Genomic DNA, 60,948 nt, shown 5'->3' with positions numbered 1-60,948 from the left:
TAACGGTAGCCAGCTCCCATTGACAGCTTGTTCTGTGCCAGGTGGTCGCCCAAACTCGTCACATGTGTGAACTCACTGGATCTTCATATTGAGGATAGAACTGTTCTCAACATCATTTTACAGGTAAGAAACCAAAGCCCAGAAGAGGGTAAGTTTTGAGCCTGAGGTCACACAGCCGGGAAAGATGATGCTAAGGTTTCTATCTCTGAGGACATCTCACAGCTGACGCTATAAAAACCCCAGAGAACGTTCCAGGTAACCGGTCTAGCGATCCTGCAAAAACAATGGGAATGGGTCCCAGCGGGAAGACGTCTGATTTGGGGGACCCTCAGAGTAAACAGTGCCTGAGGGTCCCCGTTGTCCTGGTTCCTCCCTCCCCTGGGCTCCTGGCATTCCCTGCACCTCCCCTCCTTTCAGCCCTGATGTCCGCCCCATTGTCCCCCACCAACCAGACTGAGGATCCACCTTTGGGTCGCCAACTTTGCCCAGCGTGGGCCAAGCAGGCAGGAGACCTCTGCGTGAGGTGTAGGTGACAGATTCTCTCCTTGACTCGGAGCTTTTCTGTCCGCCCATTTCTCTCCTCTCTGGGTGTCTCCCAGGTTTGAGAGAGTCTCTCCCCCTTTCTGCGCATCTCTCTTGCTCTCACGTCTCAACATCTCTTCCCATCTTTCATAATCTTCGAGAATCTCCCAGTGTGTCTTTGTGACCAGATTTCTTTGATGGACATCTGTATCGGGGGCCCGTAGCTGGTGTATTAAATTAAGAATATGCAGATATAAGGCTGCAAGCCCAGCTGGGCTAGGGCGGCAGGGTATCATACCGAGAGACTGAAGAAACGACGCGGAGACTGCGAATGCGACATATAGCTTTATTGGAACTGACTTACAGGGAGAGTGTCCGGTGGTGGCTGGCTGGACGGAAGTGTGCACCCGCTACCACCCCATAAGAGAAGCTTGCTTAAGTAGGCAGAGGAACAAAGGCTGCATGCTGGCCAAAGGGCTGTCCTTGGTACCACCAGGGTTCCCAGGAACAGTAGCTCACATGGAGGGGCTCTGTGTCCCTGTAAGACGCGATGTTCTTCACGGGGGATAAGGGAGGATTCAGGCTGGCCAGGCCTGGATCATTGCAAATCCCACTAGCTGCTCTGCCTGCCCAGCAGGGAGCCAGAAGGACACATGGTTGCAATGGGCCTGGGGGTTTCTGCTGAGCAAACAAGGCCCAGGCCCTACGGCAGATTATGACCTGCTGAGTGAGGAGGCACAGGCGGCCCACATGGGGTCGGCAGGCAGCTCCCTCAGCATGTGAGCTCCCACCTTGGGGAAGTGAAAACCTGGGGTCGTTTTGATTGAAGGCACAGTTTCAGTACACGCACACGACGGAAGTAGAGTCATGAGATTTGTTACTTTCAGATACCGGAAACATGGGAGCCGGAGCACAGGGAGCCGGGGTGGGGAAGGGCGGTCCAGTGCCCCAGGTCATAAGCGGCAGGAGACAGAGAGCAGGGTAGCAAGCACCCATTTCTTATAAGGTGGTTGGGGTGGAGGTCACTAACTTTTCACAGGCTCAACTCTCAGTGGTTACTTGAAAAGGTGCCCTGGGAAAAAAGCAAAGCGGGAACTGGTGGTGGAATTCCAAGCTCAGGTCCTTATCTCACTGTCCAGACTCTGGATGTGAGCAGGGCCACGCTGTAAAATGCTTAGACAGCAACTCAAAATTGTTGTTTTCTCATCACAACATCTCATTTCGCCTCAACATCTCCCCACGTGTCTCTGAAAGTCTCTCCAGGTCTTTCTCTTTGGTATCTCTGAGTGTCTCTTTCCAGTCTCTGAGCATCTCCCTCGTCCCTGAGTGGCTCTCGGAGTCTCTCCCCTGATAGAGAGTGCCAGAAATACACTAGGAGTCTGGCAAAGTTGGGTTTTACGGACTTGCGGTGGCTAAGGAGGGGGGACCGCAGAGGGAGCATGGACTGTCTCCCCAAACACAGGGGGAGAGAAGAGTCATTATAGGATTTTTAGGAAAGGTGGTATTTACATAAAATTTAAATGAAACAGCGTTTGATTGGTTAAAGGTAAAGTAGGCCTCACGGAAAGGGACTCCTGTAGGGCCTGGTCCAAGAATGCCATGCAGGGCCGTTCCCTGGAAGCTCCAGACTTGAGATAAATGTGGGATGTTGTAGCTGGCAGCCCCTCCTGAGAAGCCCTGCACCTGGGGTGGACATCAAGGCTGCTTCTCGGTGACGAAGTGACTGATTGACAAGAGTGGGTGTCCTATTCTCATTTCTGGTGTGATTCCAGAGAGCCAGCTTTCTGACAGTCTATGACTTTAGACAAGTTTCTCAACTCTAGGTCCTCTGTGCAAATTAACTGAAGCCGTTTTCAGAGGTTCAGTTCCAACAGACGCCAAACAATCGCGCCAACCTGATTTTGCAAGATACAATGCAAAATTAGGTGTTTTTTTTTTTTTTTTTTTTTTTTTGAGGAAGATTAGCCCTGAGCTAACATCTGCTGCCAATTCTCATCTTTTTGTCAAGGAAGACTGGCCCTGAGCTAACATCCCTGCCCATCTTCCTCTACTTTATACGTGGGATGCCTACCACAGCATGGCGTGCCAAGCGGTGCCATGTCCGCACCCGGGATCCTAATTGGGGAACCCCGGGCCACCGAAGCGGAACATGCGCACTTAACCACTGCGCCACCGGGCTGGCCCCCAAAATTGGTTTTAAAAAATGATTTCTTGGGGCTGGCTCCGTGGCCGAGTGGTTAAGTTCGCGCGCTCCGCTGCAGGCGGCCCAGTGTTTCGTTGGTTCGAATCGTGGGCGCGGACATGGCACTGCTCATCAAACCACACTGAGGCAGTGTCCCACATGCCACAACTAGAAGGACCCACAACGAAGAATATACACTATGTACTGGGGGGCTTTGGGGAGAAAAAGGAAAAAAATTAAAAAATCTTAAAAAAAAAAGATTTCTTCCTGGGAAGAAAAAGATTTCTGATAAAACACTTAGCCATCTTTGGGTAAACTTTAATGAGATCAAATGTTGTTCTGGGAGCCCGGTACCCCCCAACAGTCCCTCAAGACTAGTGACATTGAACCAAACGTTGTTTTCTCTTTAACAAGGAGAATCCGACCACTTGCTTTTCCTATAAAAGGGCACCGGGGTGTATTGGGGCCCCTTGTGGGGTTTCTACTTGTCTGCCTGTCTGTGCTTCTCCCAGCGTCTCTCCCTCACCCTTTGAGGGTCTCCCTGTTCCTCGCTGACTTGTCGGTGTCTGAAGTCTTCCCACCGCCCCAGCCCCGCTCAGCCGGCCCCGCCGTCGGCTCTGGGCGCTTGCGGCCCCTTTAAGGCGGGCCCCGCCCCTCCCCGGTCGGCCCGCTGCACCGGCCGCGGCGGGCGCTGGGCTTCCGCTCAGTCGGGACCCGGACGCGGGCGCGATGGCCGGGCGGCTGCTGACGGTCGCCGGGCGGCAGCTCAGCCAGCACAGCGGCTCTGGAGCCCCGCTCCTCCTCCGGCAGGTGCGCCGTGGCCGGACCGGGGAGCGGGATTGCTGGGCCCCGGGCGGCGACGGCGGCGGAACTCCTGGGTCCTTAATGCGGGAGGCATCCCGGGGCCTCGACGCCTGGGTCTTTGCAGAAAGGAGCTTGGAGATGGACTCTTGGGTCCCTGGAAGGGAGAGATCTGGGAGCTGCTAGGCTTGGGGCCTGGCTCCTGGGTCCTTTACAGAAGAGGGTGCTGGGGACTCTGATTTGGGGGTGTTTGAAAGTTGAGACTCATTGATTCAGACGGAGTAAGGGGCTGGGGCCTCAGACTCCTGACTCCGGGGGAAAAGAAAGGGTTGGGGTTTCTGCTTCTGGATCTCAGAAAGAGAATAGAATGGAGGCCTGGACTCCTGGGTCCCCAGTGACACTCACTCGTCCCCCACCCCCTTCCCAGATGTTTGAGCCCAAGAGCTGCACCTACACGTACCTCCTGGGGGACAGAGAGTCCCGAGAGGCCATTCTGATCGACCCGGTTCTGGAGACAGCTGCTCGGGACGCCAAGCTGGTCAAGGAACTGGGGCTGCGGCTGCTGTATGCTGGTCTGTCTGGGGGCGAACTCCTGGGCCTGAGGGAGGTGGGGCAGGGGGGTGGGGGCTGGGCATCCTGCGTCCTCTCTGTGCCCTCCTGGACTTGGCCCTCCTCTCTCTCCCAGTGAATACCCACTGCCACGCGGACCACATTACGGGCTCGGGGGTGCTCCGGTCCCTACTCCCCGGCTGCCAGTCTGTCATCTCCCGCCTTAGTGGGGCCCAGGCTGACTTGCACATTGAGGATGGAGACTCCATCCACTTCGGGCGCTTTGTGAGTTGGATGCTGGGTCCCTGAGAGGGTGGTGGCCTGGAGTTCTTGGACTTTAAGGGAAGAGGGGGCTGGGGGCCTGGGCTCCTGAGTCCTGGGGTAAGAGGGGCCTCAGAGCTGTGTTCCTGATTCCTGAGTTTCTATCTCTGGGAGGAGGGTGCTATAAACCCAGGTGGGGCACTGGGGCTCAGGGTAGGTGTGTCTGGCCGAGCCCCTTAAGTCAACAGCATTTATGGAGTTTCCTACTGCTTTGGGGCAGCTCCATTGGCCTGGCATCTCGGGCAAAGTTGACTGGGGGCTGGAATTCCCCGGCCAGGGCTGACCGGGAGACCCAGCCCTGTCTTCTGAGAGCCAGTGTGCAGGATGGAGCATCTGTTGCCTGGGGCCAGGACTAGGGTGAGGCCAGCCAGCACCTATGGTACACCATTTAAGGAGGCACTCACTCTCAGGGTCGGGTAAGGGCGAGGCCAGCATCTTTGAGGGGGCACCACCTTAAATGTTGTGCCCTAGGCTCCTGTTACCTCACCCTAGTCCCAACCCCGCTATTGCCTCACACAGTCTGGTCTGAAGGTTCCTACTTCCTCTCCTTTGTTTGCCAAAGGCAAATCAGTAGGTTTCTGGCCAGAATTTCAACCCAGGGCAATATGGAGTGGTGGGGAGGCAGTGGTGGGGAGGGTGCCAGGAGGAGGTGCCCTCAGAGGGACAGGAAACAGCTGGCAGGGTTTTATTCTGATCAGAGTTGCTAAAGATGCAGAGAGTTTGGCTCACTTTGGGGACAGAATGTCAGGTGACCGGTGAGGACTCGGCCTCCAGCTTAGAGTTTTGCTAAATGGGAACAGTTTCTGTGAGTCAGAGCGTTTAGCGGAAACGACGGCTGTGTGTGGGATCAGAGGGTTTAGCTACAATAGTTCCAGCCTCTTTATTTTAAGCCTTTTTCTGGAAACAGGTAAAAAAAGGCATTGTACATTCATGTACACTGTACATAATCGTCACTGCTGACAAGCATTTCTTGGGTTGAGAAGCTTTAGAAGAACTAGAAATACTTGGAGTTTTGTGTCAGGATGAGCCCTTAGTTAAAGTGAATGAGTGATGTTTTCAGTGAATGCATGTTGAAGGGTTTAGCTGTGGCATATTTAGCTTCCCTGTTTGTTTTTTTAAACAGCTTTATTGGTACCATTCACAAACCATCCAATTCACTTGTTTAAAGTGTACAATTCAGTGACTTAGCATATCTACAGAGTTGTGCATCCATCACCACAATTAATTTCAGAATATTTTCATCAGTCCAAAAAGAAATCCCTTACCCCTTAGTCGTCACCCCAGCCCTCCCACTCCCCTGTCACCCTACAGCCTTAGGCAACCACTAATCTACTTTCTGTATCTGTAGATTTTCCTATTCTGGACATGTCATAGAAATGGAATCATACAGTGTGTGGTCTTTTGTGACTGGCTTCTGTCACCGACCATAAGGTTTTCAAGGTTCATCTCTGTGGTAGCATGGATTAATGTTTCATTTCTTTTTATTGCTGAAGAATATTCCATTATATGGATGTACTACATTTTATTTATTCATTCATCAGTTGATAGACATTTGAGTTGTTTCCACTTTTTGGCTATTAGCAATAATGCTGCTGTGAATGTCATGTCTAAGTTTCTCTGTGGGTGTATGTTTTCATTTCTCTTGGGTGTATATCTAGGATGGAATGGCTGGATCATATGATAACTCTCTGTTTAACATTTTGAGGAACTGGCAAACCGTTCTCCAGAGTGGCTGCACCATTTTACGTTCCCCCCAGCAGTGTACGAGGGTTCCACTTCTTCCACCTTCTTGCCAATGCTTGTTACTGTCTGTCTCTATGATTACTCAGTGTTTTGTTTAGTTTTCTTTTGAGTTCTCTATACACCTTTGGAGATGGGCACGTTTTTTTTCTTTCTCTCATTTTCATCTTCCCACTTTTAAAAACTGAATTGTAACATGCATATTATATGGTACAAAGTGCACATATTGTACAGAAGCAGCTCGGTAGATTTTTACATGTGTCCACTTGAGTCTCCACCGCCCAGATCCGGATCCAGAACATGCCCATCACCCCAGAAGCCTTCCTTGTTCCTCTTCCCGGCCATTGATGCCCCTGCTACGGGACCATTCTTCTGACTCATTTGATCATAGGTTGGTTCTGCCTGTTCTGGAACTTGTAAACAAGAAGCATACAATGTGTACTCTTTGTGTCTGGCTTCTTTCGCTCTATATAACATTGTATATATTTACAGTTCTTTCCTTCCATTGCTACTTCGCAGGGGTTGGCAAACTTTTTTTGCAAAGGACCAGATAGTAAATATTTTCTGTTTTGCAGGCCATATGGGCTCTGCGTAGCTACTCAATTCTCCAGTCGGTGTGAAAGCAGCTGTATACAATGCACAAATGAATAAGCATGGCTGGGCTCCGATAAAACTTCATTTATGGCCACTGAAGTTTTAATTTCAATAATTTTCACGTATCTTGAAATAGCATTCTTATTTTGATTTTTTGAAAAACTGTGAAAAAGTGTAAAAACCATTCTTAGCTCTCAGGCCTTACAAAAGCAGGCGGCAGGCCAAATCGGGGGCACTGGCCATAGTTTACCAAGCTGGGATGGAGAGCATGTCATTGTGTGAATTTGTGACAATGTATCCATTATCTTTTTGAAAACCGATTCCAGTTTTTGGCAATTATGAATGATGCTGCTATGAAGATTCGTGTACGAATCTCTTGGTGGACATTACCCTCGTTTCCAAGACGTGGACTTGCTGAATCATTGAGTTGACATAGGTTTAACTTCGGTAGAAACTGCCGAAAGAGTTTTTGAACTAGTTGTACGTTGTACGTTCACAGTGGGCCAAATTTGGACGGTTTCCTTGCAGAAGGAATTTTCTGTTTTAATAAGCACTGTTTGAGACTTGAACATTTTAGCTCCTGGGATGGGCGGCAGAAAGCCTTCTCTTAAATATGTTGGTCGAGAGAGGTGCTGTTCAAGATATTGATCGCTCCCCTCCCCCACACACTTTAGCGATTCAGATTTAACTGTTCAGGGCAGACACAGGGAATCCGTAGCTTTTAAAAGCTCACAGGTGATCCTCAGGTGGCCATGTGAGGTATTCAGTGCTTCCTCCTATGTGGAATTGAATATTTGAACTGTGGAATGTCTTTTCTCCCCCAACATGTTGTGAAAATTTTCAAGCATACAGAAAAGTTGAAAGAAAACTCTGCAGCATACACCTCTATCCATCCATCACTCCATCTTATTTTTTGATGCTTCAGGTTATAGATATCGGTACACTGTCCCCTAAACAGAGCAAATAATTTTAATTTTGTTTTTTTTTTTTTCCACAAAAGAAAGGAAGAAAGTGTAGCTTGTGGAGGTTCAGAATATTTAGCTACAATGGAAAGCGACATTATAGGTTTTCGACTTTAAAAGGTATAGAAACTGTGGATGGTTATATCAGGATTAAGGACTTTTGAATAAGGAAACGAAACCATAAACTTGGGGACCAAAGGGAAGAGGAGCTGAGAGCTTACCTGCCAGCAGGGGGCAGTGTGGGCCGTGGGAACCGCAAGGCGAGTGAGCTGCGCGCATGCGCTGATCGCCTGTGTGTTGCATTTAGCTGATGGATTAGTTTCCGGACGCTAATTTCGCTGCCGCAGGAAACGGAGTAACAGCTGTGCAGCTGTCTCTGGTATTTGATGCGTCGTGGAAGGGGAGAGTGAGTATGTTGGAAAGATCACTCAACAAGTTTCAGGAACGGTTCAGGCTGCCTGAAGTCAGGATGTTAGGTTCCCTGCCCCCTTTTATTTTTAATATTTTCAAATCTATAATAAATCGAATTAATAGTGCCATTAACATCCTCATGCCCTTCACCTGATGTGCACGAGCTGCTGACATTTTTACATTTGCCTATTTCTTTCTCACTTTTTTTCCTCCCTCAGCCCTCAAAAGCTAAATTGAGGATATTTCACTTCTAAAGACTTCTGAGAATAAAGATGTTCTCCTGTATCAGCGGTTCTCAAACTCAAACTTTTTGGTCTTAAAAAAATTATGGAGGGCCCCAAGAAGCTTTTGTTTATGTGGGTGCTATCTATCAATATTTACTGTATTAGTTATATGTCAGTTGTATCTCAGTAAAAAAAAAACAAAAAACAAAAAAAACTGGGCCGGCCCATGGCTGAGTGGTGAAGTTCCGGGGCTCAGCTTTCATGGCCTGGGTTCGCTGGTTCGGATCCTGGGCACGGATCTGGCATCGCTTGTCAGGCCATGCTGAGGCGGGGTCCCACCTAGAAGAACTAGAATACACAGCTATGTACTGGGGGACTTCTGGGAGAAGAAGGGAAAAAAAAAAAAAAGCTTGGCAACAGATGTTAGCTCAGGTGCCAATCTTAAAAAAAAAAACCAAACTATAACTATTCAGATATGCAAAAAAATACTTAAAACTGAGACTTTTTAAAAACACAAGAACACACTAGTACACATTCCATCACCTGTCAGAGCAATGATGTCATCACAAGTCATGGGGCTTCTGGAAAACTCCACTGCACTGTCATGGGAGAATGAGCAAGAGAAAGGGCAAAAGGCCTCTTCATACTATTATGAAAGTAGTTTCGATCTTGCAGACTCCCAGGGTTCCCTCAACTACACTTTGAGCCCCATTCCTTTACAAAATCTTTGTCACACCTAACAAAGTACACAATAATTCTTAAATCCAGCCCATGTTCAAATTTCTCCAGTTGCCCAGGAATCATTTTCACAGCTGCTTTTGGGAACTGGGATGCAGTTGAGGTTCACACATGGCCTTTGCTGTTCTGTCTGTTTAGTCTCTCGAAATAGAGCAGCTTTGTACCCTTTCAGCCCCATGACATTGACTTTTGAAGCCACCAGCCTGTTGTCTTGTAGAACGTCCACATTCTGGATGTGTCTGTTTCCTCATGTTGTCATTTAACTTGATCTAAAACTTCTCTTTGCTCTCAACTGAAGTAGATTGTAGATATTTTTGTGTTGGTTAATGAGAATAATAATTTAACAATAGTTAACAAACATAGAGTGATTGCTTCTCACCAGGCAGTGTGCTAAGCTCTGTCATTGCATTTTCTCAGCATTTATCTCACAGGATTTTCAGAAACAAATATCGCTGCCAGGCAGCAGGGAGTGGTGGAGTCTGTGGTAAATGTTAGGGTGGGTGCCCCATTTATGGCGGACACCCACTGTGCAATTCAAGTTGATTATTCATGTTTAGGAATGTAGTCTGTCTACTGCCAGGCCTCCTCCTCCTCCTCCTTTTTTTAAAATAGAAGCTGCAAATATATGTAATTTGAGAAATCTTCCACTTTTTAAGGGTAGTCAACAAATTCAGATTTATAATAACTACGGAGGAGTCCAAACAAAATCCATCTATGGCTGATCTGACCCTTCGGCCTCCGCTATGTCCTCACTGACAGGTAGATCTCATTCAACCTTCATAACCGCATAGTGAGATCAGAATTATTTTTCTCCTTTCACAGAGAAGGAAGTGCAGAAGAGGGAAAGTGACCTGCCCAAAAATTATACTGAGAAAGTGGCTGAACCAGGATTTGAACCCAGGAGGCCTTGTAGTTCCACTAGATCAGTGTTTTTTGAATTTTAAAACATTCCTATTATTTTTCTTACATAGCAATTATTGTGCCCTGGGCTTTATTTTATTTTATTTTTTTTGCTGAGGAAGATTCACCTTGAGCTAACATCTGTGCCAGTCTTCCTCTATTTTGTATGTGGGTCACCGCCACAGCATGGCTGATGAGTGGTGTAGGTCCACACTCAGGATCTGAACCAGTGAACCTGGGCGACCCAAGTGGAGCATGTGAACTCAACTACTAGGCCACTGGGCTGGCCCCAGGGGCATTTTTTAAAGTGCTGTTACATACATGAAATAGTTTAATCTTTATAATAGTCCTATGAGGTGGGCACAATTATTATCCTCATCGTACAAATCAGCAGAGAAACCCAGAGAGGTGAAGTAACTTGTCTAAAGTCACATAGCGAGTAATAGCAGAGCCAAATTTAAATCCCTGTCATCTGGCTCCAGAGACTGTTCTGAACCATGCGCCCTCGCCAAGAGGTCAGTATTTTACATCTGGATTCAGGACTGAAACCTCAGCTTCATGAAATACCATTCACCCTTACTGTGTCTCAGGAGCTCTGAGATATCTCACTGCATTCCTTTCCTTTCCGTTCTGTTCCATTCCACGCCACTCCACTCTTGCGCATAGCCCACTTTTTTTGCTCATCCTTATGGCTGTGAGATTCATCTATATTGTCATGTATGGTTTATAGTTTGTTCATTCTCCTTCTCATTCTGTGCCTCAGTTTCCTCATGTGTCGAATGGGGACAGGAATGGCACGTACCTCATAAGGAGGTGTGTGGGCTGAGTGAGGTCAGTCATGTCAAGCACTTGGAAGAGCACCTGGCACAGGAGAAGGGATCAGTCAGGTTAGGGCTCTTCGAGAACGAGTAGACCTGATTGATGGGAGAAGCAGGAATGGCGTCCCTGGCAGAGGGAACTGCGTGGGCAAAGAGGTGTGGAAAAGCCCAGTGCTTTCTGGAAACAACCCCGGGGTTCATAGTAGCTGGGCGTGTTGGGGAAAGGAGGATGTTATAGGACATCGGGCTGGAAAGGTGGGTGGGCACCAGAGCTGGAGTGTTTCAAAAATCAGGCCGAGGAGCGAGAACTCTGCCCTGGGGACAATGGGAGCAAAGGAAGAGTTTTGAGCAGAGCAGGGCAGGTTTGGATCTGGGCAGTAGGACACCCCCTCGGGGTCATGGGGGGATGGATTGGAGGCTGGCAGGCCAGGAAGGAGGCCAGTGGTTGGTCCAAGCACGAGAGGATGAGGCCTGAGATGGGCAGGGTTGTGGGGGTGGAGAGAGGGGGGATGGATTCTAGATATTCCAGAGAAGGGAAAGGTCAGATAAACAGGGAGGCTGATGGTCAGCAAAGCCACTTGCGACACAGGCTCCGTCACCAAGGGCCTAGGAAATCTCGATCCATGTGGCAAGCAGGATTTTGTTCAACTGATATGAAAATTTTGTGCAGTTTATAGACATACACACATGTATGTCGTATATGTATACTTAGCTGTATCCTACATGTAGGTACCACATGTGTACTCTGTCTAACTGCACCTGTTGTTTACAGCTGGTGTCCTGCTGGTTGGCTGCTACCCACGTTATAACTGCAGTTAAATATTTTGAGCATTACTCCTGAATATTCGTCCATATTTTCAGTTCAAAAGACATTGGTGCTTTTGTTTAAAAAAAAATCATGGGGCTGGCCTGGTGGCTTAGCGGTTAAGTTTGGGTGCTCTGCTTCAGTGGCCTGGGGTTCGTGGGTCCAGATCCTGGGCACGGATCTGCACTTTGCTTATCAAGCTATGCTGTGGCAGGCGTCCCACATGTAAAATAGAGGAAGATGGGCACAGATGTTAGCTCAGGGCTAATCTTCCTCCAAAAAGAGAGAAAAAATCAGAGTATACAAAATAAAAAGTGAAAGATCACCCCTCCTACCACCAAAAGGTGATGCTAATTTTTGAGGGGTGTGATTTTTCCCACATGATTTTGCGAGATTTCTGATTTTGCTTTGCACTTGTTTTGCATTGTACAGATATGCTATTGTATATGAACTAGGAGGGTGTTTGGCTGGAAGTAACTGGAAAACCTCATACACTAGCTTAAATAAATAGGAGTTTAATTTCCCCCTATAACAAGAAATTTGGAAGATGGCAGTTACTCTTTTTGATTCAGCAGCACTCTCATTTGTGGGATTTTCTTGGCTTTTCCTTCATGGTTGCAAAGTGGCTGCTACAGCTGCAGCCATCACACCTTGTGCTCAGAACCACATAAAGTGGAAAGAGGAGGTGCCAGTCCTTTTTATCAGGAAAAGTTTTCCCAGAAATCCTCAGGAGACTGACTGACATCTCATTGGCCAGAGAACTGTGTCAGAGACCACCCAAGGTGCCAGGGAGGCTGGGGAAGTGCTTGGCTGAGCACTCTGATGCCCCAAACCAAACTGGAGACCCGTAGGCGGGGAAGAGCAGAATGGATAATGGGTGTGGGAACAGGGTCTGCAAATGGTGTCCTTCAGTAATCAGCAGATGACTGACCTGGACAAGGATGCTGATTAGTGGGAGGGGCCTCTATGAAGAAGGGAGGAGTCATGTGTGAGTGGGAACTAATCTTGTAGGTGGTTGTTAGATCATTAGGGTAATAATGTCTTCTGACAATTGCTTCCCGGAACTGGGTGTGGGGCTTTTGATAACAAGGAATCCCCGGGTGGGCAGCTTTGCGCAGTGCGTCCGGGATTCATAATGGCAGAGTCTTAGAAGTGGCTTTGAGGGGTCAGACAGTGTGCACATTTGAGATGTTGATAGACAGTGCTAAGCTGCTCTAAAATGGCAATGCTGAGCTGCACCCACATCCCAGGAAATGTAGGGGCTTGCTTCAAACATCCTAAACAGTTCTGACAGTTGCCAATCTGGTGGGTAAAAAATAAGGGTTTTTAAATTTAAGTCTCTTTCTTCTTTCTTTTTAAGGGAGCTTAAATATCTTTTCACGTTTTTTGACTGTGTATTTGCTCTTCCATGAATTGCTTATTTTTTCCTTTTGCCCATTTTTCTTTTGAGGATTCTTATTGATGCTTAGGAGCTGTTTATATATTATGGCTATTCACAGTTTATAATACTTTTTTTTTTGCTGTGGAAGATTATCCCTGAGCTTACATCTGTGCCAATCTTCCTCTATTTTATATGTGGGTCGCCGCCACAGCATGGCTGACGAGTGATGTAGGTCCGCGCCCAGGATCTGAACCTGCAAACCTGGGCCGCTGAAGCAGAGTGCACTGAACTTAACCACTAGGCCACGGGCATTGGCCCTTTTAGTTCCCTTTCAATTTTGTTCATGATGTTGTTGCCATTCAGAAACTTCAAATTTATTTAAAGTCAAACCACTGACCTTTTACTTAACAGTGTATGACTTTTGGGATCGCATTTGAACATTCTTCTCTAACCAGAGATCACATATTCATTTGTATTTTTGTTGTCGTCACAGTTTTATGATTTTATTTTCTTGCTTTAAGTTTTTAATTCATTGGGAGTTTGGTGGGAGGTTTCATTCTGGGAATCTAACTTAATTTTTTAATCAAAAAAAGATAATCTAGGGGCTGGCCCCGTGGCCAAGTGGTTAAGTTCGCGCGCTTCGCTGCAGGCGGCCCAGTGTTTCGTTGGTTCGAATCCTGGGCGCGGACATGACACTGCTTATCAAACCACGCTGAGGCGGCGTCCCACATACCACAACTAGAAGGACCCACAACGAAGAATATACAACTATGTACCGGGTGGGGCTTTGGGGAGAAAAAGGAAAAAATAAAATCTTTAAAAAAAAAAAAAAAAGATAATCTAAGGAAAAAAATAAAATCTTAAAAAAAAAATATGAAGGGGCTGGCCCCGTGGCCAAGTGGTTAAGTTCACGCGCTTCACTGCAGGCGGCCCAGTGTATCGTTGGTTCGAGTCCTGGGTGCGGACATGGCACTGCTCATCAAACCACGCTGAGGCAGCGTCCCACATGCCACAACTAGAGGGACCCACAATGAAGAATATACAACTATGTACCCGGGGGCTTTGGGGAGAAAAAGGAAAAAAATAAAATCTTAAAAAAAAAAAAATAGGAACGTTTAAAAAAAAGAAAAAAAGATAATCTAGATGTGACCCTGGGGTGGGCTCTTCTGGGGACAATTGCACCATGAGGGCAGAGCCATTGTTTTGTTGGTGACTGTCTGTCTCTCTCTCTCTGCCAGGCCTTGGAGACCCGGGCCAGCCCCGGCCACACCCCAGGCTGTGTCACCTTCGTCCTGAATGACCACAGCATGGCCTTCACTGGAGATGCCCTGCTCATCCGGGGGTGTGGGCGGACGGACTTCCAGCAAGGTCACAGGCCCCTTTCCCCAGCTCCAGATCTTAGTATACTTATGTGCGTGCCAGGGTCTTAGGTAGCAGTTGCAAGAATTAATGAATGCGTGTTAGACTTTTAGGGGGTCAGGAGTAGATTGAAGAAGTTTACCTGCTGGAGTTGGAGGAGAGTTCATTCAGGGGTGAGCTGATGAGGGACAGTTAGATTGAGGGGTTAGGGGACAGTTAGGTTCAGGGGTGTGTTAATTATCTATTAGTGTGAAACAAATTACCCCAGAACATAGTGACTTAAAACAATGATTAGGGGCCGGCCCGGTGGCGCAGCGGTTAAGTGCGCACATTCCGCTTTGGCGGCCCGGGGTTCGCCGGTTCAGATCCTGGGTGCGGATATGGCACCACTTGGCATGCCATGCTGTGGTAGGCGCCCCACATATAAAGTAGAGGAAGATGGGCATAGATGTTAGCTCAGGACCAGTCTTCCTCAGCAAAAAGAGGAGGATTGGCGGCAGATGTTAGCTCAGGGCTAATCTTCCTCAAAAAAAAAAACAAAAAAACTATGATTAGTGTTTGTTATATCACACAGTTTCTGAGAGTCAGGATTCTGGGAGCAGCTTAGCCGGCTGGTTCTTGCTCAGGGTCTCTCATGAGATTGCTCAGGATCTCTCAAGCTGCTGGCCTGGGCTGCAGTCATCTGAAAGCTTGACCGGGGCTACAGGGTCTGCTTCCAAGGCGGCCCCCTCGCATGGCCAGCAAGCTGGCACTGGTTGCTGGCAGGAGCCTCAGTTCCTCATCCCGTGGACCTCTCCATGGGGCTGCTCGAGTGTCTTCATGACATGGCAGCTGGATCCTCCTAGAAGGAATGATCAGAGAGAGAGAGAGAGAGACCGACTGACAGAGCGCTAACATTTTTTGAAATGACCTAGTCTCAGAAGTTAAACTCCGTCATTTCTGTAATATCCTATTTATTAGATGCAAGTCACTTAGTCCAGACCACTAAGTGTGAGTGAGGGGAATAAAGAGTCACATTTTGAAGAGAACAGTGTCACAGAGTTCGTGGACCTATTTTATTTAATTTAATTAATTAATTAATTTATTTATTTAAGATTTTATTTTTCCTTTTTCTCCCCAAAGCCCCCCAGTACATAGTTGTATATTCTTCGTTGTGGGTCCTTTTAGTTGTGGCATGTGGGACGCTGCCTCAGCGTGGTCTGATGAGCAGTGCCACGTCCACGCCCAGGATTCAAACCAACGAAACACTGGGCCGCCTGCAGTGGAGCGCGCGAACTTAACCACTCGGCCACGGGGTCAGCCCCTCGTGGACCTATTTTAAAAGCCCGTAAGGGGGTTAGCTGCTGGAGGTGTGGCAGGGGGAGGATGTGGAGGATTCAGGAGTTTAGCTTCTAGGAAGTTGCTAGATTCAGCGGTTTAATTGCATGTGGGCAGTGTTACATGTGGGGTTTAGCTGCTGGGGGCGGTTAGATTCCAGAATTTCGCTGTGGGAAGGAAGTTTGGTTTCAGAATCTCAGGGCGTAGCTGCCCTTTGAGTGTGTGTGTGTGAATGTGGGGTTGGCACTAGATGGGAAGGACGTAGTTGCCTTGCGGGAGGAGAGTGAGGCTGGATGAGAGAGGAAGGATGGAACCACAATGAGCCCCGTGGGTAACCAGATCCCCAGGCTGCCTCTGGCTTCCTCTTCCGTGTCTCATTCTCTCTCCATCTTGGTCTCTGTCTTTTTCTCTCTGCGGCTCCTAACCTCCCTTTATCCATTCCGTAACACAGTCATGAAATGGAAGGATTTAGGCTGAAGTGAAAGGTTGAAGAACATTCCAGAGAGGTTTGCCCCTGCTCCAGCTCAGGACTCAGAGCTTCTGGTCGGCACCATGGCTCCATTCTCCTCCTTGGCCTCGTGTCTTCAGTTTCTCACCTTCTAGTCCTGCTTCCCTGCCCAGAGTGAGGGCACAGCTCCTTGGTGCTTCAGGGTCTCTTTCCAACCTTATTTACAGCCATGCTGAATTTCTCACCGTTCCCAGTTCTTTGTATTTGCTGTTCCACCTGCCCAGAATGCCCTTCCCTCTCCTTCTCTACCTAGACAGTGGGGTACTGGCAGGAAATGAGGGAGAGGCTTTAGCCAACAGTGAGTGTATCCTCCCACCCTTTTCCTGAGGGAAGGGGTTAGGGGGCTTCTCTCCTCCCCTTGATCCACACTGACCTCTGAGCTTTCCGTCCCCAGGCTGTGCTAAGACCTTGTACCACTCGGTTCACGAAAAGATCTTCACACTTCCAGGAGACTGTCTGATCTACCCTGCTCATGATTACCACGGTGAGGGCTTCCTGGAGGAGGAGTGGGGCTTAACTGTTTTAGAACGAGCACCCAACTGCTATAATCCTCATGGGGCGTGGAGACTACCATTCCCAGAGTGCTCTGGCCAAACAGATCAAGTGCTTTTAGGTGTACTGAGTGTGGCTGTAGACACTACGACTCCTAGAATTGCAGAGGGCATGAGTTTTCCTGGGACTTCACTAAAGATCGTAGGGAACTGTGGGAAACTACATTTCCCATAGTGCCTGTTGAGGAGGGAAAGAGGTCTCAGGAACATATTGGGAAGAGCCTGTGAGTCCCAGTCAGGAGAGGCATCCTGAGGCTTCCTGGGAAATGTAGTTCTGGGAGGCCTGAGACACTGGACCAGTCAACATTGCTCCCCCTCCCTTGGCCACTAGGGCTCACAGTGTCCACTGTGGAGGAGGAGCGGACTCTGAACCCTAGGCTTACCCTCAGCTGTGAAGAGTTTGTCAAGGTCATGGACAACCTGAACTTGCCCAAGCCTCAGCAAATAGGTGAGCAGTTGGGGGCCTGGACTCCTGGGTCTGAGGGAGGAGGGGCTGGGACCTGGACTCCTGGGTCTGAGGGAGGAGGGGCCGGGGGCCTGGACTCCTGGGTCTGAGGGAGGAGGGGCTGACGCTTGGACTCCTGGGTCTAAGGAAGGAGGGGCTGGGTCCTGGAGTCAAGGTTTGAGGGAGGAGGGGCTGGGGCCTGGAGTCAAGGTCTGAGGGAGGAGGGGCTGGGGCCTGGACCCCTGAGTCTGAGGGAGGAGGGGCCTCAGGGTCAGAATTCTAGTTTCCCCAAAGAGAAGGGCTCTTAAGATTTCTGGGTCCCCAGCCTGGAGGCTCTGCCTGGCCCCTTAGCTTCACCCTTGGCTTCTCCCTTTCAGACTTTGCTGTCCCAGCGAACTTGCGCTGTGGGATCCAGACAGCCCCTTCGTGACCAGGTCTCTGTCAGGTGCTCAGATCCGTTAAGAATGCACTAGGAGAGGGGTGGGGAGAGGTGTCATCACGGCAGTCTCTCTCCTCTTCCCCTCCCTCACCAGCCCCTCGAACTTCTTAAATAAAAATCTTTTTTCGTTTTGCTCTGAATCTGCCTTCTCTCCGTTTCCTGGGGGAACCAGTTGGGTTTCTGGGCTGAGGTGGTTAGTTTGGGTCCCTGCAGAGGCCAGGGAGTGGGGCAGGGTGAAGGTCCAGGGAGCCCGGAAGGAGGAGATTTTCTGACTCATAAGATCAGAAGCCAACAGCTATCTGGCGCAGGGCTTCTCAGCTCCTTGGGTTAGAACTCCATCTTGACTTTGAGCCACTTGCCCCTGCGAGACCCAGGATGAGGTACTTCCCTTCTCCAGGCCTCAGTTTTCTCATCTGTAAAATGCCAGTAATAACACTAATCACAGGGTGTTGGGGCGATCAGAGAGTCCATACGTATGAGTTGTTTGGCACACTCCCTGCAGGGCGCACTTCCCATCCGTGTTAATTATTATTGTTACTGTCATTTGGGATGATCTTCCAGGCACTTCCTGGCTTGGCGTGACGGAATGCCTAATGATTAAGAACATGGATTTTCCAGAGAACAAATCTGGAGTTAACATTATTAACAACGTGTAGACTTTGGGCACACTTTCCCCCATCAGCTTCAGTTTCCCCAACTATAAAATGGAGATGGAAATCCCTTTCTCGTGCGCTGTGAGGACAAAATTAAATTAACGTGTATAAAGTGTTTAGCACAGCTCCTAACATCCAATAGTCCCTTCTCACATGCTAGTTATTTTCCTGTTTTTGCCCAGAGAGGAGGAAAGGGTCTGGCTGAGACCTTTAACCTCTGCCCTTCACCCCATAGCAAAGTGGGGGGGCCACACTTCCCCCTGTCTCTGGGCGGGTCTCTGACTCAGCTCAGGGCACCCCCTCCCCTTGCCCAGCTCCCCAAACCGGTCGGGGCCCTTCTAAAGGGCTTATTAGAGGGGAGAGGCCCCTATTTCTGTTCCCCTCTTCCTTTCAGGATTCCCAGGGTCTGGGCATTAGGGAGGCGCTGATACATAGGTGATCAGAACGCCTGGCCCTCCAGGGGGCAGGAATTGCGAAGCTGGAGGCAGAGGGGGGTCGTGATGCTGGGTTTCCCGAGGGTGGGGCTGGTGGGGCCGCCTGCCACGGCCGGCCGCGGCCGCCACGGGTGGGGCAAGCTGGTCGCTCCCTCCTCCCTTGGGAGCTGTTGGACCTGTTGTCCCCCCCTCCACTTCCGGGCTGCTGGGGAGGGGGACCGAGCAGCCTGTCTCTCCTCCCTCTTCCCCAGCCACCTGTCTCGTAGGCAGACACTGCGGCGCCCAGAGCGCAGAGGAGCGCGCCGGAGCAGGTGAGGGGGCCGGGGCTGCCGGGGCGGCGGGGGCCGGAGATTCGGCCGCCTGGGTCTGCGGGAGAGGAGGAGGCGGGAGTTCAGGAATCTCGCTCCCGGGAGGAGCAGAGGACTCAGACCCCTGGTTGGTCCAGAGACGGGGAGACTAGGAGCCCCGATTCCCGGACCCCTGGGTGAGATGGCATGGGCGCTGCTCCCTTACATTGGGGTCGGAGCCAAGATTACCTGGCCCCGGGGAGGAGGGGGCGGGAGCTGGGACTCCTGAGTCCCCGAGGGAGAAGGAGACGGGGTCGCTCCAAGGTGGTCCAAGGGTTGCGCGGGGCTGCCGGGAGCGTACAGGGCTGAACACCTGGATAGCAGGAAGAGGCCGGTAGGGGGCGGGCTAGGACCCGGGACTCAAATTCCGGTCCCGCCTCCGGGGGCGTGGCGCCCTAGGAGCGCCCCGCCCCCCCCGAACCCCGCCCCTGGGAACTCCAGGTCACGCCCCCGGGATGCTCAGCTCCAGCCTTTGAACCCTTAGGCCCCGCCTCCTGGAGCAGAGCCGTCGGGTGCGCGCTCTGGCCTCGGGCCCCGCCCCTCGCCGCCAGGCCACGCCCCCGGAGCCTCGGGCCCCGCCCACTCCGCAGGAGCACCGAGCGGCCATGGGGACGCCGAGCAGCCCCGAAAAGGGGACCCAGCCGCCGTCGGTCCCGGAATGCGACGCGGAGGTCCGGCCCCAAGGGGCTGCCCAGTCCCGGGAGCACCCCGAGGACCCCCGCGAGCAGGAGGCGCCCGAGGCCCCGGCGGAGCGTCCGAGCGGCCGAGGAGCCGAGCAGCAGGCGGAGGAAGAGGAAGAAGTGGGAGAAGGCAGCAGCACGGAGAGCAGCCGCGACGCGGTGAGGGACCTGGAGGGCGAGGGCCACGGGGGGACCCAGAAAGACACACAGACCCAAGCGGATGACAGACACAGAGAGACAGGTATAGAGAGACCAGACAGACAGAGACCCGGAGACAGAGAGAGAGCCTCAGAGATATGGAGACTCCTGAGAGTCAGAGACGGAGCCAGAGAGACTCAGAGACATCGAGAGACAGCTATACCCCCTGATAGACAGAGACCCGGAGACAGGGAGACTGAGAGACAAAGACCCAAAGAGACCCAAAAGAGACAGAGACACAGACAGACCAGAGAGAGAGAGATCGAGAGACGGGGACTCAGAGAGATGGGAATAGCGACGCAAACAGAAACGCAGAAACAAAGGGCAGAGATGCTCAGAGAGACAGAAACAGAGACAGAGAGACCTTGAGAGAGGGCGATACTCCGAGGGGGAGAGAGACCTAGCGATGCAGAGACAGAAGACAGATACTGGGCTGGAGGGACCAAGTCCAGGGAAACAGGAGGAAAGACTCAGAGAGATTCGGGAGAGAGAGCGAGAGGTCCAGGGCCTAGGAGGACGGGACGCCCAGAGAAGGGGACCTGGATGGAGAAAAAAGCCTTCCTTGAGTGGGTTTCTTATGCTTCCCTGGACGGCGAGCCCCTGGGCCTGCTCCTGGGGCCGGGTGGCCCCGGACCTGCACCCTCCCCCAACTGAGTATAAGAGCGCGGTGGTTGAGTCAGGCCGACTCAGACCCCCTGAGGGTCATGTGTGGTGGGGAACAGACCTACTTGGTGACTCCGGGGGGCGAGGCCTCTCCACTTGACCACGCCCTCTTCAACCTCAGGCGGAGGCTCCACCTCCCGTGCAGCTCCCGGCCACGCCCCCCTCATCCTCCCAGTCTTGGGAAGGGGTGCGAGGGGCGGCGCGGCGGCTTCGAGCGCAGCAGCTGGAGGCACTGACTCGCGTGGCCCTGATGGAGCAAAGAGTGAAGGAGCTACAGCGCCAGAGGAAGGAGCTGAGGATCGAGGTGAGGCTGCGGACCTTGGGGAAGTCTGGCCCAACTCCTGGGCACCTGCAAGGCCAGGCTCCCAGGACGCCCTCAGACCCAGGAGTCTCAGCCCCCAGCCCCCTCCGTCCTTGGACCCAGGCCTCTGGGCACCAGCCCTCGCATTCTCTCCGCAGATGGAGGTGGAAGTGGCCCTGCTGCGGGGCGAGCTGGCTGGGGAGCGAGTGGCCGCTCGGCGGGAGGAGGACAAGCTCCGGGACCTGCTCGGGCAGCGGGTGGACACGGAGCAGGGCGCCCAGGAGCAGCGGGAACAGGTCCGTTTGGCCGGCGTGGTCTTCATCATCAGTTTCCTTCCTTGTCGGATGGATTTTCCTGGTGGTGCTCCTGGGACCTGGGCCCATGGGGTGACCCCATTCCCCAAATATGGATACTTGGGTGGGGGGGGAGGGGTGTGTGTGGTAGATGCCTCTCCTTGTTTTCCCCCTCTCTCCCCACCATGATTCTGGGGCCTGACTCACTGGGGCCTCTTCCTTTGTCAATCTCTCTTTGCTCTTTAAATGTCATGTTGTGAAAAACGTCAAACCAACGAAAATAGAATAGTCAGGGGGCTGCGGTGTGGGGTGCTCACCAGCTTCAGCTGTGATTAATCTTCTGTTCTTGTTTCATATCCCTCAATTTGATTCCCTGTGCCTAGGTCCCTAATTTTAAAAGCCAGTCCCAGACATCATCTTGCCTGTAAATCCTTTAGTTCTTATCTTATAGATAAGAACTCCTTTTTAGAAAGATTATCACGATATCGTCATCACCCCTTAAAAATTAAGTTCTTCATGTCGTCTCATTTCCAGTCGGTTTTCAGGTTTCCTAGATTGTCTCAAAAAGGCCAGTTAGCCACTGGCTGTTTGAATCAGGCCCCCAAAAGGTGAGTGTGTTGTAATTGGTTGAAATGTCTCGTATGTCTTGTTTCACCTTGATGGTTCCTGCTCACTGTATGGTTTGCTCCCCATACGATTTGTTGGAGAAACCAAGTCTTCTGTTTCTCAGTCAAGGAGGGGCTGTCTGTGTGCCTGTGATGTCCTTTACTGTGTTCCTCTTGTGCGAGCAGGTGTTGGTTGCATGTCGAGGCTGGATCAGAGTCAGATGCGCGTTAGTACTTCCCGCACGCCGAGTCGGGGGAAATCCTCTCTGGCTGTCCAGACCTCAGCGAGCTCGCTCTGATCCCTTCATAAGAATCGTTTACCTAAAGCTTTAAGATCTCTCGGTGGTCATTGCTTAGATTGGTTATCGTTATAGGTTGGAAAATGGGTGCTGTAATTCTATCAGTCTTTTTCTTTGCCTTTATCATATACATGGCAATTTCCTGTGGCTGGGTCTGGGTCTTCACTGACGCTCAGAGAACCTATATTTCTCCCAGCCCTGATTCCCTCCTGAAATTCCCTCCTGTGTGTGCTGCTTCCTAGGATACTGGGTCCTAGATGCTCCTTCCTCCCCAAGGACCCAGGGGTCCAGGTCCCAGCCCCTCCTCCCTCAGACCCAGGAGTCCAGGCCCCCAGTCTCTCCTCCCTCAGACCCAGGGGTCCAGGCCCCCAGCCCCTCCTCCCTCAGACCCAGGGGTCCAGGCCCCCAGCCCCTCCTCCCTCAGACGCAGGAGTCCAGGCCCCCAGCCCCTCCTCCCTCAGACCCAGGAGTCCAGGCCCCCAGCCTCTCCTCCTTCAGACCCAGGAGTCCATCTCACAGCCCCTCTTCCATCTGACCCCTTATCATTCACCTTATCATTGTATTTTGGATAGAAAACTGACCTCAGCAACTCCCTTTTCCACATTGTCTCTATCTCACTGTCCCTTTGGTCACCAGGCCGCCGTCCTGGCCCTTCTCCTCACACCTCCCTCTCACTGACCCCAAGCCTGTCAGTCAACATGTCCTGTCTCTCTGCTCCCTGAACCTCTCTCTCTGGTCCGTCTCCTTTGCATCCTCGCTGCCCAGACCCGGTTTAGGTCTCATCCTCATTGTTTGGAGGACTCATGAAAGAGCTGGTCTCACCCCCTTGAATCCATCTCCCAGAGGAATCGTTCCACACCCAGATCCTACTCTAGCCTTTCAATCCTTCCTTGGCTCCCCATTGCCCCAGGATAGGGGCTCCTCCGCCTGGTTGACGAAACCCGATGTGAGCTGTGTGGTACCCACCTTTCCACTGCTGTCTCCCACCAGCTCCCCATGTCTTCCCTCCACCACATCTTCTTCTCTGACCCGAGTTTGCCCTCTAAACTTCCTGTACTTTTCAACTTCATGGTGCATTTGTGACATGCTGTTCCCTCAGTCCAAAATGCCCTTCCAGCTCCCTCTTTGTCCCCAGGTCTGAATGCTCCCTGATTTTTGAGGCTCACCTTCAAATCCTCCCATCCAGGAAGCCTTGGATTACCCCAGTAGAAACTGCTCCCCCTTCAGGGTTCCTGTAGTCTCTGTGTTTCACTGTGCTGATTGTCCCAGGCTGTAACTGGCTGTGTCCCCACCTGGAGCGACCCTGCTCTGGGCCCCAGTCTCAATCACCCAGCATGGATACGTTTTGCATTCATTCTTTCATTCATTTCTTAAATAACCGTTTACTTGGCGCCTACTCTGGGACAGGCCTGTACAAGAGTGACTGAGACAGACGGGGTCCCTGCCCTCCTGGAGCCAACACCCCAGGCAGAGGTCTGTGAGCCGGCTGCCCTGGCCCTTGGGGCCTCTATTTCCCTTTCTGTGCTCAGAGGCTGGCTGTCCTTTCAGGAGCAGAGGCGGCTGAGCCAGGAGCGGGCTCGTGTGGAGGGTCTGCGCCGGAAACTCCAGGAGGCCCAGGGACAGCTCGAGTCACAGCCAGAGGACCAGCGGGAGCGGCTTATGCAGGGGGTGCATGAGGTGAGGGCCCCCCGGACTCGCTCAGGGACCTGCTGTCCAGGCCACTCCTCTCCCAGGACCCAGACGCCCAGGCCCTCAGTCCCCTCCTCCCCCACCTAAGAGTTCAGGCCCCGAGCCCCCTACCCCTCAGGACCCCTGACTCCAGGCCTCCAGCCCTTTGGGGTTCCCACCCACAGATGAGGGAGCAGCTGGATGTGGCCCAGCGTGCCTACGAGGACCTGGAGTTCCAGCAACTGGAGCGGGAGAGCCGGCGGGAGGAGGAGGACCGGGACAGCCCTGGGACCCGGGCGCTGGACCCTGAGGCCCGGGAACTTCAGGCCAGTGTGGCGCAGCACAGGGTGAGTCAGGCAGGCCTGGCCCTGCCTCCCTCGCTGTTCCCCTCTGTCTCCTCCACTCTGTATGTGACCCTGTCTCTGTCCTCATTTCCTACCTGTGTCATGTTCTTCGGAGCAGTAACAACACCGCTGACATTTATCGAGCAATGACCGTGTGCCAGGCATGGTCTTAAAGGTTTCATGAGTATTTGCTCATTGAATCCTTACAACCATCCTACGAGGCAAGTCGTATTTTTTCCCTTTTGTAAATGAAGAAACTGAAGGTCAAGGTGCTCAAATGATCTTGTCCAAGGTCACCTTGTTTGGGAAGGACAGAGCTGGGATCTGAACCTGCTCAGTCTTCTCCACTACACTCTGTGTCTCTCAACCCTCGTCCCAAAGGACATTCCCACAAGTCCTTCTGGGAGCTTCACATTCGAGGGTCTGACAAGTCCTGCTGGAAAAGCCGACACATCTGACTGTATTTAACACAGAGTTTTGGATTAGACCGTTCTGATATGGGTCTCCTTTCCCCACCTGTTTCTGGATCTTTTCCTGTCTCTCTCTCTTTCCCCTTCCTCTGTCGCACACAGCTTCTGTCTGTCTCTGTTCTGTTTCTTTCTTGTCTCCTTTCTCTGTCTCTTGGTGTCTGTCTTGGTCCTTGTTTTCTGTATCTGTTCTGGTTTGTCTCTCCGTCTGTCCCTTTCTCTCACTCTCTGTTCTCGACGACTCTCTCTGGGTCTCTGTCTCCCTCGGTCTCTGTCTGTGTGTCTGATCTTCCATCCCCTCCAGCCCACCCCAGGTCTCATCTAGGTCCTAAGAGGGAAGAAGCTACCAGGGAGCTTGACTCTGAGTCCCCCACCCCTTCCCAGGCACCCAGATCCCAGAGTCTCTGTTCTGGGGTGGAGCACACCCCAGGCTCTCAAGGAGGACCTGGTTCTGTGGGAGCCACCCGGGGACCCCGGGACCCTGGGACCCTGAGTAACCGGGGCTCTGGGGGTGCCCTGCAGCGCCGGATCCAGGTCTTGGAGGAGCAGCTCAAGTCGCTGGGGGAGCAGATGGCTGCTGAGAGCCGGGGGCTGAGCCGGAAGAAGGAGGAGGCCCTTCAGGCCCTGACGCAGGTAAGCTGCCTGTGTGAGACCTGGCCGCCTGTCCTCACTGCTGCCTGCGGCATCCCATCCCTTCCTGTCCCCAAGTGTCTCCTGGCATCAGGGAAAGATGCTGGGATGGCTGTCCTGACTCTGAGGTGTGGTCACCGGCGATGTCTTGCCCTCCCCTAGGAACGGAGCCGACTGCTCGAGCTGAATCACCTTCAGGGAATCCCGGGCGGGGACTTCTCTGAGCCCAACCAGGCCCTCACTAAGGTACGGGGATTTCGTGTGCCTGTCAGTGCCTCCTCCCTCAGACAAGGAGTCCAGCCCTGAGACCCTCGTCCCTCAGACCAGGAGTCCAAGCCCTCAGTCTCTCCTCCCTCAGACCCAGGGGTCCCAGGCCCCAGCCCCTCCTCCCTCAGACCCAAGAGTCCAGGCCCCCAGCCCCTCCTCCCTCAGACCCTGGAGTCCAGGCCCTGAGACCCTCGTCCCTCAGACCCTGGAGTCCAGGCCCTGAGACCCTCGTCCCTCAGACCCTGGAGTCCAGGCCCTGAGACCCTCCTCCCTCAGACCCAGGGTCCATCCCCCAGCCCCTCCTCCCTCAGACCCAGGAGTCCATTCCCCAGCCCCTCCTCCCTCAGACCCAGGAGTCCATCCCCCAGCCCCTCCTCCCTCAGACCCAGGAGTCCATCCCCCAGCCCCTCCTCCCTCAGACCCAGGAGTCCATCCTCCAGCCCCTCCTCCCCTGAGATCCAAGATTCCCAGCCCCTAATCCCTTTTACCCTTGGGACCAGGAATCCTGGCGCAGCCCCTCCTCCTCAGGGAGCCAGCAGTCTGCCCACAGCCCGGCTCACTAAGACCATGTTCCAGCTCTTGTGACCTTGAGCCTTCGTTTTTCCATCTGAGAAATGAGCTGGCCTTAGAGGCATGGGCCCGAGCATCCGGGAACTGGTGGGTCCCATGAGATCCTTCCAGCTCCCATTAGCCTCCACCCCTCACGCAGCTCCTGTTCACCCAGAAGACAGACCGCCGGTTGCTGGTGCTCCAGGACCCCACCACCCACACTGCCACCGCCGCCTCTTCCTGCCTCCTCTCGGTTCACAGCTCCCTGCAGGTGCCCCCCCACTGCCTCTGTTTCCCCACCTGTCCGTCTGGTCACTGCGTCTGCAGAACTTCCACTGTGGCTTCCTCTGCATGGGGCATGGGGGACAGGGAAAGATGATCAAAGGGGATTTTTATTTTTATCAGCCTCCAGCTTTATTGTTATTTTTCTTTCTTCTGACTCACACCCCACTCCTCCCCTGGCAAAGTGGGAACTTATGCTCCCAAGAGGGAATTTTAAAAGCGACCCAACGGGGCGGATTGATAAGAAATTCTACCCCCCACCCCCAGCTCCCCCACAGCTCCTCCCCAGGGTCCTGCCTTCCAAATCGTCTTGAAACCGGGTGCCCCACCTTATTAATGGGTGAAAACATTCCATGAATGGGTCGTTACTAACTTCTTAAAATGCAACAGAGTAGACAGTGTCAGAGGCCCTGCATGAGGTGGGAGGGACGATCAGAGGAAGAAGATTTTGTTTCAGTTGTGTGGGTTTGGGGGGAGCGCTTAGATTGGTGGCTTTTGTGACAGCCTGTAAATGTCTTTTTCAAAAATGTGTATATTAACTAGTTGCTTTTATTTTCTAACTTAACACTCTCTTAAGGAGACTGTTTTCTATTGATATATTGAGAGCTGCTTCGTCATTTGTTTTTTAAAGATTGGCCCTGAGCTAACATCTGTTGCCAATCTTCTTTTTTTTTTTCTCCTCAAAGCCGCCCGGTACATAGTTGTATATTCTAGTTGTAGGTCCTTCTAGTTGTGGCACGTGGGACGCTGCCTCAGCGTGGCCTGATGGGCGGCACTAGGTCCACACCCAGGATCCGAACCCTTGAAACCCTGGGCTGCCGAAGCAGAGCAAGAGAACTTAAGCACTTGACCACAGGGTCAGCCCTGCTTCATCATTTTTAATGACTCTGTAATAATAACAATATAAACAATAACAGTAATAATGACAGCTAATATCCGCTGAGTCCTGGTAGTGTGCCCGGCGCTGCTTAAATGCTTCATACGGATTCACTCATTCCGTCTCTGCAGCAACTCTCCCAGCTAGGTTCTTATCTCCATTTTATAGGGAAAGAAACTGAGGAAGAGGTGACGTTACTTAATTAATACATTTACGAATTATTTATGTGGCAGAGCCGGGATTTGAACCCGGGACTCTGTGTTCAGAGCCTATGGTCTCCCCACTCTGGGCGTCCACGTGGCACACGGTTCTACGTAGGGCATTGAGCCCGCCCTCCTCTGCGCATGGTGATTGTGACTTGAGGCTTTTACAGTTTAAGCAGTGCTGTCACGAATACCCCTGTGTGTGCATGTGTGGCTTTGTACACTCAAGAACAGTAACATTAATTATTGTCTAATTAATTATATTGTCTGTTATAACATATAGTTGTCGATTATATTGTATCATATGCAATATATTATTTATTATTTAATATATTATTATATTATATTATAATTATATTATTTTATTTATATATTTATTTATAATATATTTATATATTATGTAAGTATAATATATAAATATAAATATATATTTATTTAATATATTAATATAATAATATATTATTTATTATTATAATATATACTATTATATTATTATGTATTATTATAATAATATATAATAATAAAATAATCATTTTTGAGAGCTTAAAGTAGGCTAGGGTCTGCTCGAAGCCCATTTTGTCATTTCGAACCATATGGAATTGCTATTCTTTAAAGGTGAGAAACAGTCAAATATTGACATTTTGAGATGGTTCAACCTAATATATATATGTTCCTGAGATTATATGTATAATATGTATGTGTGTGTATAAATAATCTATCATTCCATTTTTCACTCAGAAGAACCTGCAGAAGTGGGTCCTGTTATTGTTTGAGTAAATGGTTAGCAGATCTGTAACTTTCTAGCTGGTTCCGCGGAAGCCTGATAAGGTGGGGCGCCAGCTGTGTTGCCAGGCAACATGACCTACAGTGAAGGTGACCCTTATAAGTCAATCACAGATCTGTAAATCCTTGGTGGGCAGCCGTGTCCATTCCTGTGGAGTCATTGCCTGAGTTATTGGCTCCTGTGGACACGGGTCTTCTAAGGCCCGGGGGCCCCTGTCCCCACCGACGTGGATCTCCTCTCCCCCTGGCACCAGGTGCGCAGGGCAGCGGGACGGTCCTCCCTTCACTGAGGGGAATCCAGCCTGAGAAGGGCAATGATCGCAAAGTCACATGCAGTAAGGGTCAGAGCTAGGCAGGAGCCAAGTCTGCCTGCCTCCCCAGGCTGTGCCTTTCGGGAGATGAGGGTCCCCAGGAACCCGTCAGAATCCGACTGGGCACCCTGCTTAGCACTCCTCCAGAGGGAGCACTGGGGACCTCAAAGCATGTGAGAACCAGGGAGTATTATTGACTCAGCCAGAGCAGCATGAACAAGCGGATGCATGAGTGCATGAATGAACCCGTTACTCCTCCTTGCCCCTCCTCTCTCTCCTCTGAGGCCTATTCACCCCTTCTCAATTTCACCCCTGACTTCCCGCATCACGGGATGGCGAAGAGTACTGACTGCTTGGGATCAAATACCTGTTCTGCCACAGCCTAGCTGGCTGAACCTAGACACGTCTCTGTGCCTCACTTTACTTAGCTGCAAAATGGGAATAATAACAGCATGCATTGGTTAATGCTTTAAAGTGCTTAGTGGGTGCCTGACACACAGTCGGTGGGCTGCTGTTACTCTGATTATAATTATAATGACTAGTATTATTATATGTATTATCCTTCTTCCACCCACTCCCACCCTCAACTCTGGTTCTTGTGATCTTATACCCACCTCCTCCCTGATGTCTCCGTCTTCATCCCTCGTCCTCAGTCCTCCCCACCAAAAGCCTTCAGCGGGCCCCCGAGCCTCCTCACCATGGCCCACAAGTCTCTACATGATCTGGCCCCTGCCCACCTCTCACCACTCTCCCCATACTCACTCTGTGCAGCTGCAGGAGTGCTGACCTGCCAATATCCCATCCTTGTTCCTGCCTCAGGACCTTTGCACTTGCTGATCCTCCCACCTGGAACACTTCCTCTCAGTCTTCTCTGGTCAACTCTTATCCTTTGGGCCTTAGGGTCAGCGTCTGGAAGGTCCTCTTTTATAACACCCTATTCTTTTCACTCACAGCATTTCTGATGACACATTCTGTGTGATGGCTTGTTCAGTTCCTACAGCGTCAATGGCATGCAGACAAGGCCTGGGTCCATCTTACTCACCTGTTTCCTCAGTGCCAAGATTCTGAGTTCTCTCAGCCAGAAAGTGCTGGGAATATGGGTTGAAGGAAGGAGAGAGTGCAGAGGAACTCAGGACTGGCCTTCCTCTCTGTCAAGGGGCTCGAACCATCCTGACTCCCAGGGCTTTTAGAAGCTTAGGTGGCTCTGCAGAGTTCCAGGTACGCTGTTGGGCACATAAGGAGCACTTGATACATATTGGCTGTTACTGTTTTTATTTTGTTTGTTTTTTGTTTTTTTCCGAGGAAGATCAGCCCTGAGCTAACATCTGCCAATCCTCCTCTTTTTTTCTGAGGAAGACTGGCCCTGAGCTAACATCCGTGCCCATCTTCTTCTACTTTATATGGGATGCCTACCACAGCATGGCTTGCCACGCAGTGCCACGTCCACACCCAGGATCCAAACCGGCAAACCCCGGGCCGCCAAAGCAGAATGTGCTCACTTAACCGCGGTACCACCGGGCCAGCCCCAGCTGTTACTGTTTTTAAAAACTTTATTATAGGGTGTCGCCCGGTGGCATAGTGGTTAAGTTCACATGCTCCACTTTGGTGGCCTGGAGTTCGAGGGTTCAGATCCCGGGTGTGGACCTACACACCACTCATCAGGCTATGCTGTGGCAGGGTCCCACATACAAAATAGAGGAAGATTGGCACAGATGTTAGCTCAGGACCAATCTTCCTCACCAAAAAAATACCAAACCTTATTATGAAAAATAACACACATATAGAAAATCACATCAAACACACACACAGCTTAATTATTATATAAGAACACTCAGTAACTGCCACCTGTGTCAGGGGATACAAGTGGCAGCCACTCCAGAAGGCCACTGCTTGCCCCCTCAATGACAACCCTCAGCTGCCTCCTTAGAATAACCACATTTCTAGTAGTATCTGTCTTACATTTCTTTAAAGTTCTGTCCATTAGGTGTCTATCGCTAAACACTATAGTTTTGTCATACTTTTTGGTGGATCTCTCTTTTAAGTTTCCTTTAATCCATAGATCCCCCCTCCATTTCTTTTTTTGTCCCCTTGCGATTTATTTGGTGAAGAAACCAAATGGCTGTTCTGTAGAGTTTCCCAGGCATGGTTTGCTGACTGCGACCGTGGGGGGCACTGTCCCCTTGCTCTCTTTACTGCTCACGTTCCGCTTCGGCGGCCCACTGTTCGCCAGCCCAGATCCTGTGTGCGGATATGGCACCACTTGGCAAGCCATGCTGTGGTAGGCGTCCCACATATAAAGTAGAGGAAGATGGGCACGGATGTTAGCTCAGGGCCAGTCTTCCTCAGCAAAAAGAGGAGAATTGGCGGCAGCTGTTAGCTCAGGGCTAATCTTCCTCAAAAAAAAGAAAAAAGAGAGACAGACTTGTCTTCCTTTAATATTTGGTTACCCAGGGGTATGGTTTTTGTAGGAAAGGCAGGAAGAATGCTGGATGGTTTCACTTTATTCACCTGTCTTCAAAATTAAGAGTTGGTTGGGTGCTGGCCTGGTGGCATAGTGGTTAAGTTTGCACGATCCGCTTTGGCGGCCTGGGATTTGCCTGTTCGGATCCTGGCTGTGGACCTATGCACCACTTGGCAAGCCATGCTGTGGCAGGAGTCCCACATATAAAGTAGAGGAAGATGGGCACGGATGTTAGCTCAGGGCCAGTCTTCCTCAGCAAAAAAAATTTTTAAAAATTTTAAGAGTTGGTTCTCTTGCATCCTCTCAAGGTAGCCAACTTGATTTTTCCTTTACTGTTATGAACTCACGGATTAAATATGTTTGATGAGTTATGATCTATAGCCATGAGTATCCTTCTTGGTACTCAAATCCTACAAGTTATTATTTTCATTATTCTTTATTATCCATGCAGAGCTGTTGCTGTTTTTTCTTTAAAAAAATGATTTCAGTTTTTATATCTTTATTTATTTCTCTCAAATAAGTTTATTTTCAGTTTTTGGTAATTTTTTAATTTTGAAATAATTTAAGACATGAAAAATCACAGAAATAGTAGAAAGAATTCCTGTGTACCTGTCACCCAGATTCTGTAATTAGCATTTTACCACATGTGACATTTGCTTTATTATTCTTTCTCTCTCTGTGCGCGCGCACACACACACACACTCAATTTATGATTCTTTTCTGGAGCATGACTCCCCTTTACCCCTAAATACTTCTACATTTATTACCCAAGGTCAAGGCTGTTCTTTTACATAACCACAGCCCGGGGATCAAATTCAGGAAACTAACATCGAGACCATACTGTTAACATCCACAGATCTTATTATGTTTTGTCAGTTGTCCCACTAATGTTTTTTCTAGAAAAACAAAAAAAATTTTTCTGGTGCAAGAACACAGGTTGAGTTTAGGCATCAGATTTATTTTTTTTTAAAAGCTAACATTCCCCTCATTCAAGGTTCAAAGTGCACCGGGGTACATTCAGAGAAACGACTCTCCCGCCGCTGTTTCCCGGGGCGGCCAGGGTTCCCCATTTTGCATGTCTTCCTGGGGATCTTCTGCGGTGACACAGTCGGTCCTGTGTATCCTTCCCCCTCTTTTTGTGCATTATGTATATTCTTTACACTGTTCTGTGCTTGCTTTCATCTTGAGATTAGTTTCTATCTGGATATAAAGAAAAGAGCGTCCTTCTCCTTTTTATATGCTGCGGAGTTCTCTGGGTGCGGACAATCCTTGGTTTATTTACCGCCCCATGCTGATGAGCACTTAGGTGGTCTCGCGGCTTTGCGGGAGATGACCTTGAACTCAGGCTATTTTGCACACGTATGAGTGTATCCATAGGATCCAGTCCTAGAAGTGGAATCAGGGCTCAAAAGTTGATGTATTTGTCATGGAAAAAAAAAAGCCAAGTTGGCCTCCATTTAGGTTGTTCCCATTGAACCCCCCCCGCCGACCCCGCAGTGTGTGGGAAAGCATCTGGGTTTCCCACATCCCTACCAACGCGGGTTGTTTGGTTGGTTTTTTCACAGTTTTATCGAGATGTAATTCACATACCTTCAGTTCACTATCAAGATGTAATTCACATACCACACAATTCGCCCATTGAAAGTGCACAGTTCGGTGGGTTTTAGTGTATGCACAGAGTTGTGCAGCCCATCTCCGTCAATTTTGGAGCATACTCATCACCCCCAGAAGAAACCCTGCACCCTTTAGCTGTCACCCCTCATCCCTCTCTGGCCCCAGCCCCTGGCGAGCACTTAAGTTCCTGCTCTGTGGACTTGCCCACTCTGACGGGACACTGTGTGGTCCTTTGTGATGGCTCCTTTCACTCAGCATCACGTTTACAGTAGCTTTTTGATCGGCGCCAGTTAGACGGTGGTGTTACTTGGCAGACCTCCGACTCACAGTTGACACTGAGCATCCTATCCTGTGTGCACGGGCCTTGTGTGTTTTCAGGGCTCCATCGGCCTCCAGAGGACTGGAAGCCTGCCCCGGAAGAGGGGAGACAGGGCGAGCCAGAGGGGATCCCCCCGACCTCTGTCCTTCCATTGTACTGGTGAGAACCCCTCCCACTGCCCACCCTCCTCCCCCGTCACCACCCTTCCTGCAGCGCAGGATGGAGGAACCTAGACGCCTGTTGTGGGGAGAGGTGGAGGGGTTTGGACTAGGGAGAATCCCAGCCTCCTGGGCCCATCCTTTCTCCTCCAGGACCCCTGGAGGCCTCGGCCCTCCCGCCAGCAGCCGCAGACTCCCGGAGACACCCCCTCTATCAGCTGCTGAACTGCGGCCCCGGGAATAGGTGAGACGTCACAGGGAAAGTAGGGGGATGGGGGGAAGAGGCCGGGCCGGCTGTGACTGCCGTGGTCTCTGTTCCCTCCTCCAGCTGTGGGGCCGTCCACCCAGACATCGCCCGCATGGAGCGGCTCCTGCAGCAGGCCATGGCGGAGAGGGAGCGGCTGCTCAAGGCCAGGGTGAGACCCCACCCTCCTCCTTAGGGTCTGGAGATCCAGCCCCTTCCTCCCTCAGACCCAGGAGCCCAGGCCCCCAGCCCCTCCTCCCTCAGACCCAGGAGTCCATCCCCCAGCCCCTCCTCCCTCAGACCCAGGGGTCCAGGCCCCCAGCCCCTCCTCCCTCAGACCCAGGAGTCCAGGCCCCCAGTCCCTCCTCCCTCTGACCCAGGGGTCCAGGCCCCCAGCCCCTCCTCCCTCAGACCCAGGGGTCTATCCCCCAGCCCCTCCTCCCTCAGACCCAGGAGTCCCGGCCCCCAGCCCCTCCTCCCTCAGACCCAGGGGTCCAGGCCCCCAGCCCCTCCTCCCTCAGACCCAGGGGTCCAGGCCCCCAGCCCCTCCTCCCTCAGACCCAGGGGTCCAGGCCCCCAGCCACTCCTCCCTCAGACCCAGGGGTCCAGGCCCCCAGCCCCTCCTCCCTCAGACCCAGGGGTCCAGGCCCCCAGCCCCTCCTCCCTCAGACCCAGGGGTCCAGGCCCCCAGCCCCTCCTCCCTCAGACCCAGGGGTCCAGGCCCCCAGCCCCTCCTCCCTCAGACCCAGGGGTCCAGGCCCCCAGCCACTCCTCCCTCAGACCCAGGGGTCCAGGCCCCCAGCCCCTCCTCCCTCAGACCCAGGGGTCCAGGCCCCCAGCCCCTCCTCCCTCAGACCCAGGGGTCCAGGCCCCCAGCCCCTCCTCCCTCAGACCCAGGGGTCCAGGCCCCCAGCCCCTCCTCCCTCAGACCCAGGGGTCCAGGCCCCCAGCCCCTCCTCCCTCAGACCCAGGGGTCCAGGCCCCCAGCCCCTCCTCCCTCTGACCCAGGGGTCCAGGCCCCCAGCCCCTCCTCCCTCAGACCCAAGGGTCCAGGCCCCCAGCCCCTCCTCCCTCAGACCAGGAGTCCAGGCCCCCAGCCCCTCCTCCCTCAGACCCAAGGGTCCAGGCCCCCAGCCCCTCCTCCCTCAGACTCAGGAACCCAGTACATTTTTCCCCACTTCTTACTGGTTAGCATCCTCATTGACTCCTTCATCCTGACCCACAGGAGGGGATGAGAAAGAGCACAGAAGGTTCCTCAGGCCCTGCTATACCTGCCATCATGGTCAGTGCCCCCCTGCCCTCACCCCTACCTGTCTCTGCACTGTTTCGCCCCCTGGCCTCTGTCCTTTCTCATCTCACCCTTTTCTCTCCTCCAATGACACAGGAAAGTGTTCTGGGCTTGGCAAGGGAAGGGGAACTCAAAAGACCTAGTTTCTGTTCCCATTATGGTCATGTCTGTCCTCGGGTAACAGGCTCTACTTCTCTCTGCCTCAGTTTCCTCTTCTGTAAGTGGGTGACGATGTCAGCAGTTACTGTAGAGTGAAGGCAACTACAGGCTGGGGACTTTTAAAAAAAGTCACTTAAAATTGTGTTGTATTTATTTATTTTGGTTTCTTCTATAAAACCCTTTTTATTATAGAGATGTTCAAGCATAGGCAAAGGTAGAGAGAACGGATTAATCAACCCCCATGGACCCCGGGCAGCTTCAGTGATGGTCAGGATTGAATCTTGTTTTACTTGCCAACTTTGACTTACTGATTCCTCGCCTACTTGCCACTCTGCAGTAGAATATTCTACAGCAAACTCCAGATGTTCTATCATTTCATCCAATAGATAAGTTTATGAGATTATTAATAATTCTGTATTATCCTAACACATGGTCCATATTCACATTTCCCTAATTATCTCCAAAATGTCTCTCTCTCTTTTTTTTTTTTGCTGAGGAAGATTAGCCCCAGCTAACATCTCTTGCCAATCTTCCTCTTTTTTTGCTTGAAGAAGATTAGCCCTGAGTTAACATCTGTGCCAGTCTTCCTCCACTTTATATGTGGGTCGCAGCCACAGCATGGCTGATGAGTGGTGTAGATCCATGCCTGGGATCTAGACCTGCGAACCTGGGCCACTGAAGCAGAGTGCGCCCAACTTAACCACTATGCCACAGGCCTGGCCCCTCCGAAATGTCTTTTTATAGCTGGTTATTTGAATCTGGATCCAAACAAGGCACCCATAATGCATTTGATTAAAATGTCTCTTAAATCTCTAATCTTTAAGAGTCTTCCTCCCCCTCCACTTGTTTAAAATAATGCCACTTATTTGTGGAAAAAAATCGAGTCATTTATCATGTCGAGTTTCTCACATTCTACATTTAGCTGCCGGTTCCTTATTAAAGTTTTATTTTTACCCAGGCGAATAGCACGAATATGTTTGTCATAAGAACATGACAGCGTAGAGAAAAGAAGGTGTCCCCACCACACCTCGGGCACTGGTGTTTTCTGTTGAGGGGCCTTTGAATCTTTTTTATGCTTTTCCACATACCCTGATCAAACCATGCTTTGTGAATTCATTTCCCCGTTAACGGGCACGTTGTTCTCAACCTGTTTTTTGTTTCTCCACCGTGTGTCCTTTCCTTATTCATCTCAACCAGTATTTATGGAGGGCCTGCTGTGGGGGAGGTCCTGGGGGGGCAGCAGGGACCCAAGTGACAGTCCCTGCGCTCAGGGAAGCTGATGTTTCCAGAGCAGAGAGACAAAAAGCAGCATCAATAAGTGAAACACCTAGCAGGCCAGGTGCTGATAAGAGCCGGGCCGTGCAATACAGCAGGAAGGGTGGTGGAGCCTTCCCATTGTCGGGCATAAGCTCTGCCTCATTAAAAATGAAGCTCTCCTGCTTGCTGGCATCATCATTTATTAAACAGCCCCCCGCTGTCTGCATTGTCCCGCCACCCCCGCTCACACCCCGAGCTGCCTTCTCGTGCATGGGAGCAGGCATTTCTCTGGGAATCCCAGGGTGGCGAGCCGGGCAGCAGTGAGCCCAGCCCTAAAATGGCCCCGTGAGGAGGGCGCTGTGAGAAGCCCAGGTTTCAGCACAGGGAAACTGAGGCCCCGAGAGGGGCAGGGCTTCTGTGGATGTGACACAGGTGGGCAGTGGTAGAGCTGAGGGTCCCAAGCTCATCTGTGCTCTCCTAGATCGGAGCCCCACTCTGCCACATCCTCCCTGGGTGACCTTGGTGAGTCACTTCCTTCTAGAAGCCTCAGTTTCCCCCCTCTGTCAACTGGGGACAGTCGTGGGTTGTTTTGGAGAGGAAATGAAGTGATTGCTTGGCACCATGCCGGACACATGGTGGCAGCCTCCATACACGTGGTGATAGTGTTACTGTATGGATTTGGCGAGGTGACCTATAGAAGATTCCAGGCCCCACTGGGGGCCTTTTTCACCGCCCCTTCCCCTCCTGTGCATCCCCCCGGCTTTTCCTGATTCCCCTCCTCCTCGTTCTCCCCACCTCCATCCAAGGAGCCTCATCTCTTTCTCCTCCCTGCTTGCTCTGGCCTTGCGTCGGTTTTCTCAGTTGAACCCAGAGTGTGGTCCGTGGACCGGCAGCATCCACATCCCTGGGAGCTCGATAGGTGTGCAGAGCCTCACCCCCACCGCCGAGTGACTGAATCCCAGTCTGCATTTTCCCACAATCCCCAGGGGGGTCTGTCTGTGTGCTGAAGCCTGAGGTGTCGCGCCCTGAGCCTCAGTGTGACCACGGCCATCACACCCCTCTTTGCAGGGGTCCTGTGGGAAGCACAGGGACGATGAGGCTGGGCGTCGGAACAGTAGACCTTTCACTGCGTTAATTCTTCTTCCCTTTGTGGCCACCTGAGATGACCGGCTCTGCCCGCTGAGTCCTGGCTCGGTCAGCTCTGGCTGTGTGACTTGGGCCTAGTGACTTAACCTCTCTGAGTCTTGGTTTCCACATCTGTAAAATGGGGCTAATAAGTACTTACCCCCCCAAGAGAGTTTGGGGGGCAGAGGGATTATACCTATAAAGTGCTCAGCACAGGGAATAATCACTAATTTCATCACAAGAACAATAACATCAACAACAATAATAATAATGGAAACAGTGCTCTCATGTTTTGGTTGCTTGACCAAATATGGTCCCTGTTTTACAGAGGCCGTATATGAGGGTCCCACTTTGGGGACTGTGGCCCATGGGTCCCTCACTTTTCTGACATGCTTCTGGCGTTTCAGGGTGAGCTCTAGGGTCAGGAAGACCTGGGTTCACATCCCAGCTCTGCCACCTAGAAGCTCTCTGTGACCTCAGGTGGGTTATTTATGAAGCTCCTAATAGCCCTGTGCTAAGGGTGGCCGTGGGGAGTCACGGAGTTGATGCTGGGAAGGCCCTGGGCAGTGTGTCATAACCCATAAATGTAGCTGCCAGAGTCATTATCGTGACCGCCCTTGTTAATATTACTGCTTAAAGGCTGTGGCAGACCTTGCGCAGGAGCCCTGCTGGCTCCCCCCGGGACTCCAGGAGGCAGGACCCCCTCCTGACCCTAGGCGGTCAGCTGCCCCCTTCTCTCCCCCCACCCCCCAGGCCCCACCCACGACCCCACCCCACCCTCCAGGCCCCAGGGTCTTGGATCTCCGGCAGCACTTGGAACGATGGGGCCACAACCCGGAAAACTGCCCGCACGTGGGGGTGTCGGGGGGCTGCTGCCGCGGACCCCTTGTCAAGATGGGCGGCCGCATCAAGACCTGGAGGAAGCGCTGGTTCTGCTTTGACCGCCAGGCCCGCCGCCTGGCCTACTACGCAGGTGAGCCCGGCCGGCCGCCGTGGGCCCCAGGACCCGGGAGGAGTCCGCTCGGAGGCTTTCCCCCCGGACACCTAGGAGTCCCGCCCCTCCTCCCCCTTAGGCCCACGGGTCTGGATCCCCAGCCCCCTCTTCTCCCAGGACCCAAGAGTCCAGATGCCCAGCCCCTTCCTCCTTGATCGACCCAGCCGTCCTGGGTAACAGATGTGTTGTACAATTCTGGCTCGCAGACCCCATCTTCCTAAGATACCCAGGAGGGTACCTGGGTGCCCTCAGGAGGGTCTGCAGCTGCATCGCCAGCCCCATCCTCCCTCCCAACACCCAGAAGTCCAGGCCCCTCCTCCTATTCTGACCCTCTCCTTGAGTCCCTTGCCTTCTCTGGGACCAAGGAACTCCAGGACCGAGGATCCCAGGTCCCCGGACCTCCTTCCCCAGTCTTGTCCAGTCTCCACACCCGTCTCCCATGTGCCATCAACATTCACTCACCCTGCAACCGCAGTACTTTTGGGGCCTTCAGACTCCGTCACCATGTTCCTCACCCCAACACCAGTCTCGGGGCCTGGGCCCAGTGACCCCCGCCCTGACACACAGACAGACCCCTCTCACTGACTCTGTTTCCTTCTCTCTCCCTCTGTCAGACAAGGAAGAGACCAAGCTGAAAGGCGTCATCTACTTCCAAGCCATCGAGGAGGTCTATTATGACCACTTACGCTGCGCCTTCAAGGTGAAGCCCTGCTGGGGGCCGCCCTGCCCTCCTGGTCTGAGCCCCTGCCGTCAAGCTGCGGTTTGTCCCCGGGAAAGGCCACCCACAGCCCCCAGTCTCAGGGTTCTCCATCCAGCACGGGGGACCAACAGGTCATTTCACTGCAGTGACCAAAGATGAAGAGCTCAGTCTCTGGCTCTCAGCCACGGTTACTGTTCTTGGAGCAAAATGTTTAGAGCAAAAATTTGGCAAACTCAGATGCCACGCTGGGGATAAATGCCTGGAGAGAGCAGGGCGAGGACCCTGGCGGCCCAGGAGCATCTAAAGGAGGCGATCCCTTCTCGGCTTCTGCCCACAGCTGCCAAGTGGGAATGTGCCCCATGGTGTCACATCATACGCTTTTCCCTAGAGAGCTCAGGAATTGGAAACTTTATAAAAGTGGGGTGCCAGGAATTTAAATGTTGGCAGCTGGCTCAGTGTTTAGAAGGAGAGCAGCCAACTATGGCTTTTTAGAGAGTAAGTTGGAATCCCAGCTGTGGGACCTCAGGAAAATGACTTCCCTTTGCCGGCCTCAGTTTTCTCACCTGCAGAATGGGCCACTTCAACCCATTTCCTCAGAGTTGAGAAGGTTAAGAACAGATAATGGATGTAAGGGATTTACTTAATTTGGGATTGGCAAATAGGTTCTCAATAAATGGACTGTAGACACCAGCTTTCCGCTAGGGGGACCTAGATTTTGGGGAGGGGAAATTTGAATGCTCATATTTCTAATATAGGAGAAGGTAGGCTGGGACAAGAGGACCTGGCGCCTCCTTTTAACTTCCTGTTGCTCCTAAAATTCTAAGCCCGGTCTTGTGTTAGTTCATGTAATCCTCATAACCCAATGAGATAGGTGGCATTATTTAGGAAGACAGATGAGGAAACAGATTCAGAGAGTCTAAGTAACTTATCCAACGCCACACAGCCTGTAATTAGCAAGGCTGGGATTCGAACCCACGTGTTGTCTTAACCACCTCCACTCCGCTACTTGTTCCAGAGCCCCAACCCTCGCCTGACGTTCTGCGTCAAAACCTACGAACGCCTTTTCTACATGGTGGCGCCGAGCCCCGAGGCCATGCGCATCTGGATGGACGTCATCGTGACCGCAGCCGACGAGAACCACGCCCCCTGAGCGGCCCCGCCCCCTGGGGGGACGTCCCGGCGAGGCCCCGCCCCTTTGGAACTCTCCCGGGAATTGTGCGGGCGCTGCGGCCGGGCTGGCCTGAGCCGCGGCGTTCAGGGCTGCAGGCGCCTTCCCGTGACGGGAAGCCAGCACCTGGGGCCGTGCCCTGGGCCGGGAGGAGGATTGACGGGGCGGGAAGGAACTATTTATTGGTGCTCCTGTGATACCGAATTAAACATGGAGGAAAAACAGTGGTTGCTGCTGTGGTTTCCAGCCCAGGCGTCTGGGGCCAGGCAGGAATCTGAGTTATGGGGACCTCAGAGCCAAGCGTCCCACAGCCTGTTCTCCCCTCTTAGGAATGGAGGCCTTTGACTCTAAGGTCAAGGCTGGGGGAGGGAGATGGGGACGCATGCGCCCTTAGTCTTGGGCAATTTTGTTTTTTTAGTTTGTGGGTTTCCACCCTTTTTGACTTGACCTGGCTATTGGCAATTTCTGGGAACTCCTAGGCTCCTGCCTTCCAGGTCTTGGCACATGTACTCCCTGTGGCCTTACCCTAACCAGCTGGCTCCTGATTCTTCAGGTCTTAGTTGCGATGTCGCCTCCTTCAGGAAGCCCTTCCTGACTCTCCTTGCTGGGTCAGGCACCTCCACCCCCTTAGAGCTCCCCTGTCCTAGCCCTGAACACCCTGGGTCATCACTGGTGATGGATCTGTGTCCTTATGGACTGGGAGCTCCATGAGGGAGGAGCCAGGCCTGTCCTGGTCACTGCCGTGTCCTCAGCACCGTAGGGCACATTTCATTCCATGGAAAAAAAGCTTCCCTTTCACCCCTCAGTCTTCGTACATACTCTTCCTTTCCCCACTCCACCCAACTCCTACTCATCATTTAGGTCATAGCTCAGATGTTTCCTTCTCCAGGAAGCCCTCCCTGATTCTCGTGGCGGAGTCAGATGCTTGCTCAGGGCTTCCCATCCCTGCCCTGATCACTCTGCCTGTGCTGCCCCCATCATGGCCTTGACTACTCTGGGCCATCACTGCTGATGAGTGTATCTCCCTGCTGGATGGGAGCCCCAGGAGGCAGGGATCGGGGCTGTTTCCATCACTGTCTGATCCCTGGCCCACAGCAGAGGGCCTAGTGCAAAGTGGGTATTGAGGGTGCATCCGATGGTTGAGTAAATTGATGAGAAAAAGAAGCAGAGGAGTGGGGAGAGTGGTGAACGAGGCAGACAGAACTCTGCATCCTCAAGGTCTCACCCAAGGTGTCCCCTCCTTTGAGAAGCTCTCCTTGATCCCTAATCTGCGTCAGGTGCCTATTCTGGGACTCCACACAACAGCCCCGCCCACTCCCGGCTGTCACTGTGGAGACAGGGCTTTCCCCCTTCAGTCCTCTCTGGAACTCGGCGTTCAGTCCCTCTGGTCCCCGTCTCCTCAGGACCTGGATGTCCTGTCCCAGGATTCCTTGAGGATCCAGATGTGGTGCTCCTGAGTCCTGGCCTTGCAAACACCCCAATCCCCAGGCCCTCAGGGGCCCCAAGTGTCCCTTGGCCTCCACCTCCAGGCGTGAGACATCTGGATTCTTGGATCAATTCAGCCCCCAGCCCCTTGCAAACTAGGCCCTGACTGGGGTCAGCTTCACGGGCATCACGGGTGTGTGCCCAGTGTAGTCGACAGGTCTTCCCGCTCAGAAGAGCCCTCTTGGGTCTGGTGCTCTGGGGTTGCTGTCTGGAAATTCTTACTTTGTATTTGCGTCTGTGTTTTGTAAGTGAAGTCTGACGGGACATGAGCTGGGGCCTTGGGGCCTCGGCTCACACAAGGTCCCACCGCCTGCCACCTCCCACCTCCCCGGGATAGCTTCTGTCTGCCTTCCCCTCTTTGCCCGTGCCCTGTGACCACTGCCACCCTCCAGCCCGGCAGAGCCTGGGTGCCCACGGGAAGTTCGGTGTCAGGCGCTTGTGCCTTATGGCATCTCCAGGTGGGGCATGGCTGTGCCCAGCTGATGGAAGGGAAACCCAGCAACGAGGCTGCTTTAGTTGTGGGCAGGGTCTCTAGACTCCTGTGAGGGTCTGTGCTCACACCTTGAGTGTCCCTGTGCCCAAGGGAATGTGACGTTAAACCCGGTGAGGGGCTGAGAGAGATGGCGGGAGAAAGGAAAAGAGTGTTTTCTTTCCATTTAGTACCTTCCACGGCACTCTTTCCTGCCTTTTGAACCAGGTTCCCATATTCTCATTTTGCACTGAGCCCTGCAAATTATGTAGCCAGCCCTGCCCCTGCCCCCACCCCTTCTCTGACGCATCCCAGACAGTGCATCCCGGAGGGAGTGGGTCTGAGACCGGCTGGGAGCATCACTGGGCTCAGAGCCTGCTCTGCCCCGGGGGACAGGAAACCCACAGTGGATATGGCCCCAAGCTTGTCTGAGGCCCTGGCATGACCTCCAGGGCCGGGGACCGCCTCTGCCCGGACCCCTCTGTTCATCTGTCTGCAGAACCAGATTCTAAATCTCTTTGCAGCGACCTCTGCAGAGAGGATCTGGGAAGAGTCATGGAGCTGGCCTGAGTACAGGGCCCGCATTCAAACCTCCCTCCGCTCTCTGGTCCTGGGCCAGGCCAGGGTCAGCGCCCAGAATCCGGGCAGGCCTGAGCAGGAGGAGACTCCCCACCCTGGGTCCCACTCCCTCCCGAGATGCTAGTTCTTCCGGTCTGGCCAGTTGGGGTTCCTCCCTGAAACTCTCCCACGCAGCTGGGGCCCCCGGGGCCTCCTGCTCCCGAGCACAGAATAATAATAGTATTGTCACCCTGCCTCCCTCCGTCCCTCAGGAGATAGGGGTTTTCAGACCCATTTGGCAAAGGAGGCGGCTGAAGTTCAGAGAGGGAGATCAAGTTGTTTGAAGTCACCCAGCAAGAGGATGGCAGAGGCAGGATGAAAATTTCAGTCTGTCTGCTTCTAGCCTTGATACTTTGCCCACTGCCTCACTCCAGCATGAAAGACGCTCCTTCCTTGATTATAAAACGGACACCTCAGAGACTCAGAGAGGTGAAGACACTTACGCAGGGTCACCCAGCAAACCCTAAGTGGGGCTGGGACTCCAACCTGGGAGGCAGGGGCTACTGCTGGATGACCTCACAAGGAGTCATTCACTTTCTCTCTCTGAGCCTCAGCCTGATGCCAAGTGACCTCACCTAGTGACTGAGGTGCTAGTCACTGTGGCGAATGGGGGTGCCCAACGGGGTCTGGGAGCAGATAATGTCTTTATGAACACAGCCGCTATTTTTCCTGCCAGAGAGAAATCTTATCTATGAGCCAGGAGAAACAAAGCAAGGTCTGAGCTGTAACATATAATAATATAATACATAACACAAATAATATAATGTAATGTAATGTAATGTAAGCAGTTGCTTATATGAACCGGGACGTGGGGATGCTCAGTCATTTGTGGTTTGTAAAGTGTTCTTGTTTGTGTGTTCACACATGGAAATACAGGGTCCTGATTGTGTCCCGCCCCATCCCGGTTACAGTGTGGCCCCATCTGATGCTGGCGTTCTGTGACATTGTCTCCGTGAAACAGAACACCACGGCCTCGCTGTGGTGTCAGCCGTCAGGGGCTGCTTTTTTCTTTCTTACCTGGAAGACTGTCCAGCCCCTCAGTGTCTCCTGGCCTTCTCTCTCGCTTCTTCTAGAGTCTTTTCCTTTTTTACACAGAGTGACATTTTTCCTTTCTTTTTTGAAGTATAATGTACACTGAGTGAAGTGCATTATGTTTACAGCTCAGCGATTCTTTACATTATCGGCACACACGTGTAACTACAATTAGAATGTACTGTAGTATACGATGTATTGTATTGCATTGCCCTCCCCAGAGGAACCCCTGTTCTGCTATCTATCACCACTGATTAGTTTGTTCTAGAACTTCATATAAAGGAAGCCGTGCAGTATGTTTTATTTGTCTAAAGCTTCTTGAGCTCAACACAAAGTTTGGGGCATTCCTCCACGTTGCTGCCGTCACCAGCAGTTGGTGCGTTTTCATGGCTGTGTAGTATTCCACAGGACTCCTGAACCACTCCTTCTTTCTCCATTCACTTCTTGATGGATATTTGCCTTATTTCCCAGATTGATTGTTTTTAAAAGCAAATCTGATCATGTCCCCCAGCTGATTTAGAGCCTCTCAAAGGTTTTCTACTTTTTTCAGAATTAATTCACATCTCCCCTCAGGGCTTGTAATACCCTGAATTGTCCAGCCCCTGCCTGGTTCTTCTGCCTCAGTTTCTACCCTTCTCCCCTTGCCCTCTGAGCTCCAGGCACACTGCTCTCCCCTCTGAGTTTGAATGGTCCACGTTACTTCCCACCTCTAGGTCTTTGAGATCACAACTCCCTTTACATCCTTGGGGAAGCTTCACTGATCAGTGCCACTTCTGGACCCCACACCTCCTTGTAGCTCCCCACACTTCTTCACTGTCCTCCTTGTAAAAAACAGTCTGTATGGTTATTTGATTAACATCTGTCTCCCCCATCAGACTATGAGCTCTGTGTGGTCAGGCACTGGTTCTGTCTTAATCTCTATCACCCAGACCACAGCCCAGCACATGGTAGGTGCTCATTAAATATTTACTGAGTGCTGAGTGTTGAGTAGACCCTCTCTGTGAGCCTCAGTATTCTCCCCTCTACCTCCCAAACACACAGACTTTCTCCTGGGAGCCACTGGGGAACCCTGACTCCCGCCCTTTCCCTCCCTGGCAGCTGTGAGTGACGCACCCAGGGGTGGGTGCCCCGCCCCACGGCGGACGCTGATTTGGCCTGGTTGGGCAAGGCCAGGGGTGCCTGGGGGCAGGTTACTCATCCTGGGCTCAGGTAAGAGGGCCCGGGTTGGGAGGTGGCACAACCAGGGGGGACGCCGAGGGAGCAGGACTGAGCCATGGACTCCGCCGAGAAAGCAGGCGCCCGGGCTGTGATCTGGACTCTGGGCTGGCTGCTACTGCCGCTGCTACTTCAAGAAGGTTGGTCTGCTGCCAGGAGAGGGCAGAGGGGGCAGAGTGGGGGCTCTAGGGAGGAGGGTCCCCCCTCCCCCTACAGAGCGGGCTGGGGGAAGGATCTCCATCATGGGCACAGGGGACTGGGGAAAAGTTCTTCCATCCTGAGCAGAGGGGGCTATAGGAAGAGTGCCCATCCTAGGCAGAGGGGACTGTGGAAAGGATTCCTGCCCAGGGGGGCTGTGGGGAAATTCTTCCATCCCTAGCAGAGCGGGGCTGTGGGAAGAGATCCCTCACTGAGCCGACTTGACTGTGGGAAAAGTTCTGCCATCCTGATCGGAGAACTGTGGGCAGGTATCCCCCCTAGTCATGGCAGCAATTCCCCCGGGCTCCACGGCAGGGACTCCTCACCGGGCATAAGGGGATGCGGGAAGGATGCTCTCACTGCAGACATAGGGGGCTTGAAGGAAAGGGACACAGTGTATCCCATGGCCCCCGATTTGTGGAAAGGTCTTCCTTACTCCTGTCCTGGAAAAGGAGTGTGCAATAGGGTTGCCTCGTTCCGGGGACGGAGGTCGTAGGAAGGACTCTGTCTCCTTGCGGGGAGGAGGCCTCAGCAGGGATCGCTCATTTCTACTCGGCCCTGCACCCCCAGGAGCGCAGGCCCTGGAGTGCTACAGCTGCGTGCAGAAAGCAGATGACGGATGCTCACCGCACAAGATGAAGACGGTGAAGTGCCCGGCCGGCGTGGACGTCTGCACAGAGGCGGTGGGGGCGGTGGAGACCAGTGAGTGGGGCCCCCTGGTCCATGCGTACCCCTCGAAGCTCCTCCAGCCAGGCCCCGCCTCCTTGTAGTCCCGCTCCTCCCTCTGACCACGGCCACACCCTTCAATGCAGCCCTTGGACTCCCTTTCAGCCTGGCCTGGTCCCTTCACCACCACCACGCCATCGGGGATCAGAGGGCCGAGGGGCTGAGAGTTGTGAAACGGGTGGGGTGAGCTGGAAGAGCCCGGCTCTGGGCACACCATGTCCATTTCCGCTCCACACTGACACCGCCCTACCCAATTCTGTCCCTTCTAGAACCCTTTCCTCCCCAGCCCAGCCTCCCCTATTCCAGGCGGGCCCTTGGTAATGGAGATCCCTCTAGAGGTCTTCTCCTAGGTTCCGCGGGCTGAGGCTCCGCCCTTCTGACCCGCCCTCTGTGGATCCCCGCCCCTATCTGAGGCCCCCACTCCTCTCTGATCCTGTGCCTTTTTTTTTGGATCGGTCTCAGCTCCTTTCGATGTTGCTTTCTGCAGATACAGGTTCCGCCCCTTTACGGCCCTCCTCGATTCTGTCCCGCTTCTGTCAGCCTGCAAGCCCCTGGGACTCAGCTTTTTGAGGTCCCGCCCCTCCATCTGTCATTTCCCCTCCGATCTGCTCTTTCTGAGGCCCCGCCCTGTCCGACCCTGGCCTGTCCATCCTCCGGTACTGGTCTATTCGAGGCCGCGCCTCCTCTGACCCCGCCCCCTCCCCTCTCCGCAGTTCACGGGCAATTCTCGGTGGCAGTGCGGGGCTGCGGTTCGGGACTCCCCGGCAAGAATGACCGCGGGCTGGACCTTCACGGGCTTCTGGCCTTCATCCAGCTGCAGCAGTGCGCCCAGGACCGTTGCAACGCCAAGCTCAACCTCACCTCGCGGGCGCTCAACCCAGCAGGTCGGTGGGGGCGCGGCCCGAGGCTCAGGGGCGGAGTCACATCGGGCCGAGCGGCTGGAGGCGGGAGAACTCGGCCGGGCGGGGGCGGGGCCAAGAGACAGTGGGCGGGGCTTCTTTGCTGTTGGCGCCGTGTGGTTGGACGCGGGGGCGGGGTTATGGCTGGTGGGCGGGGCAACCTAGTGGGCGGGGCTAGGGGCTGGGCTGAGAGTCCGTCGAGGGGCAGAGACCCCGACTGGAGGGACCCGGTGCAAGCTTTGCTTCCCAGACCCCCTCGACCGCCTCCCTCCTCCCCGCTCCCCTCGCAGGCAATGAGAGCGCATACGAGCCCAATGGCGCCGAGTGCTACAGCTGCGTGGGGCTGAGCCGCCAGGCCTGCCAGGGTAAGGCGCCGCCCGTCGTGAGCTGCTACAATGCCAGCGACCGCGTCTACAAGGGCTGTTTCGACGGCAACGTCACCTTGACGGCAGGTGAGCGAGCCCGGGAGCACGGGGCCTGCAGGAGTTGTGGTGGCCTTTCTGAGGCCTCATGAGCGGTAGGCAGCCCTTTACCCAAAGGGGTCCCCCAGCTCCAACGCCTTCTGGGAACTGTAGGCCTCAGTTCTTGTCTTGGCCTAGAGCATCATGAGAAGTGCTGTCCTATCCCCACTATAGCGTGGGGATACGGATGCTTTTGTCCTGGAGTTTTTTGGGGAAATACATTTTTATAGAGCCCTGCCAGGTGCAGAATGGGAGGATGTGCTATGAGAAATGTATTTCAGCCTCCAAGCGTCTGTCCAGGCATTGCAGGCGATCTAGTTCTGACTCCTTAAAACTCGAGGGGTTAGAGTCCCCACCTAAGCGCTTGGGAGAGCTGTAGTTCATCCTTCTGGCCTCTGCCTCAGGGAACCATGGGAGATGAAGTTCTTCAAACTCCATCTTCTGCCAGGTGTATTCTGGGAGATGTAGTTCTGACTCTAAGACTAATTTTAATGGGGGTGGGTTGTGAGCGAGAGGGAGGGGGAAAATGACAGGAGGGATGTAGGAGAGGTTTGTTCTGCTCTCTGGTTACGGGAGAGGTGTTGATTCCTGTCCAGACTTTTCTTCCAAGGCATTGTGGGACTTGTAGTTCAGCCTACACACACTTCCTTACAAAGTACTATGGGAAATGTGGTCCACATTTACCCCCAAAGACAGTGGGACAGTGTTTCTCAAAGTGGAGACTGAATTGAGACTTTTGGCTTAATGAATACAGAGCCCTTCTGTCCCCTGTTTTGGGGGTTCTTGCTCTTGTCTTGCCCCTACGTTTTACTCTGCCTACGCTTACCCTCCTCCCTCCAACCGTGGACCTACCTGTGTCTCCCTCCTGCAGCTAATGTGACCGTATCCTTGCCTGTCCGGGGCTGCGTCCAGGATGAGTTCTGTACCCGGGATGGGGTGACAGGCCCAGGGTTCACGCTCAGCGGCTCCTGCTGCCAGGGTTCCCGCTGTAACTCGGACCTCCGCAATAAGACCTACTTCTCCCCTGAGTTCCCGCCGCTTGTCCTGCTGCCCGCTCCTAAGACCACCACTCGGGCTCCAACCACCTCTGTCACCACTTCCACCCCAGCCCCAACCACCACCACCACTACCACCACCACCACCTCTACCGCCAAACCCACGTCAGCCCGAGCCAGCCAGACTCCTCCACGGGAAGGAGAACCTGAGACCTCCGAGGAGGAGGAGGAATCTAGCTTGCCTGGAGGTGCTGCTGGCCACCAGGACCGTAGTAACAAGCAGCAGTACCCCACAGAAGGTGGGGCCCATGATAATGGCTCTGCCACTCCCTTGGCGGGGTTGGCGGCTCTTCTGTTGGCTGTGGCTGCTGGCACCCTGCTCTGAGCTTCTCCACCTGGAAACCTCCTCTCTTCCCATTCCTTCCCTTTCCCACCACTGGACTGGACTGGGCTGGCCCAGCCCCTGTTCTTCCAATCTCCCGCCGTGGCCCCAGCTTCTGCTGCACTGGTTTGCGGCTTTGGGAAATAAAGGTACCGTTGTATATATCCTGCCAGGGTATTCTAGCTTCTTGAGGGCAGCCCGTGTTTCCCCCTCATCTTTGTCTCTCCCTGCTCGCCTCGTGGTGCCTAGGACAGAGAGCAGTCAGAGCTGTCACAGGGAAGGTGGGAGGGACATGATAAGCTTCCTGTTTGCTTTCTCTTGGCCAACCTGCACTGAGGGGGAGGCGGGGCGGGATCATGGGTCCCCCTCTGATGGCTGCTGCCCCTGCCCCCGTCCTTGTGGGAATCGTTTCAGCGACTGTCTGTCTTCCTTACTAGACTGTGAGCTCCTCCTGGGCAGGGACCGTGCCTTGTGCCTCTGTGTGGCCCGTTTCTGGCACGTAAAGGCCTCAATAAAAGTTTAATTACTTTGTATAGTGTTTCAAAGGAGTCATTTCTGCCTCATTTCTTATAACAACCTCCTGAAGCTGAGCTAGGGCAGGAATGCGAAGACCTTTAACAGATGGAGAAGCTCCAATCCAGAGTCACAGCGCTGGAGAGAGTCAGTGTTGGAACTCCTTCATCTCCTGGGGTTTTAGCCAGCTTGTGGGTGAGCCCACTGGTGAGGGGGAGACCGGGTGAAACCATTAAGCAGTGTCACAGGGGTGAATGAGACTTCCAGCAATGCTTGGGACCAGAGGGGAGCTCTGTTTAATGGGTTTCTACATGGTACCCGGGCCCCACCCACCTTGCCAACTACCTGGTTTCTTAAGAATCATTCAGTTGCATCCCACTTGTCCAGAGGGTTCGAGGGTGCTACTGTCAGTCTTTGCTTCGTGTTGGGGACTTGGGGCCTGAGCCCCAACTCCATCTCCTCCAATCAGATGAAGGCCTGGGGGCCCCAGGGAGGAAAAGCCTGGCTTGGGAATGAGAGAGGCTGGCAGGCTTCAGGACTGCCTGATGGAAGGGGACCACGTGTGGGGAACAGTAAGATAGTAATAGTAATAGTGCCAATATCACTATTTTTTTTTTTTTTGAGGAAGATCAGCCCTGAGCTAACATTTGCTGCCAATCCTCCTCTTTTTTGCTGAGGAAGACTGGCCCTGAGCTAACACCCATGCCCATCTTTCTCTACTTTATACGTGGGACGCCTACCACAGCATGGCTTGCCAAGTGGTGCCATGTCTGCACCCGGGATCTGAACTGGTGAACCCCGGGCCGCCGAAGCAGAATGTGCAAACTCAACTGCTGTACCACCGGGCCGGCCCCCCAACATCACTATTAATAGGGAGTAATAAGATGTAATAATAACAAAACAATAATAAATAATGATTAGAGTAACAAAATAGAGAATTAATAAGAGAATGAGCCACCGTACAAGGGGAAACATCAGTCGTAGTAACTATAGTTACAGGAATGTTAGTCATCAAAGAGTCTTACCAGATGCCCAGCTGGTACTTAGGGTGTTTACATCCATGATGTCATTTAATTTTCCATATATATTCTCGGGTGGGATGATTGGGGAAACTGAGGCTCAGAATGATAAGGTAACCTAAGCCACAGCAAGTAGTACATTTACTATGTCCTAGGTAAGTGCTGTACTTGGATCCTATGAGGTAAGTATTTATCATCTGCATTTTATAAGATGAAGAAATCAGGCCCAGAGAGGTTGAGAAACTTGCCCCGGGTCACCCAGCTAATAAACAGTGGAGCCCATTTTTGTACCCAGGCAGCTAGCTGGGCTTTACGGAGCATGACCAAACTGGTCATAACTTTCCCCTCAGCTTGACTAAATTTTAGACAGGCTTCTTCCTGCCTCAAATCCGTGACCTTCCTCTCACCCCAGCCCTTCCAGAATCCAGATGACCTAACCACAGGGGCCCCAGACCTCCCTTTTCTTAGAGCATTTACTTTAGGAAACTTGTCCTCATCGAATTCCTTCTCTGCCCCTTTGAGATAGATGTAAATCTCTTTAAAAGCCTCTTGTCACCTTTACAAGCAGGGAAATGTCTTTCTCAAGGACCTGGGAACCATCTCTTTGAAACGTAAAGATGGCACTTCTGTCTCCCAGTTTCCCTGGGAGGGTGTGAGCCTGCCTCCCGTGGGTGCCTTTCTCCAAGTTGTCAGGAGGATAAAGCAAGTTTCCCTCTCTTTTGGGCAAAGCTAATGAAAACACAGATGGCCCGCGATCTGTCCCTTGCCCCAGCTCCTCACCCGCAACTGCACTTGGGTTCATCAGATTCAGACCTCACATCCTGCTGAGGCCTGAAGTCAGTGGTGATGCCACAGTTGTGAAGCTGAAGCAGATGTTGAAGGAATATATATGGATATATTTTTCTTTTTTTTGCTGAGGAAGATTTGCCCTGAGCTAACAACATCTGTGCCAATCTTCCTCTGTTTTTAAGGATGTGGGCCACCAGCACAGCACAGCCACTAACAGAGCAGTGTAGGTCCACACCTGGGAACCAAACCTGGGCCATCCAAGCAGAGCGCACTGAACTTAACCACTAGGCCTCTGGGGCTGGCCCAAGGGTAGTATTTTTAAAAGGTAAAATCATGGCTTTCACACAGATATAAAATGAACACGTCAATGATTTTATTTAGCTCGTTCCGGAGTAAGGAAACCAGTAAAACGTTACAACCAGTTCAAAGGAGAAGTTGGAGAACACATGCATACAGGCGATCAGGAAGGGTAAGATCAATTTATAAGTGGAGGTGAAACTGGTCACTATCCAGAGGGAAATGATCAGCCGTGTTCCACCAGGCAGGAATCTTCTGCGTTCCTATCAGTTTAGTGTCATAGTTTTTTAAGACAACGAAAGGTGGAGACAACCCAGAAGGGTGTGCTGGAAGGTCACCGGGTAATCCTTTCTGCCCGGGACAAAGGCTTTCACCTCTCGAAGCCCCCGGTGTGGTGAGGGAGGCCGAGACACAGTCTGTCCTGGCAGCGTGCTGTGAGAGGTGGGGTAGGGCATTTTGTACACACAGATGAGGGACACAGGGAAGAGGCCCTCCAGGTGTGGGTCCCGTATTGAGGGTGACACCTTGCTCACCTGCACAACTATGCGACCACCCAGCACTGTCCATTTCAGAGACCGTATTATTTTCCTAGGGCTGCTGTAACGAAGTCCACAGACTGGTGGTAAAACAACAGACATTTATTGTCTCAGTTCTGGAGGCTAGAAGACCGACTTCAAGGTGTTGGTAGCGGGCCGGCCCGGTGGTGCAGCGGTTAAGTGTGCATGTTCCGCTTCGGCGGCCCGGGGTTCACCAGTTCAGATCCTGGGTGCAGACATGGCACCGCTTGGCAAGCCATACTGTGGTAGGCGTCCCACATATAAAGTAGAGGAAGATGGGCATGGATGTTAGCTCAGGGCCAGTCTTCCTCAGCAAAAAGAGGAGGATTGGCAGCAGTTAGCTCAGGGCTAATCTTCCTCAAAAAAAAAAAAAAGGTGTTGGTAGGGGCAAACACCCTTTGAGCCTCTGGGGAGGGTCCTGCCTTGCTTTGTCCAGCTTCTGGTGGGCCCAGGCATTCCTTGTCCTGTGGGCACATTACTCCACTCTCTGTCTCCTCTGTTGCAGTGCACTTCCCCTGTCTGTCTGTGTCCAAATTTCCCCTCCTTATAAGGACCCCGGTCATATTAGGTACTGGCCACGCTAATGACCTCATCTTAACTGCAAAGAACCTATTTCCAAATAAGGTCACATTCACAGGTCCTGGGGGTTAGGACGTCAACATATCTTTTTAGTGGGACACAGTTCTTCTCATAACAAACACTGTAGAATAGAGGTTCAGGGGCCAGACTTATGTCAGATAACCCATTTCAGTCCCAGCTCTGTTTCCACTCTGTGCCGGGTACCCCTACTACTGTTCCACTCAGGCTGAAGTTGAGCTGGGGAATTCTCTCTAAGCCTCAGTTTCCTCATCTCTTAAATGGGGATAATAATAGTTCCTACCTTTAGGACTCATGAGTCTTGAACTTGATAATGTGGGTCAGGTACAGTGTCTGGCATATAGGAAGAGCTCAGAATATAGGGAATCAGCAAGATGGTAAAGTTGACTCACAAGCATTTAGGCAAGGTGGAAGTATATTTAGTCAGTGAAAGAAAGAGTGCTGAAATCAGATTGCAAAGAGAGATTCAAAACTAGTTCTTTGGGCCAACACCGTGGCATACTGGTTGAGTTCACACGCTCCACTTCGACAGCCCAGGGTTCGCTGATTTGATGCTGGGCTCAGACCTACACACCACTCATCCTCAGGCCATGCTGTGGCAGTGCCCCACATACCAAAGAGAGGAAGATTGGCACGGACATTAGCTCAGGGCCAATCTTCCTCACCAAAAAAAAAAAAAAAAAACGCAACCCCAAATTGAATTAAAAACAACAACAAATTAGTTCTTGTCCTCCAGGACAATCAAATCTGAATGTCTGGGGTTGTATTTTCTTCTGCACAGAAATCATTTCCACCAGAAATCCTTTGCATCTTTACCAGACAAAAATCATTTGCAACTTATCAATCTTCTACAAGTTAATATCTAAATCGTAGAATCTGAGCCCTACTCAATAATAAATAGTAAGACAAACAAAGCTGCATTCCTGCCAAGAATCAGAGCATCCCTGAATGGGTCTCTAAGACAATGCTCCAGTGACGTATTGGAAGTACACGTGGTTCCGCTTTTGTCTTATTTCTAAGTTTGAGGTCAGCGTTGCTCAAAGAAATATATTGTAAGACACAAATGTAATTTAAAATTTCCTAGGATCCGCGTTCAAAAATGAAAAAGTTGCAATTAATTTTAATAATATATTTTAACCCCATATATGCAAATATTATTGTTTAAATATGTAATCAATGCAAGAGCATTATTAATGAGATATTTTGGATTTTTTTATACTAAGGTTTTGGAGTCTTATGTGTATTTTACATTTCATTTTGCACTAACCACATTTCACGTGTTCAATATCTAAAGCTTTAGAACTTTGTATAAATGGAAATTCACTGTCTATATTCTTTTGTGTAAGGCTTCTTTCACTCAGCTGACGTGGTGTGTCACACTTTGTTTACTCGTTCTTCCACTGAGGGACCCCGGCGCTCTTTCCTCTTCCGGGATATTATGACTAAAGCTGCTATGGATATTCTCGTACACTGATTTTTATGAACATATGCTTTCATTTCACTTGCGTAAATACTCAGGAGTAGGATTGCTGTGTCAAGGGATTGGTGTGCACTTAGTTTAATAAGAAACTAGCAGGTCCTCTTCAAAATCGGTTATGCTATTTTACAGTCTTAATATAAATAAGAATTCCAGTTGTTCCGCATTCTCATCAACATACGGTGTTGTCAGTGGGCCTTTTAAATTTTCCCCATTCTGGTAGGTGGGTTGTGGTATCCGCTCGTCGTCTGAAAGCATTTCCCTGAAGACTAGCTGTGTTGAGTGGGGTCTCACTTGTGCGATATCCAGAGGGATAATGGGAGGAGCTTTGTGGAGAGTTAAGAGGCTATGAAATAGGTGAGTAGGCACGTGAGTGGACCATGAAAGTCTAGGCTGATTTCTAGGCGGAGTTAAAGGCGCATTGGAGGGTGGGAATCATGAATTGAAGCCTTTCATCAGGACTGTGTGATTTTTCTCCGGCTTCCGTCACTTACGTGGGTACAGGCATTGAGTGGGTCTGAGGTTGGATGTTTCCAGATGGCCTTGCAAATAGGGCAAAGCCAGGGACTTGAGAGAGTATGCAAAAGACCCGTTAGAATGATGAAGAGTGGAATTTAAGGTTGGAAAGGAGGAAAATTAGGACCTGGGGGATGTGACAGTTCATTCATTCACTCATTCAACACGTGTTTCTTTTTTTTTTTGGAAGATTTTGTTTTTCCTTTTTCTCCCCAAACACCCTGGTACATAATTGTATATTTTTAGTTGTGGGTCCTTCTAGTTGTGACATGTGGGATGCCGCCTCAGCATGGCTTGATGAACGGTGTCATGTCTGCCCCCAGGATTCGAACCTGTGAAACCCCAGGCCGCCAAAGCAGAGCGCATGAATGAAACCTCTCCGCCCTGGGGCCAGCCCCTCAACATGTTTTTATTTAACATACACCATGGGTCACACGTCATGCTGAGTGGTGGGGATATGGTCATGAACAAGGAGTCGTAGTTCTTGCCCCTGTAAAGAGGTGATATGGTCGTGTGGTTAAGAGCTTGGATTCTGAATCACACTGCCTGCGTTCCAATCTTGGTCCTGCCAGCTACCATCAGTGTAACTTGGGAAAGTTCTTGAACTTCTTCTTTTCCTTTTTTTTGGTGAGGAAGATTGGCCCTGAGCTAACATCTGTGCCAGTCTTGTTCTATTTTGTATGTGGGACGCCACCACAGCATGACTTGAGGAGCACTGTTGTAGGTCTGTGTCTGGGATCCGAACCAGTGAACCCCAGCTGGAGCACACAAACTTAACCACTATGCCACTGGGCTGGCCCTCTTTTTTTTGTTTTTTTTGTGAGGAAGACTTACCCTGAGCTAACATCCGTTGCCAATCTTCCTCATTGTTTTTTTTCGCTTGAGGAAGATTAGTCCTGAGTTAACATCTGTGCCAATCCTCCTTTACTTTGTATGTGGGATGCTCCACAGCTTGGCTGATGAGTGGAGTAGGTCTGCACCCGGGATCCGAACCTGGGACCCCGGGCCACAGAAATGGAGCATGAGGAACTTTAACCACTCCACCATGAAGCTGGCCCCTGTTCAACTTCTTTGTGCCTCACTTTCTTCATCTTTAAAACAGAGATGATCTAGAAAGTAAGGAAATATTCAAAGAATGATGGGGGTGTGTCAAAAGGACACAGGAAGACATCTTAAAGAGGCTCCCTGTGACCAAATCTGGGACGAGTTGAGCATCTGAAATTAAATGATGATAGTAGAGGAGTATAACCCATGGAATAAACAAGAATCCGTGGTTACATACTGATAATAAATAAGTCAGCAAATAAAGAAGGGAAAGCCCTTTGTTATAGCCAAAAGTCAACTAAAGAATGTAGAAGGAATGACAGAATCAGAACATCATCTGGCAGCCCTCATAATAATTGATTCAGGCTAAAAAATCAATAATAGATGCTGTGATATTGTGATTTATTGTAAGAAATATATATTTGGTCTTTCTTCCGGTTTCTGGCACCGAAGCTCTTCAAACCCCTGGAATTCCCTAAGTGCTAAGAGTGATAAAGGTGTCCTGATATTCCTAACAAACCCCTTTCAACCACACTTGAATTGATGTTAATGAGGTGGCTTTTGGAAGGCCCCTACGGATGGGCGCTGGTTGCCAGGGGAAGCAACCAAATGTTTAGAGGGTTGGAGCCTTCAGCCCCACCCCTCTGAGCTCCTGGGATGGGGAGAGAGGCTGGATGTTGAATCAGTGCCCAATGGCCAATGATTTAATCAAGCATGCCTATGCCATGAAGCCGCCATAAAAACACAAAAGGAGGGGCTGGCCCCGTGGCCGAGTGGTTGGGTCTGTGCACTCCGCTGCAGGCGGCCCAGTGTTTCGTTGGTTCGAATCCTGGGCACGGACATGGCACTGCTCATCAAGCCACGCTGAGGCGGCGTCCCACATACCACAACTAGAAGGACCCACAGCGAAGAATATACAACTATGTACTGGGGGGCTTTGGGGAGAAAAAGGAAAAAATAAAATCTTAAAAAAAAAAAAAACAAAACACAAAAGGATCCGTTCAGAGAGCTGTGGGGTGGGTGAGCTCGGGGAGACGCTGGGAGAGTGGTGGCTCAAGAGCGCGTGGACACTCCAAGCCCCCTCCCCATCCTTTGCCCTATGCCTCTCTTCCATCTGGCTGCTCCTGAGTTACGTCTTTTTATGGTAAACCAGTAATCTAGTAAGTAAACTGTTTCTGTGGGTTCTGTGAGCCGCTCCAGCAAATGAGCGGAACCCAGGGAAGGGGTTGTTGGAACCTCCAATCTATAGCCAGATGGTGAGAAGCACAGGTGACAACCTTGACTTGTGATTGGCGTCTGATGTGACCGAGGTGGGGGTGGGGAGGGGCAGTCTTGTGGGACTGAGCCCTTCCCCTGTGGGATCTGCCCAGGAGATAGCGTCAAATAGTGTCCGAACTGAGCTAACTGCTTGTTGGCGTCAGAAAAAACGCACATACTGTAGATGTTAAAACTAGTGGGTTCAGGTTTGAGGAGGAGGAGAATATTTACATGGGCACAAATTCTCTCCCCACAAGATGCTTATTAGTTACACAGGAGGAAATGGTGACATAAATAGGAAAAACCTGGCAGCCACCACTTTAACCAAGTGATCAAAGTTCGCATCGCTAGAAATGGGACAGACAGGCATCACGGGTCTCCTGGTAGGGTGCACGGAGGAAGGACACAGCATGACTTCCGCGGTTTTGCATAAAATGCACACAACCTAAATCTAATGTGGAAACATCCGATAAGCCCAAACTGAGGGACATTCTACGAAATAGCTGACTTCTGCTTTTCAAAAATATCCATGTCATGAAAGACAAATGACGGAGGCCCCGTTCCAGGTAAAAGGAGATTGAAGAGACTAGAAAAGTGAATGCAGGGTGTGAGCCAGGATCTTTCTTTGCTACAAAGACGTTACTGAAGCAACTGACAAAATCTCAAGAAAGTCCACAAATGAGATAATTTATGTTTGATGTCAATTTGTTGATTTAGAATATAAATGTACTATGATTATGTAAGAGAAGGTCCTTGTTTTTAAGAAATACACACTGATGTATATTTAGAGGTAAAGGGGACACATGTCTGCCACTTACAGTCAAACTGTTCAGGAAAAAATATTTATCTGGGGACAGAAGAAATGATATAATAAATGTGGTAAACCATTAACTTTGGGGAACCTGACTAAAGGGGTTATAGGAATTCTTGGTGTCACTTTCACAACTTTTCTATAAGTCTGAAATTATGTCAAAAGTTTAAAAAAGAAAAAATAACAGTCAGGGCCGTTTCGGCGGTGCAGTGGTTATGTTTGCACGTTCTGCTTCGCCAGGCCCGGGGTTCACCAGTTCGGATCCCAGGTGTGGACCTACGCACTGCTTATCAAGCCATGCTGTGGTGGCGTCCCACATATAAAGTAGAGGAAGATGGGCATGGATGTTAGCTCAGGGCCAGTCTTCCTCAGCAAAAAGAGGAGGATTGACAGCCCATGTTACCTCAGGGCTAATCTTCCTCAAAAAAAAAAAAAAGAAAAAATAACAGAGACAATAATAATACCATACTAAAAGTAAATAATAACATACCTACCTCTTAGAGTGGTTGTGGGGATTAAAATGAGTTAATATATATAAAACAGGACAGTAGCTGGCATGTAGGAAGTACTCACTAGGTATTGTTCTTTATTTTATTTTTATGCCTCTGATACCCTGTAAAGAGTAGATACTTGCCAGGTAAACGCTTGTTCAGTATTTTAAAGCACCCATTGTTTCTGTGTGCCAGGCTCTATGGTAAGCTCCTTCCATGCACCATCGAAAACTCAGAGCAGTCTTGGAAAGTAGTATTAGCATTTTGTTTTCCAACTTTTTTTTTAAAGATTTTATTTTTCCTTTTTCTCCCAAAGCCCCTCGGTACACAGTTGTGTACTTTTAGTTGTGGGTCCTTCTAGTTGTGGCATGTGGGATGCCGCCTCAGTGTGGCTTGATGAGCGGTGCCATGTCCGCGCCCAGGGTTCGAACTGGTGAAACCCTGGGTCACAGAAGCAGAGTGCGAGAACTTAACCACTCGGCCAGGGGGCCGGCCCCTCCAACTTTTATTAAGAAAATTTCATACCTACAGACGAGCTGGAAAGGTCCTACAATGCACATCCTCTTAGAGTTAATGACTTCCAACATTTTGCGAGGCCCACTTAGGATGCTCCATTTTAGAGATGCACATACTGAGGTACAGACGCAATTGAATCACTTCCTCAAGGTTTCCCAGAGCTGGGATTGGACCCAGGGAACTGACCCTAGAAACGCAGAACAACTGGTTTACATGTTAGGTGGGCGTGGGGAAGGCACTGCCCGATCCTTCTGCCGCTCACCGTTTCATGCCGCACTGTTCCATATGGTGGCCGATAGCCCCATGAGGCTATAGACATTTCAGTTTAAATTCGGTAAAATTAAATAAAATTTCAAGTTCAGTTCCTCAGTCACATTTCCAAGTGATGAAATAGCCACTTATGGCCATTGTTTAAATGGCCACATGGGGCCACGGTATGGACGGTGCTGATATAGAAATTTCCATGATCACAGCACTAGTGGGTAAGACAGAGAAGAGATATGATTTCAACCCACATGGCAGTGGGGGTGATGGAGAGCTCTGGGGCCTGCTTAGAGAATATGCCGGCAACAGATGGGGGAAAAGTTTAGCCAGCTGGATATTTCCTCCCCCACTACTCTTATCTTTCATTTTTTTAAGAAAACCTTTCATCTGCCCTCATAGATCTGTTATTCTTTCCTGGGCTCCACCCTATCTCTGCCTGTCTATCATTAGCATACATTCAGTTGTCAGTCTCCTGTAATCCTGATTGCTTTGACAAACATCGTGACGAACTTTCCAGCGGGCCGAGTCAGAATTATTTTCATGCTGGAACCAGTGTCTCTCTCGGCTTGCTTTAGATTAGGTAAATGCATTCACAGGAAGAAGCCGGATGTGTCTTTGGGGTGGACAGATCCAAGTTCATATTTTATATTTATTACCTGCGTGGTTGTGGGCAGGTGACTTCACTTCTGTGAGCCACTGTGTCCCATTTGTAAAATGGGCGTAGTCACACCTGCTTTCGTGGGTAGCCTGAGCGTGAGGAAGATTAGGTCTGTAACAGCCCTAGCTGGGTAGAGCATTCAGGAATTGATAGTTGCTGTTATTTGCAGAAAATTTTTTTCTGTTTTCTCCACTTGTAATTCTTCGGGGCGATACATACATTGAGTGACACGGAGTCCCAAATTCAGAGGTAAGATCTGTGTCAAGCCAATGGATGAGAAATCTACAAGGTGAGCATTCACAGGTACCATCAGGTATCAAGACCATGGATTGAAACCCAAGTTAAAGTTTGTGGGTGAATAGGCTTTTTTTTCCTGATGTTGGTTTGTATGAAAATTCTGATAATGCCACTTGAATGAAAACACAGTTAAATGTGGTTTTTAACAAAGCTATATATAGAATGTACTCTTCCATTTGTCATTTAATCAAAGAATATCCAGATACCCCAGCTGCCCTTTAGAAAGAATAATTGTCGAGCCCTTGCAAAGCGATTTCTCAATTCCACCCTGTCCGATAGAACTTCCTGTGACGATGGAAACGTCCTGTAGCCTGTGCTGTGCACTGTGGTAGCCACGAGCACATGTTGGAAGTGGAGATGGTGAGACACTGAAATTTCAATTTTATTTAATTTGAATTGACTTAAATTTAAACAGCCACGTGTGGCTAGTGGCTACTCTTTTGGACAGCGACACCCTAGATGGAGAATCTCAGTGTGGGTGAAACCGGAGAGGTGTCTTCTCGTAATTGAGTTTGATGAACAAATAGTGGTTCCTGATGTGGGAGCTAAGCATTGACATTTCTCCATGACTATGCAAGACTATTCTTGGGGGCTAGTCTCTGCTTTTCAAAATCAGCATGGCCATGGCCTGGCCATTTGGTTTCTCTGAGCCTTGGTCCTCCAATCTGTCAGATGAGGGACAATAAAATCTCTTTGCTAGGGTGTTGTGAAGTCAGCCTAAAATTCTAAGCTGACTCCACCATTTCCTAGCTGTGTGACCTTGGGCAAATTACTTAAACTTCTTGGCCTCAGTTTCATCAACTTTAAGATGGGAATTAATTACCTTCCTCAAAAGATTGGTGTGAAGATTAAGCAATATCTGAAAAGTACTTAGAACAGAGCCCGAGGCATCATACAACCTGTATATGCGTTTGCTCTTATTAGGATGTTCTTGTGAAAAGACCAGACAAAAATTGTAGGTCATGGAATCAATTCAGTCAGTCTCTACCAGTGTTTTTGGGGGTTGTTTCTTCACTGTTGCTCTTGAGATTTATTTCTCTGGGTTATATTAATAATTTATAAAACCATATTTGATATTATCTTTTATTTTGCTTGAAGAAGATTGGCCCTGAGCTAACATCTGTTGCCAATCTTCCTCTTTTTTTGCTTGAAGAAGATTGGCCCTGAGCTAACATCTGTGCCAATCTTCTTTTATTTTATATGTGGGTCACTGCCACAGCACGGCTGACAAGTGATGTAAGTCTGCACCTGGGATCCGAACCTGTGAAACCGGGCTGCTGAAGTGGAGCTTGCCAAACTTAACCACTAAGTCACGGGGCCAGCCCCTGATATTATCTTTTTAAGCCAGGATATGTTTTGTTTTTTGACGCTTTTGAGTTTCAAAAATATGTTGCATCCTGGCCTTGATGTCAAATATATTTCTTACTCCCCATGTACTCAAACAAGTTTTAAAAGCA

The 60,948-nt window shown here is 51.3% G+C and overlaps 3 protein-coding genes across 5 annotated transcripts; all 3 read left to right on the top strand.

The window, feature by feature from the left end:
- The first annotated feature begins 3,341 nt into the window (after window positions 1-3,341).
- Window positions 3,342-17,707, top strand: ETHE1 (ETHE1 persulfide dioxygenase). Of its 2 annotated transcripts, XM_008520061.2 has the most exons (7): window positions 3,342-3,514; window positions 3,933-4,077; window positions 4,191-4,339; window positions 14,187-14,316; window positions 16,527-16,616; window positions 17,015-17,131; window positions 17,506-17,707. In XM_008520061.2, the coding sequence occupies exons 1-7, from the start codon at window positions 3,434-3,436 to the stop codon at window positions 17,556-17,558; spliced, it is 765 nt and encodes a 254-aa protein (XP_008518283.1). In that variant the 5' UTR covers window positions 3,342-3,433; the 3' UTR covers window positions 17,559-17,707. The 2 variants fall into 2 exon arrangements, with proteins under 2 accessions (XP_008518283.1, XP_070488897.1); XM_070632796.1 differs by lacking the exon at window positions 4,191-4,339 and having other exon boundaries at window positions 3,355-3,514.
- An 865-nt stretch (window positions 17,708-18,572) lies between these two features.
- PHLDB3 (pleckstrin homology like domain family B member 3) lies at window positions 18,573-40,132 on the top strand. 2 transcript variants are annotated; one of them, XM_070632794.1, is made up of 16 exons: window positions 18,573-18,965; window positions 19,486-19,840; window positions 20,664-20,846; window positions 21,002-21,139; window positions 23,589-23,717; window positions 23,894-24,055; window positions 25,042-25,152; window positions 25,312-25,395; window positions 26,126-26,236; window positions 32,875-32,974; window positions 33,127-33,217; window positions 33,302-33,389; window positions 34,443-34,499; window positions 37,800-38,019; window positions 38,655-38,740; window positions 39,756-40,132. In XM_070632794.1, exons 1-16 carry the CDS (start codon window positions 18,721-18,723, stop codon window positions 39,888-39,890), a joined length of 2,295 nt encoding a protein of 764 aa, XP_070488895.1. In that variant the 5' UTR covers window positions 18,573-18,720; the 3' UTR covers window positions 39,891-40,132. The 2 variants fall into 2 exon arrangements, 1 of the variants encoding a protein (XP_070488895.1); XR_011543779.1 differs by having other exon boundaries at window positions 18,634-18,965; window positions 37,831-38,019.
- Window positions 40,133-44,501: 4,369 nt separating this feature from the next.
- LYPD3 (LY6/PLAUR domain containing 3) lies at window positions 44,502-48,921 on the top strand. The gene is made up of 5 exons (XM_070632793.1): window positions 44,502-44,867; window positions 45,496-45,627; window positions 46,365-46,535; window positions 46,841-47,002; window positions 47,883-48,921. Exons 1-5 carry the CDS (start codon window positions 44,786-44,788, stop codon window positions 48,389-48,391), a joined length of 1,056 nt encoding a protein of 351 aa, XP_070488894.1. The 5' UTR covers window positions 44,502-44,785; the 3' UTR covers window positions 48,392-48,921.
- Window positions 48,922-60,948: the final 12,027 nt, after the last annotated feature.

This window comes from Equus przewalskii, chromosome 9 (assembly GCF_037783145.1).
Source record: "Equus przewalskii isolate Varuska chromosome 9, EquPr2, whole genome shotgun sequence".
NCBI lineage: Eukaryota > Metazoa > Chordata > Mammalia > Perissodactyla > Equidae > Equus > Equus przewalskii.
The sequence above is the reverse complement of the archived record's forward strand: the minus strand, read 5'-3'. Positions and strand labels throughout refer to the sequence as shown.

Bases quoted from the DNA above. Each gene is read 5' to 3' on its own strand.
- PHLDB3 (XM_070632794.1), top strand. From the start codon at position 18,721: ATGCTGGGTTTCCCGAGGGTGGGGCTGGTGGGGCCGCCTGCCACGGCC. The intron at 24,056-25,041 runs GTGAGTCAGGCA...GGTGCCCTGCAG, and splicing joins CCAGTGTGGCGCAGCACAGG to CGCCGGATCCAGGTCTTGGA. The intron at 38,741-39,755 runs GTGAAGCCCTGC...TACTTGTTCCAG, and splicing joins ACTTACGCTGCGCCTTCAAG to AGCCCCAACCCTCGCCTGAC.
- LYPD3 (XM_070632793.1), top strand. From the start codon at position 44,786: ATGGACTCCGCCGAGAAAGCAGGCGCCCGGGCTGTGATCTGGACTCTG. The intron at 44,868-45,495 runs GTTGGTCTGCTG...CTGCACCCCCAG, and splicing joins GCCGCTGCTACTTCAAGAAG to GAGCGCAGGCCCTGGAGTGC. The intron at 47,003-47,882 runs GTGAGCGAGCCC...TCCCTCCTGCAG, and splicing joins CAACGTCACCTTGACGGCAG to CTAATGTGACCGTATCCTTG.
- ETHE1 (XM_008520061.2), top strand. From the start codon at position 3,434: ATGGCCGGGCGGCTGCTGACGGTCGCCGGGCGGCAGCTCAGCCAGCAC. The intron at 4,340-14,186 runs GTGAGTTGGATG...TCTCTCTGCCAG, and splicing joins CCATCCACTTCGGGCGCTTT to GCCTTGGAGACCCGGGCCAG. The intron at 16,617-17,014 runs GTGAGGGCTTCC...CTTGGCCACTAG, and splicing joins CCCTGCTCATGATTACCACG to GGCTCACAGTGTCCACTGTG.